General features: G+C 40.8%; 3 protein-coding genes and 1 long non-coding RNA gene across 5 annotated transcripts in view; 3 read left to right on the forward strand and 1 right to left on the reverse strand.

The window, feature by feature from the left end:
• Nucleotides 1-3205: 3205 nt before the first annotated feature.
• Nucleotides 3206-11311, forward strand: LOC144532982 (uncharacterized). Its single transcript, XR_013503392.1, has 5 exons — nt 3206-3315; nt 3607-3745; nt 6445-6481; nt 10359-10407; nt 10485-11311. It is a non-coding gene; the product is annotated as an uncharacterized LOC144532982 (long non-coding RNA).
• Nucleotides 11312-14716: 3405 nt separating this feature from the next.
• znf395b (zinc finger protein 395b) lies at nt 14717-37146 on the forward strand. Of its 2 annotated transcripts, none has more exons than XM_078274765.1 (10): nt 14717-14926; nt 18700-18878; nt 19467-19657; nt 19745-19857; nt 22535-22734; nt 23438-23538; nt 25000-25318; nt 33476-33571; nt 34700-34806; nt 36245-37146. In XM_078274765.1, the coding sequence occupies exons 2-10, from the start codon at nt 18747-18749 to the stop codon at nt 36354-36356; spliced, it is 1371 nt and encodes a 456-aa protein (XP_078130891.1). In that variant the 5' UTR covers nt 14717-14926; nt 18700-18746; the 3' UTR covers nt 36357-37146. The 2 variants fall into 2 exon arrangements, with proteins under 2 accessions (XP_078130891.1, XP_078130889.1); XM_078274763.1 differs by having other exon boundaries at nt 14720-14926; nt 24997-25318.
• Nucleotides 37147-39989: 2843 nt separating this feature from the next.
• Nucleotides 39990-48241, reverse strand: pnocb (prepronociceptin b). The gene is made up of 2 exons (XM_078275157.1): nt 48017-48241; nt 39990-40750 (listed from the first exon to the last, which is right to left on the reverse strand). Exons 1-2 carry the CDS (start codon nt 48158-48160, stop codon nt 40088-40090), a joined length of 807 nt encoding a protein of 268 aa, XP_078131283.1. The 5' UTR covers nt 48161-48241; the 3' UTR covers nt 39990-40087.
• A 22442-nt stretch (nt 48242-70683) lies between these two features.
• The window catches only part of LOC144533590 (serine/threonine-protein kinase pdik1l-B), a 10277-nt gene continuing 8871 nt past the window's right edge, over nt 70684-72089 (forward strand). Inside the window, exons 1-2 of the mRNA XM_078275056.1 lie at nt 70684-70871; nt 71463-72089. The exon at nt 71463-72089 is cut by the window's right edge and continues 133 nt beyond it. Coding sequence (XP_078131182.1) covers nt 71494-72089 — 596 coding nt within the window. The 5' untranslated portion in view covers nt 70684-70871; nt 71463-71493. The remainder of the gene's footprint in view (nt 70872-71462) is intronic.

The following is a 72089-nucleotide window of genomic DNA, read 5'->3' on the forward strand; positions in this document are numbered from 1 at the left end:
GTGTTACTTGGTGTCGATGTCATTACTAATAAAGAGGTGTGTGTGTGTGTGTGTGTGTGTGTGTGTGTGTGTGTGTGTGTGTGTGTGTGTGTGTGTGTGTGTGTGTGTGTGTGTAATTTTGGACTGGGATACATGATAACCTACACTATGTCGGATTGCAGGGATCCAGGTTCCATTCAGCCCAAGATTATTTGTTCTGGGACAGTGATCTTCAACAGGGGGTCCGGGACCTCTAGGGGGTCCTCAAAGTAAGCACAGGGGGACCACCAAATTATGTAAAAAAAAAAATAATATTTTCAAAAGTTAAAATAAATCTGAAAATATACATTAATATGAATGCAAAATTTTAATAGCAAAGATAAATTGGCCTTTTTGTGAAAAGAAAATGATTTACACATTGAAGATAAGCTTACTATATATAATGGTAGCCGGGAGTCGCTATGCCATCCGGATGTATGTTTAACATTAAAACATGATGCATAAATAATATCCATTTCAATTTCAATTTAATATGCAACTCAGTTGTATACAATATATACAGTAGGGGGTCCCTACTCAGTCTCTCTTTCAGCTAAGGGGTTCCTGGCCTAAACGACGTTGAAGACCCCTGTTCTAGGAGATGGATCAATCCTATCCAATCCTGGATAAGCACATAATAAGTTGGGTCCAAACTACAGGTTAATGATAGCCAGACAGATTCTTTTAAGAGAATGGAGGAATTAATCCAGGAGTGAGCATTTGAAAAGATGTCAGACAAACAATTTGCTAGATTGAATGTCTACGTTAGAAAATGGGGAAAGTTCGTGAGCTTTCTGGAGGGCTCCTAAGAAGCCAAGTACTGTGGCGAGGCGTATTCAATGTGCTTAGTGTTTTGTCACATATACATACTTTTATTTGGTTTACAGCAGTTTTTTTGGTTTTGTTTTATTGTATTGTATTGAATAATTACAGTTGTTATGTTAGCTTGTCTTCATTTTTCAGTAAGTGGTGATGATGAATGGGGGTGTTCGGGGGAGGGGATGTGTTCATGTTGTAAATGGTGTGTTTTGTATGCTGTTTAAAAATAAGAAAAAATTGTTAATCATAAAAAAAATGGTCAGGGGTGGTGAGGTATATGAGTGTGGATGTGTGTGTGTGTGTGTGTGTGTGTGTGTGTGTGTGTGTGTGTGTGTGTGTGTGTGTGTGTGTGTGTGTGTGTGTGTGGGTGTAAATCAATGCAGTTCTTCTAACTTACTGCATGTCTCTGCATCGACAAAACGTTATTTCATAGAAATTATGTTATTAAAGGAATAGTTACATTTTGGGAAATTCGCTTATTCACCTTTGTGCAGAGAGTTACAAGAGAAGATCGATACCACTCTGTCCGTTAAATATGGAGCTGGAGCCAGGTAAGAGTTAGCTTAGCTTAACGTAAAGACTGAAAGCAAGGGCAAACAGCTAGCCCTGCTGTGTCTAAAGAGTTTTCTGTATGGATTAAACAATTAAGACATAACATGTTTATTAGCTTTAGAGTTGCTGGTAGGTGGATTTTGTTTTACCAGACAGAGCCAGGTTAGCTGTGGCTAAGCTAACGGTCTCCTGGCTAAAGTCGAAGCTCTACTGACAACCCAACAGAAATCAATTTCATTCAATGTAAATAATTTGGCACACTTTTCTGAAAAATGTAAAAACACAGTTTCTTTAGGGGGGAAACATTGATTATTATTATTACTATTATTTTATTATAGTGTGAATGCAGAACAGCATAAGTGGTATGCCCCTATGGCAATTATGCTTGGCACTGGATGTGGTAATTCCACTGACTAAGCAGTCAAAAAAAAAGACTTCCGGGCTGATAGCAATATTATGCAGGAGTAGGAAACATGCACACAACTGACATTAACACATTGCAATTTTGCCCCACTCATCCACCCACTCACAAAGCATATCCTGTAAATAATGCTGGTATTTCTTTTTGTATTGGACTTTCCAGCAGTTCATATGCTAACCATTCATCCTAGAGCTCACCACTACAGGGGTTACTTTACCAGTAGCATTATGACTTCGTTCCATGAATTAAGCCCTGACCTTTTCAAAGTGATCAGCTGAAATGTCCTAACTTCCATGGGCAGAACTCAAACTGCACTTCTGAAGCACGGTAATCCAGTTACACTGGCCCTAGTCTGCCTCCGAACCCTGCTCGGCATTAGAACAATGATCCTTTTTGTCTGTAATACCTCCCTTGTGAGTATGTTTCAGAAGTTTCAGCCAGACAGCTCTTAGTAGACCAAGAAGGAGAGACTAATGCCTGCCATACACTAGAAGACTCTGAAAAGACCAAAGTCTGACACCATCTCACATCTAAAGACAACCATATCTCATCTAAAGACAATCTGCCATAATGTCACTGAGTTTGTTAGTCACAGACTATAAGAATTTACTACCAAGACTTAAAACTTATACGATAATATCAAACAAGTTGGATTATGTCGAAACGTCAAGACGGGAAAAAGAAAGACTTGTACTGAGTTTTGTGACCACCTTACACCGAAACAACGATTGAGACTCTAGCGAGACTGTCTGCAACAGTGAAATCGCTCAGCGTGAGGTCGGCATAACATGTGTATTGCAGCAGCAGTTGTTTTTCTAGTGTCGTTTACTGGGTTTCTACTAGTGTATAGCCAACAACTAGCCAATGTGCAATTAAAAATTTAAAACAAATGCGACCATGGAGTCATATACAGTAATAGCCTCCTTATACATATACAACACAACAAAGATGGCTGCATGTTTAAATAGTGTAAAGATACGAGTATGAAATTGCTCTCTGCCTGCGATCAGCTGCCAATTTTCTGCAGTCATATAAACTGCTGCAAGGGGGAGGTGTGTGTGTGTGTGTGTGTGTGTGTGTGTGTGTGTGTGTGTGTGTGTGTGTGTGTGTGTGTGTGTGTGTGTGTGCGTGTGCGTGTGCGTGTGCAAGCTACACATAAATTAACATCAGTGGTTGGTTCAGCTCTCACATTTCCCTCACATGAGTATTTGTAAGCACAAGTTTGAAACGTATCTTGTGTTGATTTATTGGGGGGAAACGTGCATTCCTGCAACATCAGTGACAAACCCAGACATCTAAGGTGCCAATGTGATTTAGTGATGCCCAAAGAAGACAATGGGCTGTTTCTGGGCTTGTGCCAGCACCTCCTTCATAACACACAGGACACCAATGAACGGAGTCCCTCCCTAAGTCACCTGCCTGCTGTGAGCCACATAAAGCAAAGGCAGTTGAATGACTGACAGCAGTTGGTGACAGAGCTACGGTGGAGTCAAGCAGCATACAATGTAAGTTAGGAAAACCCTGTGTTATATTTGTTTTTTTGCTTCATTGTAAATCACTATGGTTCTTTGTGAACAATATGTTCATCTAAAAAAATGCTGGACTTCAACATGTGATATGCTGTATGTTGACTGGACATTATCAGATTGTACAGTATCTAATGGAGAAAAAAAAACTGATTGTAAAGAAATTCACATTCAGCCTATATACCCGCTTTGTTTGGTCATGAATTCTGCTTTTTCAACGTGTGCCCACTTTGTTGACCCTTTCGGTGCGGTTTTGCCTTTCTTTTACAGAACACTATAGGACAATGGCTCCAGTAGGGATGGTTGGCATGTTGGGTTGGGTTTCATCCCCAGAGGTGGGTGTCATCTCCCTGGTCGTCTTCCTCGTCCTCAGCATCACTCTCCTCGCCCTTTGCATCAGGTGTCAGAGGTGAGGGAAACGTCATAACGAACAGTGGCATTCATTTGAGCATATTTGTGTCAGGTCATGCCTGTCTTCCTCAAGTATACTATAAAATAAAAGCTGTCTGTGACCAGTGGTGGAATATAACTAAGTACTTAGTATTTTTCTGTATTGAGTACTTTCACGTTTAATACTAAAAAAGTACACATTCCTGATGATGCGTACAAACTTTTACTCAAATAACATTTTCAATGCTGGACTTTTACTTGTAACAGAGTATTTTTACAGTGTGCTATAAGTACTTTTTACTCAAGTGAAGGCTATGAATACTTCTTCCACCACTGCCTGTCACCAACGCTACCACCCGGTAAAGCAAGTCTTCTCCTGTCTGGAATAGCTGCTTACTATGCGTTGGCTAATACATTCTTTTCACATTCAGTTTCACAGGGGAGGCTGTAATTGCTATTCATCCCTTTTTCAGCAGCACAGAACAGGCACTTGTTCAACTCGATAGGTGATTTTTGGGGAAGGGTGTTGCCTGTTTGATCAGGAGGAAACAAAGAAGTGCAGTCAGGAATCATTTGAGTGTGTGTGTGTGTGTGTGTGTGTGTCAGTTTCTTCACACAAATCTATGCATGCATGTGTGTTTGCACGCCCATTACTGCGGTTGTCCTGCCAAACATACCAGTGACAGCGACACAGGAACTGTGAGGTAAATCAACTCTAATGTCTTATCTTCCGCAGTCTGTTTCTTTACATTCCACAGCTTTTTTTGTCACCCAGAGGAATGAAAACAGGAATGGGACCGCAGTGATAGATGGGAATTATAACTCATAAGATTCTTTGTATGTTTAAAGGAGGGGACACACTGGTGCCAATATATGTTGATTGAGATAAGACAAAGAGCAGATGTTGTGCAATGTTGCATCAAGGAGTACTTCAAGGTGTAATACAAGGAAGACATTAAAGGAAAAGTAGTCTGACTCACAAGTTTAACTGATAAGCGCTGAAAACATGTTATGTTTTCAGTTGCTGAGGGAGAGCTATTTTTATATACAGTAAGCCTAATGATTACTTCAGTGTGTAATTTTTTTTTGGGGGGGGAGTCTAAATCAAGTCCCAATCGAGACCAATCTTAGTCAAATCACAAGTCTTACCAAAGCAGATTTCAAGTCTTGGTAAAGCAAGTTCAAGTTACAACTGAAGTCGTGGGAAAGAAAGTTCAAGTTACTTCTCAAGTAGTAGTTCAAGTCATGTTTCATGTCCTTGAGAGTAGGCCTACGTCCAAAGTCCACTCTCTAATCTTGTCAAAGCAAGTCCAAGACGAGTTATAAGTCTAGTCTAAGCAAATGTCAAGTAAAGCCCTTGAGAGCAAGTCCGAGTCAAGTCGCAAGTCTAGTCTCAAGTCTTGTCAAATCAAGTCCCAAATCAAGTCTCCTGCTTTGGGAGAAAGCTCAAGTCAGGTCATGTCAATTATTTTTATAAAGCCCTATACCACCAATCATAAATGTGCCTCAGGGGGCTGTGAAATCTGTACAGCAAATGACACCCTCTGTCCTTTGACTTTTGCTTTAGAAAGAAAAAACTCCCCCCCAAATGTCAACATTATAAACTCACGGTTTGAAAACGTAACCACAGCGAGCGAGTGGGCCTGTTGATTTTTAGCATTTAGTTGACGCAAAACCAGAAGAAAACAAACACCAAGGGTTAATAGGAAGGGTCATATAGTACACGAAGGTGCCAACAAAATTGTCTAACCGGATAGACGACGGCATTCAGGAACTTCTGTCAGTAAGGGGCAACGCCAAAACCCTTTAAAAGAAATTTAAGGACCAGTCGACCTGGTTGTTTATGACCAAATCACAACGTAACTACGTAACCCTGGTGTAATGTTCTGCATTCTGCAAAAACTACCCAGGTGCCACCCCTCGTCTAAACCAAAACTGAGTATTTCCAGGAAGCGAGTACGTGTCTTGACGCCAACTGACAGACAATCGCCTGTTGTATGCTACATGCGGGAAAAAGAAAGGGCAACCTCTTGATTTGTTCGACATTGTCCGGATTTTATACGAGAAACCGCCTTAAAAAGGTGCAGTAAGCGATACTGCGCAAAGATTGTTGATATTTGAACTCAACTGCTGAACAATCACAACACCCCCCCCCCCCCCCCCCCCCCTCCCCCCCTACCATCCACTGGCGCTGCCTGTTGCTGATTGGCTGGATTAGTGTTGTGGGGCTCGTGCACTCCATTCGGTTTGTTTTGCATGTACACAGCCAGGGGTGTGTATTAAAACTAGATTTTTTTTTTCAGCGTACACAGAAAATAGAGAGCTAGATGATAGAGATAGAGATATTAACTGAATTTGACAAAAAGTGTATTGGATTAACATGGCGCAGTGCAGCAGGACAGGAGAATGCTGAGGGTAGGATGATGGCCATTATGGACAGATAGACTTTTGGAGTCAGCAGGGGACTATGACCAGAGATGGACCTGTGTACCTGTGTGTGCATGAACCTGGATGATAAAGACAATAAGGATACGAACTCGGACAAGAGCCTGAGAGAAAACAACTAACAGACAGACAGCGTTTTAAAAAGGTCTTGAGCCATAAATTAAACCTGTGTAAAAAGGACTTTATGCACCTTTTGTCCTCGTACACACTGAGTACACACATATGGCACATAACACTTGATAGGCTCTCATTTTCTTTTTTTGTCATCCACAGGAAAACTGCCAACGCGTATGCTGTGAACGAAACACCGGTATGAACCGCCTGTTTCTCATCTTCCTATCCCTCTCTCTCTCTCTCTCTCTCTCTCTCTCTCTCTCTCTCTCTCTCTCTCTCTCTCTCTCTCTCTCTCTCTCTCTCTCTCTCTCTCTCTCTCTGTTTCTAGTTCTGTCCCTCCCTCTCTCTGTCTGTCTGTCATTAAATACCTCACTCCATTAATGCAGTAGCATCTTCAATATCTAAAAGTAGGGCTGCAGCTAACTATTTATTTTCATTGTCGATAATGTCGATTATTTTCCAGTTTGGAGATTCATTTAATAGTTGATAATTCATCAAATTTGAGCTCTGTCTAAAAGTAGTATCTTTTGCAGTTCAGTAGCTTCAAATAAGCATTAAGTGGCTGATTTTAAGCAATCAGCAGGACGGTGGCGGCTATGATGTTGTTGCTGCTATTTGGCCTCATTAGATTCAAACCATGCAAACTCCTGGGACACATGAAAATGTCTAATTATGTTCAATTTAGCTCAAAAAGTATTTCCAAGAATTATCAGGATGCTGTGACTGCATCATGATCATTGTCTTCTGGATATGATTAATATCATCTTAAATGACAAACATTTTGGGTATGATGCACAGAATCATCAGTCATAACAATTTCATATTGTAATTATAATACTTTGTATCAAAATCCAAGATATCAATAATAATAATGATGATAAGCAGCAGCATATTACATATCCTGGAGCAACGTATTCTTATAAACGGGTTCGTATGATATCATACGACATTAGGCGATTGCTGGCCCCGGTCACATGACAGTTAAGTTTAGCGGTCTTTACAGTTTAGTCCAAATTTAGCCAAGAAAAGGATACCGGTCGCCGAGATTGGACAGTCCTTTCAGGGAGCGTTGCAGTTGAGTTGAGCGTTATGCCGTGACGACAGTTAAGTTTAGGCACCAAAACGACTAGTTAAGATTAGAAAAATGATTGTGGTTTAAAACACCGGTAGTACTCCCAGGACACAAACACACGTTCCCTGAGTGAAAGTCTCGTGTTTTCCCGTTAACTTCTTCCGGGCCACAAACTCTGCTGCCATCCACCTCGACCTTCTCCCCACGCCGACCAAAGTGCTCTTATACAGCAGCAGATAGATGGGGTGGAAACATGTGTGGACAAAGTTACACAAACATCAGCAGCAGATAACAGATTCAGCAATGGCCACACATGTCTTCCGACTGTGATTTCAGAAATAACTACAATTTTTACTGACTTGGGAGGGCTGAAAAGCTCTCCAATTTACATTCATATAATTGGACAAAGTGTCTATCATGGGGCAGTTTGTATGCCTATCAATAACAAATTGTGATCCCGTGTGTCCAATACTGCCTGAGTCCTGGGAGGATTAAGATTATACTGCACTATTGACTACTTTGTGAAGGGCATATGACCTGTAAATGTCTAATGGAATTAGGATGTTAACAATACAATATAGCAGCTGTAATGCACTTAGGAAATGGCACACAATGGGGGTTGATTCAAGGGTTGATTGATTCAGTAGATAGAAGTAGTGCAGAGACACTCACAAGCAATGAGACACAAAGGACAACATCACCAAATCAGTTTAGTGTACTCCCACTCAGTAAGACAAAGTCCCGGCTTGACACCTGCATCTCTTTCTGATGTTGATAAAAGTTGTTTTGTTCCACTGCTGTTCTGCTCACTTTTCCTGTGCTGTGGCCAAGACACTTACTTTGAGAGTTTGATAGGCAGTGCCGCAGATCATGGATTAAACAAGCTCCAAAACATCCCAAATGCTCTTGATAAGTGTCTTTTACCATTGCATATCAGTAATATAATATATCCTATCCTTAGTGTAAAGCTCTCAGTATGCTTCTAGTGTTGACAAACTGACCGAAGAACCGGTTAATTAACCCGACTCGTGTCACTGAACCGGGAGAATAGAGTGCCATACGTCAATGAACCGACTCACTCCTGTTCTCTTAAAACATCCATGCATTCGTGTCGTTGTGTGTAGCTGGTATTCTTCTGCTAGACTGCTACTGTGTGTGTAGTAATCTAGCTCATTAGCGCCTCCACTGGAGTGGTGGTAGAATCAATCAGGAAATGGCCTAGACCGCGCACCAGGCTACTGAACGAGACCGAATGCGACCGTGCAACCGGCCGCTCAAGTCTAATGTAATCAAGCGGTGTCTTGGTTCTCGGAAAGTTTGAGTTATTAACCAAGCCTTGTTTCTGGTGCATCTTAGATGATTGTGTTCATGGCAATTCACACATTATCGATGGGGAAGTACATCACATACAAATACATGTCATGTTATCTTGGTAGTTATGTTAAGTTAAATGTTAGAGAAGTGAATGTTGCTACATGGTAGGTAGGCTGTCACCGGGAGACCGCGCACCAGGCTACTGAACGAGACCTTAACCATGCCTAATGCATGAGTCTATAATGTAATCAAACGGGTGTCTAGGTTCTCGGCAAGTTTGAGTTATCAACCGATCCCAGAAGCCTTTATGTCTTGTGCATTTTAGAATTGTGTTCATGGAAATTCATAGGCTACATTACCAAAGGGAAAGTATTATATCACATACAAATACACGTAATGTTATCTTGGTAGTTATGTTAAGTTAAATGTTAGAAGTGAATGTTGCTACATGGTAGTTAGACTGTCACGAGGAGACCAGGCTACCGAATGTAACCGTGGCCAGTGCCTGAGTCTAGTGTCGGTCAGTATGAGTGTGTAAATAGTATGTCGAGAACGAATGTAACCGCAACCGCTCGAGTCTAATGTAATCAAGCGGTTTCTGGCAGGGGAAGTAAACGTGCGATCGCTGCCTACCAACCCTTTTTCCTGTCACGGCTGGCTGAGTGCTGAGGCAAGGAAACGATTCTGGACCCAAAATGCACGACACGAAAGGACAGATGAAGGTGTAGAATTTATTATAACAAAAAAACAAAACAATCCAGCTTACGTGAGTTTTAGTGAATCCAAAACGAAATTCCAAAAACAATCACTGGTCTCCAAAAAGGCATCCAAAGGCTCCAACAGAAGGGGTACACAGAGAACAGGAACAAGCAGGCACACTCAACAACGATGAGGACATGATAAGAACTAAACAGAACAGAGGAGATTAAATACGGGGGCAAACGAGCAGGGAGGGAGCAAACTAGGGCTGGGCGATAAGGAGAAAATCAGATATCACGATATTCTTGACCAAATACCTCAATATCGATATTGCAGCGATATTCTAGGGTTGACAAGTGCTTTAACAAAATATCTTCACACTTAGATTTTAGATAATCATCAGTAATGTGGACATAATGTCTAAGTGGGGAAAAGGCAAATAATAGAACAGCTACAACAGTCTGGTAAGTTCAGAAAAGTACATCACTTTACTGTAATGCAGCCTTTAAAACCAGTAAAAGACAACACTTATGTCATGTCACGATATTACGATATCCAAAATCTAAGACAAAATCTAGTCTCATATCATGATATCGATACAATATCGATATATTGCCCAGCCCTAGAGCAAACAGTTGAAAAGCATTAGGGACAAAATCAGACTCAACAGGAAACAAAGCTACACCAGGACACATGAAACCAAACACTACAAAATAATACAGGAAGTACACCAAGTGTGCTGTGTTTTCAAGGTGTAGTGCAGGGAAATATGATCCGCCGTGAGCATGGTGTATTTTATTTTGAAATAAAGACCCCACTCTATAATTAACAGACACCCAATATTTCCTCCAACAGCAATTCCACTTAATGCACTTAATGCTAAGCTAACCGGCTGCTGGCTGTAACCTCATACATATATATATTGGCCTACTGTACATACATTATGTCCTTAATATCCTTTAACCCTTTATGTATTTCTCTTTGACAGACTGATGGAAAGGGAGGAGCCAATGGGAACACTGACACAAGGATGGGAGGTGAGTTCTCTATAAATAAAAACAAATTTTCAATCAAAAGATTACATTTCACTACATTTTCTCAGCGATATTTCCAGACTCAGGGACATCATGGAGGACCCACCAAATGCCTGCCAGCACACTGGAGAGAGCTACAGCATCAACCAACTAACCAGTCAGAACACCAGCTTTCCACACTTGACATTGTCCCAAATGGACAGATGGATGGAAAAAGAGAAGAAGGGCAGGAGGGAACGTTGGCCCTGTCCTCTGCCAGCTCCACACCTTGTCTTCATCACGTCAGTCTTCACTTAACTGGATAGAGTCTCTCACTTCTGGATTCTGAATTCATCTAAACAAGAACTTTCTATCTACGTCTTTGACTATTTTACAATATGCTTTTTAAAGAGTTTGGATTCTGTTTTTATTCTTTTCCAGTTAGGAAATGAATACTCCCTACTGTTCAGTGAACCCAATACATCAAGCTAAAAAAAAATGTAATTGCCATGAAGATTTCTCCTGAGTAGAATGCAGTGGAATAAACTTTTAGCTTGTTTGCTTCAAATAACAATTACTTATTAGTACGTCATTTTGGGAAATATGCTTATTGGCTTTCTTGCGGAGAAGATCGATACTTCCACTCTCATATGTGTCCGTTAAATATGAAGCTACAGCTTAGAGAGTTATGGTGCGTTCCATTTCAACTGGCAAGTCTGAATTTATGAGTTCCAAGTCGGACATTTCAACTGGAACGCCCCCCTGAAGTCGGATTTCCGACTCGAAAAGTCGGAGAACCTCCGACCAAAGCCGACCTCAAAATCCAACATGGAGGCTCCGTGCATCAACAGTAGTAAAAGCTGTAGTTATATACAGTTAATTAGCTCTTCTGTCTTATTTGTGTCTCATTAAACCAGTCGTATGCAGAGTACTGTCCAACTTCTATCTGGGGATATGAATGTTGCTATGGTGTTTGTATGAACAAAATACATGCCTAATGCATGCGTTGTCATCAACTGGTATTGCTATCATTGGCTAACCTTGCTAGAGCTAACCCCACTGTGAAATAACGGTTCACTTCCAACTTGTTGAACGGGAACGCGGTCAACTCGGGTTTGACATCATCCGCAGCTCAGTCTTACGACTTCCGAGCTAAATGGAACACAGCATTAGCTTCCCCAGCCACCTTCTTTCCATCTGTATGCTAACATGGGCTAAGCTAACAGACTGGTGGCTGTAGCTTCATATTTAACCAACAGATATAAAAGTGTTATCAATTTTCTCATCTAACTCTTGGCAAGCAAGTGAATAACATAAAATATCCTTTAGTATTTTTGCCAGCCGTTTTCAAACTACTGCATACTGTGAAGTTTAAGATTATAGGATGTTGTATCCATATCGCTTTTGGTTTCCACTCGTGTCTGTAAAAATAAATGCACAGATTCTGGAAACTGGCTTGAAGTTTGTAATACATCATAGTGAACATCAAGTCATGACACACAAAAAGGTTTCAAGAGTCTGCTGACTCATACTGTGAGGAAATAAATGGCTAGAACAGAAAAATGCATCTAAACTCTAAAACACAACTGCACGGTTAGCAAAGTGGTTGCCAAAAATGTAAGGCATATAAGAAAGCATGCAAACCACTGGTATGGTCCTTTATTCATATACTATTAAATGACACTGTTGCACTGTTGTGCTGGATGGGAAAAGATCATGGAGGAAGAGACTTTTGGTTATTCAGGCTACTGTATGTGTCAACACTGTTAAATTGTGATAAGAGGGGACTTTTCTAACTTGTTGACCTTTCATGATCAAGGAAGCGATGAACCTTCTGTTTGTGTTTGTTTTTTTGTATTCTTGTCTTTGTGTTCCATTGTTTTCTCCCGGTGGGGCAGGTAAAGTCTATGCTGTGGTATTATCATCATTGTAAACATGTATGACATTCATGGTACTTGTGGGTCTGTTTGTCCTGAAACAAAGACAAGAAAGACCAGAATATTTTAAAAGCCATCCTTATCTTCCCTGGTTGATTGTGATGAGATGGGAGTGGCACCCGGACTTACTGACACTTCAAAGTAAACTAAAGATCACAAAAGCTCGAAGCAGGGTGGACTTGTCGTTCTTGTAATGCCAGTTGTCATGCCGTGCGTTGCCATGCTAGTCTGCTGAACTGTCCAAGTAAAACACACCCAAGTGACACACCCAAGTAACACTGATGTCACTGGTTCGGCTTCTCTTGCCAGTGTGCATTAAAGGCCATATACTGTATTTTTTTGTGAGCAATGTGGCCCTACATGAACACAAAATGTTCTGCTTTGGTTATTTCACATTAGAGATTTCTATATTTGTATGGGTGGTGATCACTTGTTGGAAGTGGCTGATGACGGTCTATAAAATGTCCAAAATAAAATGGTGAAAAAATGTCTATCAGTGTTTTCCAAAGACCAAGATGACGTCCTCAAATGTTTTGTTTTGTCCACAACTCAAAGATGTTCCGTTTACTGTTATAAAGAAGTGAAAAAACTAGAAAATATTCACATTTAAGAAGCTGCAATCAGAGAATGTTTTACTTATTTCTTTAAAAAATACTTTGAAATTGATTTGAAATCAAACCATTATGACCAGAAGTGGTGGGCGCTCAGGCACTTACTGTAGTTCATTTTAACAAGCATTTACAGTCAACCTGGTGGTTTGACTCAAATGATGGTAATATCAGTCACTCCACCACTTTGGTCCAGACTGATTTACCATATATATGGTATGACTCTGTATCTATTGGGTTAGGGTTACTCTAATCTATATTCACGACATTCCACTTTTTGTTGTTAGAGTGCTGTTGGAAATTCAAGTTCCTTGCCGGGGCTATTTTGCAGAGGCACCGTGGCGCCGTCCGACGCTTAGCTCCGCCCATGATGATTGTGATTGGTTTAAAGAAATGCCAATAAACCAGAGCTCGTTTTTCTCCTACACGGAACGCTGTGTGGACTAGCCAGACCCTCCTCTGCAGCGCCGTGAAGGAAGGTCTGGCAATGCGAGACTAGGGTTACTTTGGCAATCCCCCGAAAACACTGCCACCCATCTAATCAAACCCTTCAAATCATTAATACCTATTGTACAATGGCACATTAATGTCTTGTTGAAAAGTACCGCACACTGTTTACTCGGTAACTATGAAAAATCAGTTTTATTCTTTTATATCAATCTCAGTATGTCTAACCAGTCGAGGCAGATGCCAGAAGGCTTGCCGAGCTTACATGGAGTCATTAATGAATGAAATAAGAAGAGAAGGAACTAAACTGTCTGGTTTAGGAATCAGATTGGGACTAGGATTGGGTTTCTCTCTCTCTCTCTCTCTCTCTCTCTCTCTCTCTCTCTCTCTCTCTCTCTCTCTGTGCTCAGACCCTAAAATCCCTGCTGACTGGATGTCTGGTGGAGAGGGTGCAGACAGCCGACACTAATCCGGCCTCTGAAACACACACACACACACACACACACACACACACACACACACACACACACACACACACACACACACACACACACACAGGCAAGGGCTGCAAGGCTCTGCAACACACATTGGAAACACACATGCAGGTTGTGTTTGAACCATAGACTGTAAATATTAATATTTACAGTCTATGGTTTGAACTCTATGCAGGCAACTTATCATGTGATCTTGTGGGTTGAAATGTATGTCATGGTGTCAGCAGTTTTAGTTTTGAGTGTTTGGATTACAGTAAAACTGTTAATATGTTTGTAGGGCTTGGAATGCTCATGTGTCCTTTTTAAAATAGATTTCATATTACAGTTATTTAGCAGCACCACATTGCACATACTGCCATATCCCTCAATAAATAAGCATATATACCAATATTTTGATATTTCTATCGGCACTTCTAGTAATTGTGATGTCTGAGTGACCTCATTTATTATGGTATTATATATACACTGTATATTGGATATTGGATATATTTGTGTTGCTGTTTGTAGCATCTTTAATAAAATAGGCAAATTGTGTGGGGAAAAAAAACACTCAAACCTTCTTTGTAATTTTAAAACCAATGCATTTTATGCTAAAGAAAAAATATTTTTTCATAAAATATTTTTTCATTTATTTATGTATCTAAGGACAGAATCCAAACTATCTACATAATTACATAATTAATGTGATTGAGATGAACAAACAAATGTGTGTGTGTGTGTGTGTGTGTGTGTGTGTGTGTGTGTGTGTGTGTGTGTGTGTGTGTGCTTGAGACAGACAGACAGACAGTCAGACAGACAGACAGACAGACGACAGCTAGAAGATGCTGCTGCTGCTCTGGTAACCCCTCACCTAGATCATCCTTTTGTGCACGGCGGTTGATATCTCTGCGCTCTGCACAGCTGCCGGCATTGGTTAGCCAAAAAGACACACGTACGTAGGCGAGTATCTAACCGACCAACCCCCTTTTCCCTCCCCGGCCGACTGGAGAACCGGCAAGCGGCGGGACAGCGCTGCAGCTCCGACTGGACGGACAGGACGGAGGTCTCATCCGAACGAGTGAGTAGCCTACTGCAAAACGTAATGTTTTCTCTAAGCGGGTAGGTTTTAGTGTTGCAGCGAGCATAGTAAACACAGTAAAAAAAGATATTGTTTTCCTTTTAGCGGGTGAGCCGGGGGAGGGAGGGAGGGAGGGAGGGATGTTTCTCCTAATCTTAATCTGCGTTGCCGGGTGGAGATCAGTGTTGTAGTTGAAAGATAATAAACGATGACTTCTGATCAGTTGTTATCCCAAAGCCAATCAAAACCACCACTATAAACAATCTTAAGGTTATATTTGTTTGGAAAAGTGTAGATTATTTGCTTCATTTAAATCATCATGCGCAGTAAATTCAAATTCGCAGTAGCCGATTCATAAGGAGTCAGGGATTTCACTGCTTTATGTTAAAATGCGTGTAAACTCTTGTAATGCGTCCAAAATAAGACTTTCATTGCATTTGCCTGGACTAGCTACACGAAGTGTGGGGGGGGGGATGACGTTATGTTTTTGTAGCAACACTGTTTACACACATTGCATTCTCATCCTTCTGTTTATCTTCTCCTCCTTTTTGCATGATGCGACGATGTCATATGTGTAATTTGACTTTAGTGCGTTTGTATCACTCCTCTTTGCGTTCAAAACCCCGGGCCCGGTTGTTTTCAGCGGTATTCCCCCCGTCCAGCAAGCCCAATCCCCCGGCAAAACTCGTGTCTGAACACGTTGTCAGAAAGGAGGTGTGTAACTGAAAATCAGAGCTCAGCCAATGAGCGGCGGCTCCCCGCCCATACTTGCACTTGTTTACTACTGAAGCCGGACGCTGATTGGTGCAAAGAAGGTAAGGGGGGAGGGGGAAATCGGGCTTTATGCTGCGTTCGAGTGCACAGAAAAGAATGGGAGAGTTGAGCTTTCTCGTTGAAAAATACTGTTTGACGAAGGTTTGTAAGTGGTGAACTGCTACATCAGACCTCTACTTATATATATATATATATATATATATATATATATATATATATATATATATATATATATATATATATATATATATATAAACATTTTTTTTACACTTGTCACTATGTCACTTTGTAATACAGCCATATTTTATACCATAAAACACAATATAAGGACTATTTCATATTTGACAGTTTATTTGTTTATTTGTGCTGTTGTATTGTTTTTATTTTAATAACATATCAATATCGATATTAATAACAAATAACACTATACTATTATTTTGTATTATTATACAAATGTATGTGTCAATAGATGTATAACGTATGTGTAAATAACATAGACTGTATACAACTATGTAAATAATAAAAACATAAGATAATCATAATCATCATCATCATAACCGTAACAAACATTGTTATTATTATTGTTTAGGGCTACAACAAGCCCGACTAACAATTCTCTTGGTAAGTCTGCAACATTTCCGGAAGTAGTGAAGAATACCCACACAATTTTCCAGAGTTCAAAGCGACATCTTTAAATAGTTTTATTGTAATTTACAACATAATATGCAGGTTACTGCGACTGTTTAAAATCACTTGAAAACACTTGAATTTTAATGTGGTGTTTTCAAGCTTTGACAAGTGCTTGGATTTAATTAAAATGCTTGAAACTGCTTAACAATCAGGTTCACTAGGACGCCAAGTGTAGCCTATTATAAACAAGTGACACATTTCAAAACACGTAACCTTGTTGTGTTTTCCTTAATAGGTCACCCTTCTGTAGAATCTTGTCACAAATTATAACTTTGGTTGTTTGTAGCACAATAGCATATCATTTAATGCAATTAAGAAGTGCAGTAATCAGTATACTGTATACTGTATACAGATATGTAATTACCACAGCTGTTAGGTGGTGGAAAAGCTTTAAAAGAAATGCACTTTGGGATGCTTGAAAAAAATGTTTGAATTTGACTTTGGATAATGTGTAGGAACCCTGAATATAAAAGTGAGAAAAGCCTCACATCTGAGAATCTGAAAACAAAAAAGGAATTTGGCATTTTTGCCGCTAATCAAGTAATTATTTCATATCTCCTATTGTTGTTATTGTGTTTATGTATCTGATCGATTTGTAATGTGAGCTCAAATGGGCTCACTTAGTTGATGACTATCATTTCGTGCATGTGATATGAAATATGTGGTCTGAGTATGAAATAGCTGCCAATCAGACTCTTGACTGGAACTGGAGAAAACTCCATTCATTGAGTTTGACAGCCTAGAATTGCCACAATACTAAAAAAAGTAAATTAGAGATGGTGAATGCTGCAAAATGCTATGAGCCATTTCATCAACATTACTCCCACGTGCCCTAAATGCAGCATTACCCCATTTATGCCTCTATGGGCGACAGGCCACAGTGAATGCACCCAAACGTCAGATTACGTCTCTGGAAGGCGTTATCAGTCACATACTTTATTAGATTAGACAAATCTACAGCAAGCTTCTGCTCCAGCCACTGTCTAAATCCACGCAAGTCTGTGTTCACTTCAATTTCCTGCAGTCATTTTTAAATCCTGTGTGGTGTTTTTGCTCTGCACTGTCAGGCAGAAAGATGGAAGATGGAATGTGTGCATTAGTGTCTGCCAACACTCACTAGTCAGCAAAGCTGCCTTCTGTTTAGATCTACATATTTATTCATCAGAGAAAGCCTGGTATTTATCATTGGATGCCTTGGTTCACTCTGAACATATTCTTCCTAGTTGGAAATAACCTTTAACCTTTATCACTTAAGGCTTTTAAAAAGAAGCAGCTGTTCAAATATTACAACAAAAGTTACTTAAAGAAATTTATGGGAAATGTTTTATAATATAAAGGTGATATTAAACGCCGATTAAAAGGCACTCCACTGATTTTACACAGAAGGTTCAGTTTACTGGTCAGTAGAAGTAATCAGATCAGAATCAGAAAGGAGTTTATTGATTGTTGAGTGTAAGTGTCAGTGGGGGACTGGGGCCTTGCTGGTGAGGCGTACCTGATGATGTCTTCAGGGTTATCTTTGGCTTGAGCCAAACTGGTGGTGGTGTTGAGTTTGAAATAAGTGGACATTTAATAGGCATTGAGGTTTGAATGAAAGATGCTATGGAGTTGCATTGTGGGAAATGTAGGATCCAGTGTCTAAGTGACTGATGGGAGCATCATTTTTGAAATTGGTCCGGTACTAAGCAAGAAAGCTGCAATGTAACGTTAATGGGCAATTGCGCGCCATCAATTTACTTCCACAAAAAGTTCAGTTTTTGCCACTGACAGGCTCAGATTATTATTATTGTAAGTGTCTAAAAAGAATTAATCTAAAAAAAAAAAATTATTGTAAGTGTATGACAACGTTATGGAAAGGATCCCTATCGAGGTCGGCCATTTTGTTAAAGAGTAAGATCTGGTGGGTTTGGTGATAGCCATTTCAGAGCTGTTTCTGGTTAAACATATTCATACTTTTGGTTTATGTTATGTAGTCAGTCACACACTCGTCAGTGGCAAAAACAGCACTTGTAGTGGATTGACGGTGGGCAATTCCCACGAGAGCTTACATTGCAGCCTGTATCGCGGCTGCCGGCTAGTCAATACTGGACTCATTTAAAAAAAAAAATGTTCCCAAAATTAGTCCCTTAGACACGAAAACATGGGAAAATAGGGTCCAGGTGGAAAAATACTAAGGTTACCCTTTTTGCTGAAGTATCTCTTTCATAAGCAATTTTATGCATATTTCATTGCTGTAGAAACATTTGAAAACGCAGTCAGATATTTTGATTGCTTTAAATCTCATGTTGTCCCTGGTGTCTTTTCTGCAGGGAGGTGTGTCACTGGGCTGAGTCCCCTCATTGTGTGCAGCAGCACCATGGCAGCTATGGGACCTGAGGACAGAGTTGGAGCAGGGCCAGGCAGGACGACAGGCTGCCAGGTAGGACTACAGGCCTGCACCGCTACAACCAAGCACAACAGCAACGGGCCTGACATGCAGCAGACGCTGGTGAGTGGACGCAGCGGGACGAGACTCCCTTTCATGTGAACCGAGATGATTAATGTTTTGTCTAGTCAATCATCCAAGCCTCTATCTATTCATTCATTTGGTAAAGACAATTAAATATGGCCATCACTGGTCACCAGGATGCAATATTTGCATTTTGATGAGCTCCCGCAAATGGATCATTATTTGTCAGAGGTTGGCACCCACATCCTTTTTTTTATACTGTTATACTGGCAAATTGTGCTGTCTGCAGGCTGGATGCCCCAGATGGACAGAAAATATTCTCTTAACTGTTTTATTCATGGCAACAGCGAGACTCAGTTTTAGGGTATCAAAGACGCAAGGCCTAAACACTCTGGGTTATTCACTCCATGTCAGTTCCCATTAATATACTGATCGGGAGTCAGTAATGGAGTACTCAAGTCCAGGACTAAGACTAAGACTGGACTCGACTTGAACTCGCGCACTAATGACTTGGACTTAATCCAACTAACTTTTATGAAATCGGACTTGAGCATTCATGATATAGGACTCAACCCTGTTGCATATTTTAATAACAAGTAGCTCATTTTCCCATTACTTCTTTTAAAGGTGTGTACACAGAGCCGTGTCCAGGCTGGGAAAACATTCGTGGAGAGCGGACATCACGAGAACAAAACATCAGTTCCCCCGGCACAAAGGGAGGCTGAGCGAGGCTGGAAAAACCTGGCAGCTCCCTTGCAAACTATGGGACCCACAATGCACCTAAGCAATGCGCCAGCTACTAGAGAGGCGCCATACAGGTGAGGGATAGGCAACAGCATATGAGTGTGTGAGTGTGGACTGGGTTAAACTAAAGTCTAAGGATATTGATTGCATGCTGTGTCCAGTTTCCGCAGCCCAGAGTCAGTGGAGATGGACGAGATCATGGCCGCCATGGTTCTGACCAGTCTGTCCTGCAACCCCGTGGTTCAGAGCCCTCCGCACACAGATCCTGTACCAGGTCTGTCTCACCTCACCCAACACACTCTGTTTTCACTACCACTTTCTGATAAGGCATCTTTAATAAAAGGGTTTAGAAGTTGTAACTGGTGGTGCTAATGCTTAAAGGCAGGGTTGGTAATGTTGAAAAGCAAGCAAGATTTGAAAGTAGTATCTCCTCGGGGCTCCGCCACCCAAACACACACACACGTGCATGAAACATTTCCTGAAAACAACAAATCCCGGAAGTAACTGCGGCGGTGGCAACGTTTGCTGAGTTTTCTCCCCTATTCTCCAGTAGACTTGCAGTAACTCCGTTGGCGACGACACGCATTGAGCTCAGGCGCGCGCACGGGAGGGGTAGAGTACGCGCAGCGGGGCAAGGAGGCATTTCATTGGTTCTTTCCAAGCGGACCGCCAGGCCGTGATTGGTGGGCGTTTTTACAGGATTACCGCAGCTACACATGACGGATCTTTTTCACTCCTTTTTCAGAGCTCATAAGTTATGTATTGCTGTCAGGGTGTAAAGACCATTTCATACAATATATAAATAAGTGAATGATGGAAAATGTTACCAACCCTGCCTTTGATAGATCATTTATTTATCATATTATCCAGCCATAATCAAGAACAGATGTTGCGTTCCTAGGGTGCATAAAACCCCATTGGCGAGTGGTTATCCTTTCTATGTGATAAAAATATAGTGATAAATGTTAGTAATCCAGCAATAAATGCTCATGGGTTTCTCATTTTCTAATTAAACACCAGGTCTGCAGTTATAACTGTTAATCTCTAATAAAGACATTAGTTACAACTTATAAACCCTTTATAAAGGGTGCCTTATTATTATTTATTATTGTTATTACCTTGTTTTCAGTCTGCAGTAATAGACTGCTAGCCTTGCAGAAGTCAGATTCAGTCTTATATTATGAGCTCTGTTAGCAAAGCAAGATTTGTAGACAGCCTTTGTAATTTAGTCAAACTTAAGCAGTAAGTAACAAAAAAGCAAATATAAACTTGGATGCAAAACCAAAGTTTGCTCTATTATCCCAACAGGAAACATGTCCTGTAGAATCCATTGTCTGCTAAGTTAGTAAAATATCCTTAACTGCTGTGGTCTTGTCAATTCTTATAGCGAACTATTGTTGTTATTGTCTGAAAAAATGTAAAGCGTGACTTTGTTACTATAGCTAAATAATGTCACTTTTTCCATTTGTATTATAATGTTAAATTGTTGTAACAGGAGCAAAGAGTCTTCAGTAGAAAAGAGTTTTAAAGCCAGCGAACCAACTTGATAATGGCACAGTAATATCTGTCTAAAGTTTGCTAACTTCAGCTAAATGTAGCTAACATTAGCCACCATAAGCTACTATATGTTATACCAGTCCAGTAAGGCCGTAGCAGCGAAATTGAGCAAGGGTGTGTTTTATTACTTATGATTTTTAACTGTAACAGCCAAAACACACCGGGCGCGTAAGCATAGCGTATAGCAGCGTAGCGCAGCTAGTTTTATTTCGTAGCGTCCGCGTTGGGCCGCGCAGCGTCCGCGTTGGGCCGCGTGCTGCAGCGATAGTTTCAGCGTCTCCTCTATTTCTTGCGCGAGACACAAGCATACTGTATTTGTCAAGCCAGGCAGGTAATCACATACAGTACAAAATCCTTCTGTACTTACAATATGCAAGATAAATAAAGAAACTAGCAGGGCTGATATAGTAGCTACTACTGTTGCTGTTAAACTTTGATTAAAGTAAAAAAAAGATCACTTGCTATTTGATTTTGGGGAAAGTAAAAAAAAAACTAAATAGCGACTAACAGGGAACAAAGCAAAGAGGTAGTAAAGTGAAGCTGAAATGATGGTAAAACTTTCAGAAAATAGACACACGTCACAACCTGGGCACCAGTGTGAGACACCTGCTGTTCTCTGCAGAACGGGCAGAGAGAAAAGCAGCACTGAGCAGTCCCAAATGCACACTTTTAGTTTTTATATTAAATATTAAATATGGTCTTTTAGTCATAAAGAAAAAGACCATATTTAATATTTTATATCTAAAGCCATAAGGTGTATTTTAACAGTGAAGTATTTTAGTATCGGGCAAAAAAATGTAGTTGCAAAGATGAATCGATTAGTTGTCAACTATTAAATTAGTCGCCAACTATTCTGATAATCCATTAATAGGTTAAAGTCATTTTTTTATGGATGAAACAGTACACATTATCTGATTCCAGCTTGTTAAATGTGAATATTTTTTTAGGTTCTTCACTCCTCTGTGACAGTGACCTGAACTTTGAGTTGTGGACAAAACAAAGTCAAACATTTGAGACATTTGAGGACGTCATCTTTGGGAAACACTGATCGACATTTTATAAACCAAAAAACGAATCGATTAATCGAAAAAATAATCACCAGATTATTCAACAATGAAAATAATAGTTAGATGAAGCCCTTAAAAAATAACCATGGTGGCATGTTTACAGTCTTTACAGTGTTGAGAGAAAATAGGCCATTTGGTAGGACTTGTCCTACCATTATTGCAAATTAAATAATAAAATGGTTATGCAAGTAATTTGACTTGGTTACCTGTTACCTGGGCAGCGCTGTCCTTTTTTCCTGTTATCAAGTACACATTTTATCCACAGTATATGTTGTGTTTCAGTTGAAAATGCAAGTAGTTTTTGAAAAGTAACTTCCTGCTTTACAGCCAGCTCATCATCGTCAGCTGACATGGAGTGTGGTGGCGGCGAGCTCTCTGACAGCGGCAGCAGCGGCTACTGGAGCTGGGACCACGGCAACGTGAGCCCCGCCCCCTCGCCGTCCGTCACTGAGATGGACGGCAGCCCTGATGAAGGCCTACAAATGGAACTGGATCAGGGAGAGGAGCTAAATGCCAAAAAGCCAAAGGTACATAGCTGTATATACTGTATATGTTCCCTTAAAAAGTTTCACTGCAAAAGGTTTGGCACCCTGTGGTGGAACTGGGGCCACACTGGAAGAGAAGAGAATCCCATCGAGGGCCAGACACGTATAGTTTGTTGACATGCTTTTATTTCATCGAAAAAAGTCAAATATCTTTGACTCTATTATTGTCTATTATGTCTCATATAGTCTTCTCACTTACAGTTTGGTCCACATAAAGCCCTGAAAAAGTCAGCAAAAAAGTTCCAAAGCCATCTTTATTGTGACTATTATTGCCACTGTTCATCACACCCCCAACCGGCACCGTCAGACACCGCCCACCAAGAGCCTGGGTCTGTCCCAGGTTTCTCCCGAAAAGGGAGTTTTTCCTCGCCGCTAAATGCTTGCTCTTGGGGGAATTACTGGAATTGTTGGGTCTTTGTAAATTATAGAGTGTGGTCTAGACCTACTCTATCTGTAAAGTGTCTTGAGATAACTTGTTTTGATTTGATATCAGAATTTGCTTTGCCAGATTTGGCCCGCAGGCCTTGAGTTTGACAAATGTGCTCTGGAATCAGCAAAGGAATATGTTATTAAAGACAGAGATCGCTCTCTCTGTACTTTGTGTCTTTCTGTGCATTTTTCTTTATTTCCTGTCCCCCCCCCCCTTCTCTCCTGTACTTTACCTGTGCTGTGTTCTCTCCCACAGAGCTCTTTCAGAGGTGTTTATAAGTGTCTGTGGCCCGGTTGTGGCAAGGTGCTCACGTCTTCAGTCGGAATAAAAAGACACATCCGGGTGCTACATCTGGGGTGAGTTGGATTTACGTGTATAATCAGCTGCTTATTAGGGATGGATATAGCTTGAGATGTTTTAATACTGGTGCTGATACAATACCTGAGTAGAGGTACAGATACCGTAATGATACAAAAATGTTAGAACTTAGGGACTGTACAGAAATTATTTCAATGGGGAGGGGGCTGAACCTTTTGTTTCACTTTTTTTTTAAACAAGTTGCCCAGGGTAATTCATATTTTTCCTTTGAACCCTGCCCACACTTGAATTAGAAGAAAACAGGTCCCCATCCTCCCAACATCTTAAAATAATTAAGTTGAACCATTATTAACTCAAAAAAGGCAAAGTATGAAAATGAAGATGGAGTACCCTTATTTGTACATGGATATCTGCTTGTTGTAATAATATATTTTTAATCATTTCAAGAAGTTAAATTCAACTTTAGGACAAACATAATAAAAGTATTTTGTCCTGTTCATTCCAGCCGCTTATTATTTTTTTTTTAGCTAAGAACTACGAAATGAACTACAAAATGAACAAACAAACAAACAAACATTTTGGCTACCAACACCTCACATGAACCACGCCATGGCCACAGGAAAGCATAAGACAAATTCTCCAATTATATATTTTTTCTAAGCATTATATCTTTTAAGGGATGACTGAAATTAAATATATCGTATATCTGGGTCGGGAAAAAATGTTCGTTACCTGCTGGTCATTTTTGTACAGTCCCTTACTTTAGGAAAACTTTTTCCACAAAACCCTTCTTTCCATTTGACAAAAGAAGCCACATTTCTCAAATGTTAATGAAACACAAACAACCATACAAGAACATAAGATAAAAGTGTAATATTGGCTAAGAATGAGTCAACAAGAATACAAACTTACTATTTGACAGTTTCCGATACTGTGTGCTACAGACACATTTCAGTCTGTTTCAAAGAAGTGTTGATGATGTGTGTGATATCTATCACTTATACACAATATGTGGTGTTAATCACAAGATTGTTGTCTGTAGTTTCTAGAATAATAAGGAATTATCAAAGTGTATAGAAGTAGGAATATCATGGAATTTTATCCCTGTTGGACATTCTGTGTTTTCAGCTTTGGAGCTTCTCCTCCACTATAGACTGAGGTGTAGTAAAACCCAGACAGTTCAGACATTTAGACCATTCCTGAGCTGCAAAACAACATTAAAAAAACAAGAGGGAATCAAATTTTCAGGGTGTGGAAGAGCTGTGACTTAGTTGCAGGGAGTGATGAAACATTTTTGAGATTTTATATGTGGGCCACAGGGAGTGCCGCATTCAGTAATGGTCCAAACAAACAACTCACTCTTTTTATCCTGTGTATCCACTGGTCTGTCCCACCATCTGCCAAACACACACCCACACACACATTTACACACACACACACACACACATACACACACACACACACACACATCCACACACACATTTACACACACATAGCAGTGGGTCAGATCAGTCCCAGAGAGAAGAGGACTTCTATTACACCAAGATCTCCTGCGAGACTGTGGATGCCAGTTCAGTTCCAGCTCCTTCAGCTCCTTTAGTTCCTCCAGCTCCTTCCCAGCAGGCTCTGGGCCAGGCTTCATCCTCTCAACTCAGCTGGGCCTCCTGCGCTTCTACTGTGGCCTCGGAGCTCCAGATCCCCCCAGATCACAGACCCAGGTCCAACTCCAGCTCCGGGGCCGGCCCAAGCAGGCCCAGTCCACTCAGCCAGTCGGCCCCCAGCAGCTTCTGGCAGATCCACTCCGAGCATCTCTATCAGGTGGGTACACTGCAGCAGGGACTACGTTTACATGCACATAATGTTCCGTTGTTTTTTTTTTTGCGATAAGACGATATTCCGACTAAGCTGTTTACATGGCTAATGAAAGTGAATATTCCACTAATATTCCCGTTGACATGCAGCCGTGCAAGGAGTTTTCCACCGGTGGCGGACTTGTTTGACCGTGAAAACACAGCCTTCCCTCTTTCATTCCTTCAACCACCTTCTTGAAAAGGTCGGTGTTATGATGTTTGCGCATATCCAAAAACCTGTTGATATCCAAGGCTTTCATAATGTTTAAAAGTAGGTGTGTGTTTCTCCTTCTTTTCTTTTGGACATGCATCTCTACCGCAGCCTTGCAAACTGCTGGCTGGTTGGTTTGTGTCCAACAACCATAGCAACACACAGAGCTGGCCGTACGCCGTTAACAGGCAGGAGGCCGTAAACTGTCACAAACTGTGGTAAAAACCCTGATTGAGATGTATATTCTGAATGCGCTGTATACATACATGTCCAAAGAATGCTTCTAAAACCTGAATAATACCGGCATATAACACATCTTAACCGGAAAATACTAAATTCGGAAAAAGGCCTTATTCTAAATATCCAAACCGAATATGCTGTTTACATGACCTGTTTTTTCTTGAAATTATTTGCGCCCAGTCTCAGAGGAGTTTTGGCCTGCTGACTGTGATGGCTGCCAAGTACTGGCAGGGAAAGTGTGTGCACAAGTGTCTTTAAGACTGGGGGAATAAATGAGTTCAGAGTCAATTCATGATCCTGATTTAGATCATTTGGAAAGTACACTGTTTCTACAATATAGCAGCCAATACAATTGAAATACCAAAATATTTCTTCTATTAAAATGTTTCACTGTTAGGAAACCCAGTACCAAATTTAACGTGTTTAGTGTTTTCGATATTCAAAAGTTTTGTTATTGTCGAAATCAGGGGGATCAAACGCAACTTCTCACATTGAAAAAACAAAACACATCGTGGGCCAGACATGTATAGTTTATTGACATGCTTTGATTTAATCAAATGAAAAAGTCAAATATGCCAAGAATGTCGAAAAAAGTGTCAAAAACATTTTTAAAAAGCGTCAAAACATTTTTAAAAAGCCCCTAAAATGTCGGAAATAGCGGCAAAAATGACGAAAAATAGCAGCAAAAAAACTCTGAAAAAGCACAAATAATTGTCGGAAAAGCCCCAATAAACGATTAAAAAAAAACATTAAAAAGCCCCCGAAATGTCAGAAATGGCAGCAAATATGACGAAAAAGCACAAAAAATGTCAGAAAAATTGACAAAAACCATAAAAAAAAATAGCGCCACATTATTTTGAATTTTTTTTTCAAAAACCTTACTAAAAAGCCCCCAAAAGGTGGGAAATAGCAAAAAATGTCGGGGGGATTTGGCCCGCGAGCCTCGAGTTTGACACCTGCGGTCTAAGTGCTGTTTGCAGGCTGAGATGTATTCTGAGAAGACACTCAATCTGTCTAACATGAGAGATTTGTTTAGGTCATATTAAGTTTTAGCACAAAATACATGAATCTGCTTTTAAGATCCCTAATTTACAATAAATAGTTGTTTACTTCCCAGTATTTGAGTTCTTCCCTTCAAGTTTGAGAGCGATGAAAGGAGACAAGCACGGTCCTTGTGAGCATGAATTATTAAATGTCAGGCGAAGATGTAGTGTTTGAAAGGAAGGAGTTCACGCTCCAAACCAGAGGTGTATAAAGTACTAGAGACCCATACTTGAGTAAAAGTACAAGTGCTCTATCAAAAAAGTGACTTGCGTAGAAGATGAAGTGCTCTTTAAGCACCCCACTTAAGTGGAAGTACTAAAGTATTCAGCATTTTTTGTACTTAAGTATTGCAGGTAGTTTATTTTAAAATGTACTACTCAAGTACTACAAGTAAAAGTACAAGTATTGTGTTATGTAGTTATTAAAGAAAGCAGTCAAATTTTGAATATCATATTTTGGGAGTTCAACTTTTTACTTGGTATTAAGACGGCGCATTACAGGCAGTCACAAGCTGTACATTGCTGGATATATGAAGGAAGTTTCTGAAATAAACCCAAAAAGGTACATTCATGTCACAGCTGTTATAACTACTATTAACAGTGGGTTATTAATCACTTATTAACAAATACTGAAATAAAATGTGTGATGTAGTGGAAAGTTAGCAAGCTAGCAAAACACAGATAAACTAGCAGCTTCACATCACAGGGTGAAAACATTCAGGACTCATTTCAGACTGAAACAACTCAGGAATAGTTTAATCTGCTGCAACAACGGCTAAATAGAAAGAGTACAAACTTACATCGTCTCTGACTTCTGAACAGGCGATCGCCGTAATGAAAAGAAACACGACGCGATCTCGGGGATTTTTTTTTACGTACAGAGTCTCCGTAGCGTGAGGAATTCACAACAGTAACGAGTAACGATGCAGCACATGAAAAATGTATCGGAGTAAAAGTATTAAACTCATCGAAAATATGTACTCAAGTAAAAGTGGAAGTAGGAGAAAAAAAGAATACTCCAGTAGAGTACAGATACGGCTTTTTAGTACTTAAGTACAGTAGTGAAGTAGTTCTACTTCGTTACTGTACAGCTCTGCTCCAAACATCACAGTTTCCTATTGCCCAAATTCAGTCATCTTTTCTAAGAAATCAGTCTTTAAATGAAAGCAGAAACTAATGTATCTAAATTCATTTTTTTCCTACTAAATATCTCAAAGGACATTAGGTACTGTTCCTTATTTATTTCAGGGGCCACCGGAGGAGTTTTGGGATCTTTAGTCAAAATAGACTTGACCCTCCCTTCACCAGCAATACATTTTGGATGACCCTCCAAAATGATATGGAAAAAAGGGTTGACCCTCCCCAACAATTTATTGACGCCTCCTGTACTGGTTTGCGCTTGGCAAAGACATAGAGATAGTCATTGTTTTTATACAGCCATGACATATGTGACTAAACCTCTGCATTCTCATCTTATGCATCACACTCCTCTGTTATGGTGTGGTGGCCATTTCAGTAGATTTACTCACTAACATTGTTGTGGAAACACAATAAGCATGGAAACTAAATGCACACTTCCTGCATTACTCCAGTTCTTAATTTGGGAGCTTGCGTGTTACCACTCCTTCCTTCTCAAATGCCTTGAAAAGGCTGTCGTTTGCACAATTCCACAAATAATCACCAGGACCGAAAGGATATTTGAGTCGGGTATGGCTGCAGCCTGGAGACCTCCCGTGTCATGCAAAACTGGCTGGTGCTGTCCGCCAGCTTCGACTTTTCAAAATAAAAGCTTGCGTCTGGTCTGCTGTGTTTTCGTACGGTGTTTTGGATGTTATTGAACTAAACAGTACGGCAATCATGCTAATGAATAACATTATTTTTTCATCAGATGTCTTAGTTACAACACGATGGAGCCAGCAAAGCAGTTTTGTGTTTATATGTGCGAGCGGGATATTTATTCAGTTGGGAAATCCCACGGTCTCTAAAGCTACAGTTCAAATTGTCTGGCTGACTAAACAGGGAGGGACCCATCTGCTAGCGATAGGGGCCGAGACTGAGAGAGCTTCATGGAGCTACATGGATAAATATGCACCAAACAAGGCACTGTTGCACATGTTGCTGTTCTCATGAATACAAAAGTTGGGTGACCCTCCAGCCTAGACTAAAAAAAAAAATAGGATGACCCTCCAATCAACAAAGAATAAAAAGACATGACCCTCCCCTATTTTCCTCCGGTGGTCCATTCCATAAATACCGAACGGTCCCTTATCTACATTTTACTGGAGTTTCTGTGCAGGGGTTTCACGGCTGGTCTGCAGTGTTGTTTCATTAGATCCTCCTTGCCCATGCAGAGACCCCCTCTAATGAGCCAGTGAGCTACAACTTTGTGTATGCATGACAAAGCAGCACATTTCACTGGTGACCTGCATTTACCCTGTACCGCTGAGTCTGTAAATGGATGCTTTGTGACAGTGAGAGAGGAAGCTGTCGGCGTGCTCTCTCCCCCAAGGAGACTAGACTCTCAGCAGCCTGTAAAAGGCCAAACAAAAAACACAGCATGAATTCTTTCAGGGTAGTTGTACAGTGGTTAGAACCTGATGTACTCATATCCATACCCACTTTAGACTGGATTCAACCTACAAACTCAGTAAAATGTCCCTAGCAAACTAAGCAATTCTTTTTCATTGTTCATATGATACAGATGTGAAACTGTGTCCATTTTGTACCACATTTGTCTTTAATTTCCTCATGCAACAGTGTGGGTTGCAGTGGTGGTATGTAACTAAGTACATTTACTCAAGTTTTTGAAGTCTTTTCTTTTCATGCCACTTTCTACTTCTACTCCGCTACATTTCAGAGAGAAATATTGTGCTTTTTACTCTAGTTCATTAATCTGACAGCTTTAGTTACTTTACAAATAAAGATTTTTGCACACAAAACATATGTAGTTTATAAAATATGATGTTTTATTATAAATTAAGCCTACAGGTCCAGCTAAATGATTAGCCGATTAGCACATAGCTGACTGACAGAAATGTTTGGATCATTTCCAGTTTCTAAAATGTGAGGATTTTTCTGCATTGAGTGCTTTTACTTTTCAGTAAGTGCTGCTGGTGGAGCTGTGTGTGTGTGTGTGTGTGTGTGTGTGTGTGTGTGTGTGTGTGTGTGTGTGTGTGTGTGTGTGTGTGTGTGTGTGTGTGTGTGCGTGCATGCGTCATAACTGCTTGTGGCTTGAAATGCCTGACCACAGGGCTGAACTCACACTGGCACGTTTTTTTTTCACACTCAATTTAACTCCAGGGTTAACACAGTGACAGTGTATACTCACCATCATCACGCTTTCGTTTGTGCAATTAGTGCAATTTGCAGCAGCAGTAGTATGTTCTTTGTGAGAGTTCAGGGATGCACAGTGAGGAAAAATAGGACAGAGAGAATGGGAACAGTTCAGACCGATCTTGTGGAACATAGTATACATAGTAAAAGCAAGTCAGCAAAGCAAGTCTGATAATATCCCTCTGAGTAACAGAGAAGTTCTATAAGGTACAATGGTAGTTTTCCAAAAAAGAGCCTTATAGATAAAGAGATGCCAGTGAGTATCTTGTCTTTCTTGGAGAGAAGACCACCCAATACTTTCATGTAAAATACAATGATGTGTACCATAGACATGATGGGTTATGAATCTCAAGGCCCGAGAGTCCAGAGATCTAAGAGTTGAAGATGATGCATGTCTATAAATCACATCACCATAGCCCAAGACAGACATGAAAACTGCCTCAACAACCCTTTTTCCACAAAACATAGGGCAAGATGCTTTTGTTTCTGTAGGAACTGCCACTTTTTGGCCTGCATCTGCACACAAGATTATCAATGTGAAATTTGAAGGAGAGCTTTCAAATTCAAATGTTTTTAGTCTAATACCAAAAATGTAACTAGTCACTCAATGCTGAAAAAGCGTTTGACAGAGTGGAATGGTCTTATTTGTTTGAGATTCTGGCACGCTTTGGTTTGGGGGAGAATTTTTGTAATGGTGCTTTTCCATTACTTTACATTACATTTTTAAATAGTTCAGCCAGCAGTGTTTTTTTTTTGCTGCCTCCAGCTTCATTTGAAACAAAATGTGTCTTCTGGCAACAACAACACAGCTTCGACGTTCTGTGTGTGTGTGTGTGTCGCGTTAGGTCACAGCAGTTCACTGCGGCGCCACTTGTTTTACAGTTCTGCGGAGGCTCCAGGCAGAGCTTTCGCCGTAGCCTACGTACACACACATATGCCGGCTCGACGCACACACCAGCGCACATGTATAAACATCAGGCCACATTGGCTACGGCGAAAGCTCTGCGTGGAGCCTCCACAGAACTATAAAACATGCTCAAGTGGCCTGATGTTGATACTTGTGCGCTGGTGTGTGCGTCGAGCCGGCATATAAGACGACCAGCCACGCTGAGGCGGTACTAAAATCTGCAATGGAAAACGGACGCACAGTGTGTCGAGTCAAGGCGAGTAGAGTCGAGGCGAGTAGAGCAGGTACCATGTAATGGAAAAACACCATAATTGGATAAGATTGCTCTATAAGGAACCATATGCACAAATTTTGATTAACAGTAATATCTCAAAAACTATAAAAAGAAATTGAGGGTGTAGACAAGGGGACCATTTGTCTCCATTGTTGTTCATTATGGCAATCGAACCTTTGGCAATTGCAGTGAGGTCACATGATAGCATTTCTGGAATAACCATAGGACAGACGGAGCACCATTTAGCTTTATATGCAGATGACATAATTGTTTTTCTCAAAAATACCAACAAATCCATCCCGGCCCTGCTAGATCTGATTAGGAAGTTTGGTAAGATTTCAGGGTATAAGATTAATAAGTCTAAAACATCCATTATGTTATTAAACCAAGTAGACAGGGAAAATCCAACTAATGTAGTTGCACAATTTAAGGTTGTCAATTGCTTCTCTTATTTAGGCATTCAAATTGTTCCATTGCTTAACAATATCATAGAAACTAACTATAGACCAGTTATGCAAGAGATCTCAAATTCTTTAGATAGATGGGCTGCGTTACCAATGTCGTTAATGGGGAAAATAAATACTCGAATGAATGAATGTACTTCCTAAACTGTTGTATTTATTTCAAAATGTACATCTGCCACCACCAAGTAATTTATTTTCTCAGTTGAAGACACTTTTCATCAAGTTTCTATGGAACAGTAGATAAATCTCAAAGTAGTTGACTCGCTCTCATTATTTAGTCCGATATGGGGAAATTATCTCTTCCCCCCAGGAGGAGGTGGAGGGGGGGGTTAAAATTTGGGCTGAACAGGGGTTACAAAAAATAGGATCTCTTTAAAGTCCTGACAATACTCATCTGATGTCTTTTGATGAAATTGTTTTCCAGCACGACATAGCTCGCTGCCAGTTCTTTAGATATTTACAACTGAGAGATGTTATTAGAACTCAACAAAATCAGTCCTTGTCCATTCCTAGCCTATCATCACTCGAAGAAATGATGGTGAGAGACTGCCAGGGTGCTTGATTTCTAAAATATATAATGAACTGGTTGGTGAATCTTCAGAAACATCAGTAAATAAGCTTGAGTCCTGGAGAGAGGACCTACAGGAGAATGTCTCCATTGAGGAGTGGGAGAGGGCGTGTACCAAAGCCCAATTACAAACAGTGAACACACGTTTCAAATTTCTGCAGTACAACTGGTTAATGCGTTCTTACATGACTCCAGTTAAACTTAACAAATTCAATAATGCCATACAGGATGTTTGCATAAAATGTGACAAGGAAAAGGGCACGATTTTCCATTGTTTGTGTTCTCAAATAAAGAAATTCTGGGAAGGAGTGAAACAATGTATGGAGGAAATATTAGAGATACATGTACATTTAGAACCAAAAATCTTTCTATTGGGTATCTACCCGGCTAATTGTAACATAAGAAAAAAGCATCGATTATTTTTAGATATAGGTCTGTTGTTGGCCAAAAGAGTCATTGCAATTGCTTAGAAAGAGGTGGATAGACCAAGGATAGGTAAATGGCTCTCAGAATTAAGCAACTCTGCCCTTAGAAAAGATCATGTATGCAATCAGGGGTAAGCAACACATTTTTGATAACATCTGGGGCCCCTTTAGAAATGTCCTTGCAAATAAAGACTTGTCTCGTTTGGTGGAAACACCTGGGGACGACCCATAAGTAGTCCTCTGCAGTTCATTTGGGAAAAATGTACTGTCTGGTGTTGAATGACCACTATCTAATTTGAGTGAGTATGAGCAGTGGACAGTTGGTTTTGTACTTATTCCCCCCTTTTTATTTACTTATGTAGTATTTGTATTATTATTTTATTGTGTATTTCAGTTCATTTTTTCTTTAGTTATTTATATTTATTTATTTGTTATGTTGTTATGTCTTGGTCAAGGTTTGATGGACATGGGTTCTGCAAGGTTTGGGGCAGGAGTTTTGAGTCTCAGTGGTTATGTGTAAATGTTATTATGTCTGGAAATAAATAAAGATACTGTGGGGGGGAATGTAACTAACTTACTTTCTTATATGGAACAGGTTGTGAGCCAGTTTCTACAGATTTGATGAATCATGTGTTGCCTCCTCTCTCTTGCTCCATCCAGGCCTGTAGCCCCGTCCAAGTATCTGTGGCCCCCAAAAGCCCCGGCTGCCAGGGTTGGACCCCCTCCGCCTCCGTCTCTGGCCCCAGTAACACTCCGGTGGGTCTTCTGTCCTGTTCTGTCTTTATATATATATATGTATGTTTGTTTACCTGCCAGACAGCCTGTCAATCATTTAGTCTCAATCACATTTTAACATTCAAACCTGCTAGTAAACATGACTTGGCGGCTCGACTCGACTCTACCCGACTTGCTCTTTTTAGTTTTTTCATTAGCAAAACTTTGGAATAGTACCTGGCACCTGGGACCATTTTTTTGGTACCACCTCAGTCGATGGTTCCAAGCGAGCGGAACCAATACTAGAATGTGGAGTTAAAACACTATAGCCAAGCTACAGTCAATTTTTTATCCACTCGAACCAGATTTAAAAAATGGCAGCCCGCAAAATCTACACCGTACCCTGTGTGCACTACGGCGTACAATTGGCGTTCCTCCGTTTTGGATGCCGATTAAAGGGTTGAGCGAGTGTGGCGTTGAAGATGATGTCACGGCAGATTCCCGCCTCCACTGAGGTGGTTACGATCCACAGTGAAGAACGGAATGAGAAAAGTACTGGTACCAAAAAAGTGGAAACACAGTTGATTGTGTAGTAGTCTCCCATTGCCAGACCTTCCTCCGCAGCGCTGCGGTCTGGCTAGTCCACACAGCATTCCGGGATGGGAGAGAAACGTGCTCTGGTTTATTGCCATGTCTTTAAACCAATCACAATCGCCTTGGGCGGATCTAAGTGCCGAGCGGAGCCACGGTGCCTCTGCAAAATAGCCTGGGGAAGGAACTTGTTTTGGTGGAACATGTGTACGTTCAAAGGTTGCTTTAGTCGTGCAACAGAAAACTCTGGTTTGGATTGGACAGCTAGTCTAGCTAGCTGTCTGGATTTACCCTGCAGAGATCTGAGGAGCAGTTAACCACAGTCCTCAGAAATCCACCAGAGTTTAAAATTACAACACAAACAAAGCGGAAGGTAACGGACATTCAGCCGAAAAGAAGGACATATGGCGGAATTTCCGGCAGCAACGGAGCAATCCCAGAAGTGGAACGTTGTGGATATAGATTAATTGTGTAGCAACCATGCCTGCCACTGACAAATGAAATCACCAGATTTTCTGTCTCTTTCACTTCTTCTCCATTCTGCTTTCATATTTGACGCGTGGTTGTGTGTCTCTTCAGGTGGTGAAAGCTCGCTGTCGGTCCGTCAGTGTCGGGGAACAGTGGCTCCAGCAGAACAGGCTGCAGCCTATGAGTGCGTCGCCTTCCCGCACTCACTGCTCCTTCAGGTGAGGCATTACCCACCTGGCTTTGTTCCTGTTCAATGTCCCATTTTTTAACATATTTATACCTGCTGTTAAAATTAAAACACAACATGCTAGTGGCTCTGTGAGGATGTCCTTGCACAGCAGTTGGTTAAGCACAGGGGTGGTTTTAGGCCAAGGCCCACCTCTGAATTGTTGTAACTAAGCGCCCACCGCGCGCGCTGCACTTTCAATTCAGCGCGGTCGGCTGGGAAGAGCAGGTTTTGCCTCTACAAACACCTGTATGATTCTTCATGTACAGACCACAGGGAGTCAAACAGCCTTAAATATGTGTTCAGAGAGTGACACTACACTGGGAAAAGAAGAAACATTTGGCTGGAGAGTGTAGAAAAACATGCACAAAAAAAAAAAAAATGAACGGCTTCATGGAAAGAGTGTTCTAAACAGTGTTACAGGCAGACAGTCATTTCGATTTTGAGCTAAACATCAGTCATGTTAATGATTAGAGGAGATAATTGTAGTGTTTCGCGGTACGTCTGTGTTTAACATGGCTGTGTTTACTACGGTTGCCAGCAGCCTGCTGTCCTTTACTTCCGGTTTCTTCTTCTCTACTATTTCTTGCCTATTCACAGATTATTTTGTCTGTACTCCCTCCGTGGTTTCGGAGAATTCACTTGGTCGGTGACTTGTCATAGCTGGGGTGTGGCTTGTAGCGGAGTCCCCTTGGGGGAAAACAATCCTTTCCCCCTGGCCGGATAACATAGCCTTAACCCAGTATGGCTACTCAAAATCACTTTTAGATACATAAAAAAAAAAAAACGGAGTCGTATTGGGTCGGATTGTCCGTACATCATAAGTGACTGGACAAACGACCCAACGGTATGGCCAGAGGTGTCGTTTCCTGACAATCTTTTGTTAACGTTAGCTGCCTGATTGAGTCTCCAGGTAAGAGACAGCTAACGTTAGCCGTTAGCTAATCTTAGATGATTCAATCTGACTGTATTATTCAATTCAGTTTTATTTATAGTATCAAATCATAACGAGTTATCTCAAGACACTGTGCCTTTTAAGAAATTTGAGAGTTCAGATGTAGATGCAGAAAGGCGCCATCCATTTTAAACATTGAGTGTGACTGAAGCTTGATTGATCTGGGTCCACACATCTTATCTGCTGTTGTCTGATTGATTCCAGTATCTGTCCGCTATTGCTCACCTCCAGGTTGTCATTTTATCGCCCACTTTGCTGCTTGTCTTTAAAATCACATTTCCATGGCTTGGCCAGGAAAGATAAAAATGGATTCAATCTTCTCCTCATTTTGTTATCAGTCTGTTTTCCCTCAGTCTCATTGTTATAAAGATTGATCACATCAAGTCGTGTGTAGTAGGGACCTTTCCTTTTACTTTCCTTTCCTGCGCTCTCGCATCGCTTCTCACCCACATGATCTGTGTCTTTGCATCCGCAGGAAGGGTCGTGGGGAGGCCAAAAAGTGCCGCAAGGTGTACGGAGTGGAGCGCAAGGATCAGTGGTGCACCGCCTGCCGCTGGAAAAAAGCCTGCCAGCGTTTCCCCGACTAAAGGCAGCAGCGCGAGCGAGAGACGTGGATTTGTGGATGCACGAATGGATGGATGGATGAGTGATAAAAAAGAGACTTTTATCAAAAGAGAGGCTATAAATAAGGTCCCAAGAGCCGTCAAGGAAAACAACAGTTCTGTTTTTGTTTTTTGTCTTACTTTCAACTCTTTTTGTTTCTTTCCTAAAAGAAATTGCAAATGGACTTTTCTGTATCTTTGTAACTTGATCCTGAAAACTGAAGTCTGCGATGGTGCTAACTGTTGACTGACTTTGACCATGTGATGTGCTAAGCCTACAATACTCTCCTACTTTATCCAAAGGTTCATCTTTACTGCCCCTGTAGCTCCACTGTATTAGACTGCTACTTGGCTGTTTTTCCTTCATTCTAACCCTATCTTCCAGTGGTTACACGGTGGTTATGATGTACATTATATTGTGTGCTTTGAGTTACGTACAAGTATTTTATACCTTGTTTTTTGTTTTTTTTTATCGTCTCTTTCCGCCCGCATATTGGGCAGATTATTTTTTGGGGAATTTACATGTTTTTTGGCACTTTGTTGAAATATGAACTCACAAGAATAAGCTACGTTTGGTTTTGACTCAACCAAGTACCTATTTCCTTCCTGCCCATGTGTTGGCATACAACCAGTGTTAATGGTTTAATCCGTGAAGCTATGGAGTCATGGCAATGAGACTAGCATTAGGGGAATGAGTTGGTAATAGCAATAAAAATAAAAAAAAAAGAGGAAATATATTGACAAAGACAAATTAAAAAGCACTGAGAATTTGAAACGTTTTTTTTCTTCCTTCTGCATGACAGTCCACAAAAGAAATAGCAAACAGTTTTATTGTAGTTTTTTCTCTATACACATTTTGTCTGAAGACTCGGAACAATGGTATCATGTTAGAAATGTAGTCTGAAATGTACACTGTATTCACAAGTTCCATTTTTTGTGTTGGATTGACAGAGAAACGCACACACACACACATGCATGTGCACAGTCACAGTTCACACAATCATCCACACACTCGTATGCATACATTATTACACCTCGTAATCAAACACTAATCAACACGTAAACACTATTAAGATGCAAAATAATGGGACCTGCAAGTGGAGGGAAAAAACAAATGAACATTTTTCTTTTTTTTTTCTCCCGAGCAGAAACAGAATATTCTGTATAATCATGACCACAGCTGACACGCACAGTTCATTTCATCCCTCTGCTCTTAAATGGTACATTAAGGGCTAATGTCACTTAGACCTTCTTTCCCATCCTACAATGGGATACGCACGTATTGGCCCTGCCAGTTTCCAGCTTCATGCACCAATGTACAATTGGACTAAAGTGACATGAACAGCTGTGCAAATAGCCCCAGGGTGGAGTAATGTTTGAGAACTGACCGGGGATTAGTTTCTCCTTACTCCTGAGTTCCGCATTCGCAAACACTTTAAAATATAGCTCCCTCATTTCTAGAATTAATTAGGGTAAGTTAGGGACTGTACAAAAATTATTTGAAATCAATAAAAAAAATGTGATTTTTTTTTTTTTTCAGACATAAATAAGGAAGATGCCGCTCTCTGTTCTTGCTCAGCATCACAATTTATTAAAGAAACTAACATTTTGGCCCCTCTGGACTTTCGTCAAGAGAATTTAACACCTAACATGTAACATCTAGTGTTTAATATCCTGTGGTCTATCTACGTGATACGCAGGTATACGCAGGATTTCCATATACCCACTTAAAAATGCCCAATGACACGCAACGACATACTTTCCATTATATTTTTGATATATTTTGAATTGTCATATGTGTTTTTCTGCTTCACATATGCTAAAAAAAGGTATTCCCACCGTAAATTGGTGCATGAAAGTGTATCCAAATGCAGAAAATGAAGTCGTTGATGCTCCAAACTTCCCTGGGGGAGGACACCCAGACCCCTCCACTATGATATGCCCTCCCCCTCCCCCAAAGGCAGATTCTGGCCAATATGAATATACAGTTCAGTATACCCACTACAATACATTAGACTACACCACTGTTAATATCTATCTTTTTCAAGTCTGGTGTAATATTTTAACACACCTGCATCTAAGAATTGTTGGATGTGCAAATCTTTTCTATGGAAAGATCTTTTGTTTTAAATTGAGTAGCAGTGATATTCCACATTGTGTAATTTGTTGCAAAATTGGCAATTTATAAATCCACTTCTAAGGTGCACATTTATGGCAATAAACATTGTTCTTCGATTCACATATTATGGGTTAAATTAAGGTATGATGAATTGTCCTACAATTGTTCACACTTTGCTTTCCTTTAGCTTTTAACAGTGAAATAATTGTTTGAGATATTGGAGGGAGGGTGCTGTTCAATGGGAGGGTCCAAAAAAAAGAAATAATTTATAACACTTCAGAAGGCTTTGCTTTTCTAAAAAGTGAAATCTAAGTTTCAGCCACCCTCCCCACACAATTCATTTTTGTACAGTATCTTAGATGGTTGGCAACTATGATGAGCCAGGAGCTGTCATACAGGCACTATTAATTAAATGAGGAAAAATAGACACCAGTTTCCTCAGGTTATGTTTAAGAATTGTCATGATCTTTTAGTTTGACTGTGAAGACCATCTAAATATCAGCCATAAATTAAACGTATTTGTATATTTGACATCTTATGTCAATTTCTAATTTGACTGTAATTGCAGAATAATACAAAGAATTCCACAAAATATTATTAAGGACACGGCACAACTGATCCCAAGTCAGTATCCAAATGGGCAACATGTTTGTTCCTCAAACACTAGAGGACAGTATAGTTCCACTGAAAGGAGCCTCAGGGAGTCTGCCAACCTGCTGCTCATTCCTTTGAGAGAAACTCATCACTTGCAAGGTTTACATTGAGACCCCCCCCCCCCCCCCCTGCTGAATAATATAAACTCAGAACTAAGCGACGGGAACACGGCTTATTGTTGCGTAGGGATGCAAAGTTTCGGTGAGTTTGAAAGTTCAGAAAACCAATTTTGCACACGTTGTGTTTAATTAATTAAGTTCCTTGAGCAGCAAATGAGATTCGTAGATCAGTAGTTAACAGTAATTTGTGCTTCATCACTGTCCTACCATCTGGCTGAACCATCTTGAAAGAAAAGTGCTGGTTTACTTCCAATTTGATTCTTGATTATAACAATAATAATAATAATAATAACTGTGTATGATTTGTTTCGTCCCAAAATGCCATTTTTTTAAAAGGGGAAGCCTATGCAGTAACGAATGGGTCCATTACATGAGAGCTTGACATTAGTAACACAAACTACAGAGTGCAACAACAACAAAAAAGCCGTCCACGCATGCATGAAAGTGCATTCAACATGAGTTTTAAATGTCACACCCTCAGGTCTCACCTGAAAAGCTTGCAGTGAACCAGTTTTCCGATCTCATTTGGCCCCTTTTTTTTTTTTGTATTATACCGACACACACAAAAAAATATATCCAATTGCACTTCTCTAATTCTTTATTTGATAGAATGGCGTGGAAATATGCTTAATAAGAAGGACATCACGGTCAAAAACATTCCTTGATAATTAGAGACACCAAAAGAGGCGCGGCGAGATTGGCGGAGTCTGTTCTTTACGGATGACGACGGTGACGTCACGCTTCAAATGCGGAGTGAGAGAGTGAGATGCTGAAAACATGATCTGGTTGAGGTAACTGGGAGCACGGAGAGCGACGTAGATGCGTTACAGTTTGTTTTGCCTCCACACGCGAGTTACAGGGATGTTGTTGAACCTGCCGCTGCGGCTGCTCCTCATGCCCAGGTACTGCCTGAGCAGCTGGTTCACTCGCTTCTGACTGTTCCATTTGCGGGCAGATTTCCGGACGCCTATGAAGCCGCCGTAGCGCTTTTGTAGGGGCCTCACGGCCGAGCCGATCAGCTTCCTGTACGCGTGGCGCCCCCTCTGAAAGCCACCAAAGCGTTTGGATAAGGTGACGGCCTCTAAGGCGTCATCCTCGTCCGCTTCCGGCTGGCTGTCGCTCCCCGCGTTCCTCTCGTCCCTCGGCTTCCTCTCTGCGTCCGCCACGCTGAGATCCAGGCCCCGCAGGCCCTCCACCTCCTCCTCCTCCTCGGAGGATTCCGGCAGAGATGTGTCATACTGGGCACTGCGCGGCTCAAAGGGCGCCTCATCCCGCTCCCCCTCCTGGAAGGACTCCGCGGCCACCGACTGCAGCGGTTCACTGTCAGAGTTCAGATCCAGAGAAGTGAGCTCCAGCTCCTGTCCCGCTCTCTTGAACAGAGCGTCTCGCTCCGACAGCGCGGGATAGTGCGATAGCTTGACGGCACGTCTACACACCTCCCATGTGAGCGAAGAGGAGACATGACCCTCGCACTCCAACAAACACACCTGTAGAGGAAGAGGAAAGAGTGATGGGTATAGTCAGTAGTTCACTTGACTCATTTATTAATAATAAGGGCAGGTTGCCATTTTCCAGGGGGAGAATGCGCGGGATTTCCCCCTTTCTGGTCTACATATCCCTGCCTATCTACCATCCCATAACTTCTGCTGAATTATTTTTATCCCCGGTGGGGACAAAATGTTGGGTTGTTTTGCGCTGACAGTTAAGTTTAGGCACCAAAACGACTCATTACATTTTGGACAAAGATCGGATTTGGATTAAAACACTACCGAGGAACAAACGAGCGTGTCCTGGGTGAAATAATTTTGGTTTTATCACGAAGTAAACCCCACTCTCCGACTTGTTTTGACATGGCTGGCCGAGTGGCATTATATCCATGGTACTGAAAGGGGGATTTAATACTTGTATGTTTTGTTTTGTTGTGTATGATAATCAATTATTATGTTATTAACTTAGTATTCTATGCAACAAAAAAAAGGTATGTATAAAGGCTTTAGGCCGCCCTACACGTTATTGTAGGCCCAGTTTAACATGCAACTTCATTTTATACAATATATGTAGTAGGGGGTCCCTGATCCATCTCTCTTTTAGTTAAGGGGTTGAACGTTGAAGACCCCTGCCTTAGAGGCATGAATCCATGACAGAATCCTAAAAAGAGTCATGATACAGGAGATTGGACACAGCAAAGAGCAGGCACCCAAATGTGAGATTTTAAGGGAATGTTCATCTACATGCTGTTTTTGTTTGGAAACTGAAACTATCCCCATTGACATCTTGATTATGTTGTTTTATACTTCTTAGATTACCAACATACTGTTTCAAAGACCAATTTTTAGGTTTAGCCTCCCAAAATATGGGAAAACAGTTGCAATGTTAGCAGCTGCACGTTAGGGGCCACATTGGCATTATCAACATTATTGTTATCTCAGTTAAAGGTATTATATGTAGGATTTTCCCAAAACAACAATGTTGACTAATAGAAAAGTAATCTCTCTCCATTGTCACGTATGACCCTAACTGTGTTTGCTGTTCAGTCAGCGGTGAAGATAGCATACAGTGTGTTTGTCAGAACTTTTTTTTTACGGCTGGAAATGGGATTGATGAGAGCCGTGGGACTGAACCAAAAGTTGGGGTCCGGAAAACTAAAATAATCCACTGGAAGATGCTAAAGTGCTGCGCAGAGCTAAGTGGAAATTGCAGAGTTGGTGATTAATTCTCTGCAGGTTTGTCAATACGAGTAACCCCTTTCTAATTAGAGCCATTTTTCATACAAGAATATTGATTAGTGCAGCTTTAAAGACATTCATGGCCACTTCCTGTGTGCATGTTGCCTTATCAATAATCAGTCAATCAGTGAGGATAGGTGAGGCTAAAGGCTCTTAAAAACTTAACTATAAACAAAATCATACTTATATCAAAAAAGGAAACAACAGAGTTACACCCTATAACAGAGATCTCCAACAGGGGGTCCATGACCCACTAGGGGGTCCTTAGAGTAACTGTGGGGGCACAAATTATTGTTTGATATTTATTTGAATTTTTTGTTTTTCAAAAATTAAAACATGTCTGAAAATATACATTAACATGAAATCAACTTATTATTAGCAAAGATGAATCAGCCTATTCGTAAAAAGGAACAAAAAACATGTAATTATATTTATATATATATTTAATTAAAAACATAATATTGATCCATCCATTGTCACCCATTCTGCCCAGTTTAATATGCAACAACATTTCTATACAATATATAGGGGGTCCCTGCTTTGTCTCTCTTTCAGCTTAGGGGTCCTTGGCCTAAAAAACATTAAAGACCCCTGCTCTATAGTTCTAGATGCACAAATGTACTTAATTATATACCTCGCAGATGGGCTGATCATGTCAATAAAATAAATATTTCAGCATATCATTTATGTCATGCACTCCCACTTCTTTTTAAACCTAGAAAGTGTTACTACTTTGCTGTCCAACCTGACCCGGGCTGAGAATGCAGTCTCTTGTCCTGGGTTGCTCATGTGTCACTGGAGTTAATGGGTGTTGTTCCTGCTGTGTTCAGCATGTGTGGAAATGTATGTGCCAACATGAGACGTCCATCATTCGGTGGCATCTACTTCCGCAAAATGATTGACACCACAAAATTGGAAGAAATCACGAATCGGTTTGAGGGACAGCAGGTAAATTACATCCAATTTTTCTTTTCCAGATTGACTCTTCAACTTCTGGTAATGATATATTTGCTCTTGAAATGATATATATTGTATTTTGGAATTGAACTTTTTTATATCTATGCACTTCATCAGAGCTGAATCATTGACTCTGTGCAGTTGTAATGACCTTCCTGTCTTATTATCATCACACCTGACATTTGGGCTTTCTGTCAGAACACTCACAGTACCATACCAGTATGGAGGTAAGGATATACTGTATTTATACTTTAATATATATATATATATATATTATTTCATTGTCTTTGGTCAAAACACAATGCATTTTATATATTTAACTTTGCCCTAATATTTAACCTACTGACTCTGACATTTATACCCTTAAATGTGAAAACCACAGTGCATTACCTTTTCTTCAGACAGCGTAAATAGGCCACAGCTGACACTTCTCTCCTATCACCCTTTTCTTAAACTCCCGAGGCCTCTGAGTTAAATTTCAGCCTGAGGTGCGGAGCAAATCCCATTTACTCGTCAAATCTCGCACAAATGAGATAAATTGCATTGTTATCGGAAAACCTGCTCACATCAAAGGAATGAGAGAAGAGGGAGTTCCGCTGTGAATCTATCAACGGAAATTAATTATCCATCGTAAATGAAATGAGCACACCAGGGGATTTTCCACGTCAGATCAATGGAGCAATCTAAAGGAGTTTATGAGTGAGAGGAGATGTGTGTGTGTGTGTGTGTGTGTGTGTGTGTGTGTGTGTGTGTGTGTGTGTGTGTGTGTGTGTGTGTATTTATATGCTTATGAGGGCCAGAGGATGAAAATGATCACTATCCTCCATAGTGATGATGCTCCGAAGGCTTTATTTTGTCAGTAGAGTCAAGGTTAGACTATTCACATCATCCCCGGTTCAATTCTGGCTGGGGACCTTTGTCACTTGTTCTGCCATCCGTCAAATGAAGTCATTAAAACACAAAACGAATTAGGATAAGGTTGTTGTTGGGTTAAGGTGAAGAAACTCCTCACTTACTGAGCTGTACAGCGTGTTGGCATAACAGAATGGGAAGGGTCACCCTTGAAATCCAACTGGCCACCCCTTGGTGCCATTCCAGAGTCTGCACACATGAATGGCTGATGACCATGGTAATGCTTCACAAGACCATCTGGGATCATTTAATGCGACTAAAACAAAAAGGAAGTCTAGTAACACTGACTGATTGCATCCAACGTTCAAGGATTAAACCAAAAAGAAACAATGTTGTATTTTTATGTATATGGTAAACAGTGATAGGGTGTTTTTCATGACAGGCAATGTGTAAGGAACTAGCTGTGACACATGTGAGCAGTCTGTTGACTCGTCGACTTGCAGCTTAGTAGTATCCACAGGAATTCTGTCCATTTGAGACAATTCTGCACTTCACGATTTATGTTGAATGCCAACGTCCAGTGCCAATGCAGGAAATAGTGCCCTTTATAGTCTCGCGCATTGCCAGACCTTCCTCCACAGCGCTGCGGAAGAGGGTCTACACAGCATTCCAGGATGGGAGAAAAACATGCTCTGGTTTATTGGCATTTTTTCAACGTTGTCTCTGCAAAATAGCCCCTGGAAGGAACTTGTTGTGGTGGAACGTGTACGTTCCAAGGTTGTTTTAGTCGTGCAACAGAAAAAAAAAAGAAAAAAAAAGATTGGATAGTCTAGCTGTCTGGATTTACCCTGCAGAGAGCTGAGGAGCGGTTAACCACAGTCCTCAAAAATCCACCATTGTTTAAATGCCAACACAAAGAAAGCGGAAGGTGACGGACATCCGGCTGAAATGAGGGACATCCGGTGGAACTAAACAATCCTGGAAATGAAACGTTATTGATATAGACTATGCCCTTTATGACCCGAGTAAGGGCGTGGAGGTTGGTGTGGTGGATTGGCGTGTAGCATGTCTGACTGGCATGCAGGAGTAGTTTGCCTCCTGTCACAGTGCTATAATTAGTGTTTGTCTTTACAACAATCCTTTCCTACTCTTAACCAAGTGTTGTATTTGCCCCCAGAGGCTAAATCGTCGGACCGATAGCCAGTGGGTTCTAAAATTGACTAAATGCTTAACTGTTACAATGTACTGGTACTGTACTGTGTACAATGACAATAAAGTTGAGTAAAGTTGTACTGGAAGGTGGGCTTAAATAACAGACATCTCTATGTGGAATGCCAAATGGCCTCTACAACAACAACAAAAAATCCTGCTTTTTATATTTACAAAAGACAATATGCAGAAGCTGCTCAGAATTATGAAATAACAGCTGTAGCACAGATGATTAGCACAAATGTAAACAAAAGCTGGCATTTACCTTTAGGATTAGCATTACGCAATGAATGTAGTTAGTGGAAGGTAAGATACTATGAAATGCTTGATGTGTGTGTATGTCTGGATGTGTAGGGGTGCACACTAATAAATCAATGGGTCCTGGCATTATAACAAACACCGGCGGCTTTACAGACACTCTTTCAGTCTGGAGTGGGAAACAATGGAATTGCTCAGTGGATTCCATCTGTGGCTCAATGGGAAAGCAGCTAACACAATGAGTAGCTGATAAAATGTGTCAGTCTCCGATGTAAGCCTGGGCTGATGATACTGAGCAGCAGTCAATTACAGAGTTCCATTACAACTCCTAAAAAGGTCCCAGCTGTCTTTCTCTGCATCATTATCAGCTAAATTAGCCATCCTACAGCTATTCATGGACGCCCACAGACTATTTTTATCCGCTGACGTGTCTTGCACTGTTTGGAAATATTATGTGTGCTGCACTGAAGATTTGGTTTGAGTTTGGAGAGCAATCACATTCTCTCAGTGCAGAGGCTGGTATCTTCATGTTGGTCACGAAGCATTGCACAAGTGCTGCAGATACTTACGCATGCAAATAATCTCCCCTTTCCACTATGAGACAGAAGTAATATCAATTTTGCTGGTGAAATGCCAACTGTTGAAGTGTTTTAGAAAAACAGCCATACAGGGTTCATCACTGATCAGACCAAGAGTTGCCAGAGAATTAAGCTTACTGACTTTGGGGATTCCCTGACTTTTCCTCTAGCGCATAACGTTGACACTTTAGTTTTTTTAGAAAATGTCTAATACAAGAAGAACTTCGATACCCCATCTTTGCTCATAGTGCCATCATCAAGGTACATCTTTTTAATTAGTAACACTTTGGTTTACGACCAAACACCTGTAAAACTAATGACATTCCCATCAGCCTCAGCTGTACTTTGTGTTTATTGCTTATTAGCAAATTAAACATGATAGTGATGGTGAACATTTTAAACATTACACTTGATGTAATGTGTGCATGTGTGCATGTATGCATTGTCATTGTCAGCATGTTAGCATGCTGGTGTTAGCATTTAGATCAAAGCACCATCGTGCCTATGTACAGCCTCACAGAGCTGCTAGCTTGGCTCTTGAGATGCATTCAGACCAAGCGAAAACTTCTGGTGCTAAAAAATGAAATGAACTTCCAGTGTGGAAGTGCAAAAACTGCAGTTACTTAAGTGGCCACTTGAGGCTGGCTCTAAAAGGGACTCAATCCCCATATAGACCCCCATGTTAAAATGCCCAACTTTAAAGCAGAATTAAACGTGTACAGCCTGGTACAAAAAAAAATGGTTTAGCTCTATAGCTAAGTTCCCCCTTCATGACTCATGACAACTGTGGGGGCGGGGGGTAGTACCGCTTTGAGTGACAGGTGGGCTGCCCCACACAGCAGACGAGCGTTAGTCTATATCCATGACGTTTCACTTCCTGGATTGCTGCGTTGCCGCTGGAAATTCCGCCAGATGTTACTCTTTTCGGCCGGATGTCCGTTACCTTCCGCATTCTTTGTGTTGGCATTTTAAACTCCAATGGATTTCTGAGGACTATGGTTGACTGCTCCTCAGATTTCTGCAGGGTAAATCCATACAGCTAGCTAGACTATCGCTCCAATCTGAGTTTTCTGTTGCAGGACTAAAACAACCTTTGAACGTACACACGTTCCATCAAAATAAGTCCCTTCCAGAGGCTATTTTGCAGAGACACCGTGGCTCCGCTCTGCGCTTAGCGCTGCCCAAGACGATTGTGACTGGTTTAAAGAAATGCCAATAAACTAGAGCACGTTTTTCTCCCATCCCGGAATGCAGTCTGGACTAGCCAGACCCTCCTCTGCAACGCTGTGGAGATAGCTGAGCGTAGACTGTAGGCTTCATTCGGCCCGTCTTAGCTCTGACGAAACTCCACCTCTTTGCCCATTTTTGGATTAGCCGACGTCAGGCACTGCCAAGAAGGCGACAGCCAGATAAAGCCACCATAAGCCACTCACTGTGACTTTTGATGGTGACATCACGTCAAAACTACGCCCATATTTCCATATTCAATGGAGGCAGTCTGTTGGAAGCCACCATAATAACGTTCCTTAATTGTAAAATCCTGTCTTTGAGTATTACAAACCATTGTTTTGGCTACTTATTAACTTTTAAATGCATCATCTGTTACTCCAACTGGACTTCCTGGATCGAATTTCATTGTCTCTGGTATCTGCACTGTTTTAACGCAAGGCTGTTTTCAATCTGAATCCCTGCTTAGTCTTGTTAGTTGGCAAATAGAACAGCTTTGCTATTATACATTTGTGTTAGCAATGTGCAGTATGTACCACAGTGCCACTGGGGGTACACAACTAGAAATCTTCCTGAAATAAGTTTTAAAAGATTTGTGGAGAGGCTTTTTGCCTTTAATTGACAGAAAATGTTTACTTGGTACTCGTTTTAGCCCATCGACCACTATGGCTCCCCAAGAATAAAATTCAACTAATTCATTATTTGTTAAATACTTTGGCAGACTGCTTCGAAAAATACAATCTACCCCTATATTTACTCCCATATACACAGGCAAAAAAGTTTACAGTACGCATTACAGAAGCTCTTATCGTGATTCAAGACAACTTACTCATACAATCACAAACACAGTGCTGCTGTACCCACACCGACACACAACTACAGTGTTCACAAGACACACACACACACACACACACACACACACACACACACACACACACACACTCACCATGGTGTTGAAGGCTTGCTGCATCTGCTGCTGCTGCTGCTGAAAGACCAAGCTACAGGCCACACAGTCCCCTTGGCAGTCACTGCGTCCAGGGGTGAAGAGACATGCCAGCAACACCACCAGGTTCCACAGAGGGATCTTCATCACTCAGCACAGCCAAGCAGGCAGGGACAAACAGGAGCCCAGGCAGGTACAACAGAAGAGTCTAACACAAGGGTCAACAGCTGGAGAATCTGGGAGATAAAGCCTATGGGATCTGGTCCAGCCTACAGGGAGAAAGCAGACAGAGTCACAGATGCATTGCCTCAATTCAAGTTTATAGTTTATCATTAGCTGGATTTGGGCGGTCAGTCAAAGCGTTGGTGGTGGGAAAGTGTTCATCCAACACCAAGAGATGGGCAATGTGGGTGGGCTGGAGAGAGAGCACAACCTGAGGCAATCAATCAGAAAATGGGTATTTTCCAGTAAGCAGGAAACAGCCACTACAGCCTGCAGGGGTGGATCACTGATGGAAAACATACAGCAAAAGTTGGAGATTCACATTGGATCGGTGCTTAAAGACATCAGGACACCATGGTTCACATCCATAGACTGTATATTAAGATGGACGAGGCTTCTCCACTTCCTCGTACTGTACAAAAGTGAATTTTGGAGCACAGTAGTGATCAGGTGGTGGAGCCACTGTACCAAAGTCCTGTCCATACAATCACCTGACCAATCGTAAGTCAATCACAGCTGCAAATCATAATGTTTCACCCTGTTTTAATAGCATCAAATAACTAATAAAAAACAAGCGTATCCATTGGATAAGAACAACCTAAAATTACAGAAAATCTTTGAAAAAAATGTATTTGAGGTTTAATTTGATTTTTTTGTTTGGTCCATGTCCCATCCGCTAACACTGAGGGGGCGCGATGTATGCCGAATATTGCAGCCAGCCACCAGGTGGCGATCCAGATGTTTTGGCTTCACTTATACAGTCTATGCATCAACCCCTGGTCGTGCCCTGTATCAACAAAAGCTGCTTGGTAAAGGCTACAAATCTGTGATCCAGGTGCACAGTGTCTGTTGCTTGACCTCCACTCCCTGACCCCCATTTATCCTGCCACTCACCACTATATCATCCAATAACACAAAGATAACAAAGAAATAACAGCCACTCAGAACATCCTAGATTGCCTCTGTCCATAGACTGCTGCCTCGTCAGAAACATATGGCCTCTGCAAATTTATGAACCAAGACCATGGCTAGGCTGAGCCAACGTATTTATGCCCTTTATGTAATTCTTACTCAGTTATGAGATTTAGGGAAATTGATTGTAAGTAATTTAAAGTTTCCCTGTAGAGTTTTAGACCTCTAGTAGCGCTATGGAGCTGTTTTTCTATGAGTGAGGCCCTGTTTTGTTTATCTCATGTGCACACAGGGAAGCACATTCATGCCAAATACAGTCCTACCAATGGTGTCACACTATTCCAATAACCAACAGGTGGTGGTGACATGCCAAGATAGGCTGCAATGTGCCAGCAAAGGCAGTGAAGAAGACAGCAGAAGAAGACAGCAAACTAGTAAACGTGGATGTAAACAATGCAGTATTTAAAATACTTCAGGTACTTCTTCTGGAAGTATTTTTGTAATTTCTTATGACATAACACTGCTAAATTTTGAATGACCTTTTATGTGTCTTTAAAATAAAGGACGACCTTTTGACTCCTTTTTGATTGTGAACATATTAAGATAGTTGTGTAGTCATGATTAATACAGATATTGAGATGATTAACATAATATAAATATGACTAATACAAACTATGTCACATATGATTAATAGCAGTATTAATAGTTACTGTTGTAAAGGACATGTTGAGTACTTTTATATTGAAATGACAGAGCACTATGAAAAATAGGTGCCATAATGCTAAAACCAGGGTAAGCTTGAAAGGGTCACATTCTATAATGACAACAAAGCTGAAAAATGAATATTCTGAGGATAAAAGCAAGGGTGTAACATTGGTTTCAACATTGGGGGGGGTTGAGAGCTCCACTTACAAATTGCAATTTAGAACACAAAACACTTCATTTCCTGCATTCTGGAGATTTCTGCAACAATTTGTGCTTTTTCTGCATCAATTTATGGTGCACATGTCTTTGTTCATGTAAAGGAAATTATAATAGGTTTTTGGGGTGGGTTACACTGGCCAGTTTTGATTACCCTCGCCCCCATCACCCCTGTAAATTACACCTATGGATAAAAGAAATCTGGATGATGCCGGAATCTACATTTACAATGAGAAGAATTGCTGAATGCACTGTTATGTAACATTAAATGTGTTCTGTTGACCCACACAAGCACCTATCTGGTCAAATGGAATTCACACTCGTAATGTTTTTCACAGGTTTGAATGAGACAGAGACAAGTGGTAGAAGTCACAGCCAGTGACAACACAATCCCAAAGTAAAGATATGATGTTGACGCGAGCGAAGACAAATCTTTAGTAATACACCGAGTGGGTGTCGTATTGATGGGAACACTGATGTAAAAAAAATAAATAAATAAGTAAAAACGAACACACCGTGACCGCTTCCACTGCACCACATTACCACTAGCAGTCAATAGCACATGAAACGGGTCGAGTGTGACTCCGGCCCATTTACAAATATATAAATGGCTTCATGGGAAATCATTAGAGGGACCTGTTTGTTTGCCTTGCTGAGATGTTTTGTGTGATGATCATTTGCTAGCCTGCTGACTAAGCCCATTTGATATTGTTATGTTCTCCCTTAAGTGGCCCCTACTAAGTAAGTTGAACAAATGAGTAAACCAGCATAGCATAAGTGATGGTGTAGGCCCAGCATTACAAAGACTTGGCCCACACACATTGATAATATTCTGCCAGAGTGCATGAATATGAGCACTGAGGTTTTTGTCAACACCATTATTAGTATTGAGAAGTCATGCAATGTCTGTCATAAGCTTATGTTAAATTGTATCATTTGTTTGCCTTCACATATTCAGAGGTTCATATTAGAACATTGTGATTTAGGCTTTTAGCTAAACATTATGGGGACAGCATCAGATCATCTAAGGTACAACAGCACATTTTCAGAAACTAACATATCCACATAAAGCTTTCAAACTTTATATATATATACATATACATATAACATTTGTTTCTTTTGTATTTTCAGTATATGTTTTGAGGATGATTTGTTGAATACACATTCATAAGATCAATCTTTCAAGCGCAAACCTACTTTTTTTCTTTTTTTAATGTTGTGGACTGTTTTTCTGCATGGGGGGTGAAGATGTGTTTACATCCTGAGTTTTGTTTAATTTTTTTTTATTTGTTTAAAATCTGCGGGAAATCTGCGGGATATGTGGGATGTAATTTGTATTGGTTTGTATTGGTCAGCTCGTTGACACAGGATGAGTTAGAGTGACTGCACTTGCTCAATGTTAATTAATTGCATACTCAAATCTGTTTGCACACCTCTTGTCCCCACACAGAATATCACACTTAACCCTTTCCTTCCCAATAATACATCCCATTAACGGGAGAGTGCCCTGCGCTGAGGTTGCTGCATTCAACATGTTTACTGTGGAGAAGTATTCCCCACAGAATGGCCACTTTCAGGCTGTGTGTTTCTGAGATCTATAGCTGCCATCATAGCTTTGGTGTGATGCAGTGCATATGGCAAGTTTCAATATTCGTGTCTCAGTTTTGGAATACAATGGCCAGCATGCCTCAGTTGATATTTCAGTAAATATGGATTTAGTGCAGCCAATTGGAAAAGCATACGGAACCAAGCAATGATCGGTTTAGGTGAATGTGAGCTGCTTTCTTTTCTTCCACAGAAAATGAATGAACATATAAAAGCTGAAAAAGGCAGAGCTCATGAACATCTGAACTACTGAATCCCTGCTTTTCAATGGCGGTTCATTTCAAATGGAGAGGCCAGGCTGGGGCCACATGCAATTTTAGGGGTACCAAATATATTAAGCACAACCCTCCATAGATTTGATTGTACAAAAGACTAACGATACACATATAACACTGAACACAAGAATACTCATTCAGTGTTAACCTACATTTTATTTATCACTGTACATGAATAATATCTAGGGATTGACCGATTATCGGCCCTGGACGATTATATGTGGCCGGTGTTTTATTTGACTGATGACCGATAAAGTTAATTAATGAATTAATTAAAAAGTGCACTACTTTGGCTCTGCTACAGCTCTGGAAGCCGTCTGCAACACTTGTTAGCATGTTAAAACTTCAGGAAGCTATTTTGATGCTTGCTTTTGAAGCTATTTATTTATGTTTTTGACTGTGTTTTTTGTTTAAAGTTTTAGTTTGTATTAAATAATTGCTTAAAGCATTTAAACAAACTTGTATATTGGAGTTTGTAACATTTCAAAATGGTAATTTTGACCAGAAGATTTTCATTTTTACGGTAAATGCATATCCAAATATTGGTTATTGGTTTTATTATCAGTATCGGTATCGGCCTTAAAAAAACAGTATCGGTCAACTCCTTATAATATCCCCTCTTTAGGGATAAAGGTGGGGTTAAAAATGAACGAAATATTTTGCCACAATGTTAGGGGCGCCAGAGGGGGGTCAAGGCTTAATATTACAGGGGCACTGGCCACATGTAAATAGCATTACTGGAGTTGTTTAAAAACGTCTGTACACCTTTTACTACTGAAATACTTCCAGGGACACTCCACTGATTTTACACATTGATTTCAGTTTACTCATTATGAGGAGCCTTATTCAGCTTGTGAAAACAGTTGTATAATATCTTCTGTGGCTCCGGAGAAGTTTCCAAATAACCCTGGTGATGTCACCAGGGTTAGGTCTTGGCTTGGTCTTGGCTTGACAAATGAGACTTTAAGCCTACGTTATACTAGAGACAAGAGATGTGGGGTTTGAAAGAAGGGCATTTAGGAGGCAGGGAGGATCTAATGAATGATGCCATTTAGTAGCATTATGGGAAGTGAAGGATTTTGTGGTTTTGAAGCTAAACCCATACTAAGGACTACAAGTCAGGACGCTTCAATTTTGAAAAATCTGACATTTGTGAGTCCCCCAACTTTATAGAAGTCCAATATTAAATTGCTGTTAAATGAAAATTTCACTGCAAATGACCTACCATATTTTGCCAAACACAGAGGTTGTATGATAATATTATTCCAGTGCAAATCACCATCTCTGTGATTCTGGGTTGTAATGGTTGCTTTGACAATTTTGAATGAAAGTTTTGACAGAGCCTTGACATCGTATCTGTTGAATGTCAGTCAATTTGAATAAAATACATGCTTTGCGTATCCCACGTGAATGTGCCACGAGAAACACAGACATGTGGGGGTAATTTCTAAATCACATGAGGTCCCCTGGTAATACTAGTTCTGTGCGCATAGGGCTTTAGTCTTTTTAAGACAAAATACAACATTTCATTTTCATACGTCAACATTTGTGTACACAGAGCTTTCTCCGTGCTCCAGTAATTGGTGTTATGAGTTGCCAATGGTGATTTGTATCAGAAACACTCCATTAAATGGAACTGCAGTGATCTGACAACGCAAAGTTACATCTTATTGGGAACATACAAAGCAACATACACAATTTACTAGGGCTGCACAATTAATATATTGGGTATATTGGTTAAAGCAAAAGAAGAAAATGCTGCAGAGACGTCCCAACCTACAAATCGTATCCTACATACTAACGAAAACAATCTTTGTTTGGTACAGATCCTCACTTTTTTTTTTTCAATGAAAATGAAAATACTGATAAAAAAATGATCATTCCCTCCAATATCGTGAATCATATCACAATCGCGATATCAGTCAAAATAATCGCAACTAGATCATTTCCTCATATCGTGAAGCCCTACAATGTACTACCACTGATCCAGTGGATAAGACATCATTCATTTATCTTAAAAAAGTCATTTGGGTAATTTATTTTCTACTCTCATGTCTGGGTTATCACACTTTCCTTGGCATGCATTCATGATTGTGCCCAGGAGCGACTGACAACCAGGGTCCAGAAAGAGTTACAACTTTTCCATATCTCAATAACTTTTTAACAAATCAAATCTGTGCCCTTTACATTTGTGACACTTTGAGTCATGAACCTACACACTCCTCTCTCTGCTCTATTTCAGTTATGATACAGTTCTTGATCTTGATATTATGTGCATACTTTTCCAGCTATCTTTAAGAGGAGACACTGCAGGTGAATAGGGGGGAAACAATTTACTAATAAATATTACAGTTACATTTCCTTAGTTGATTACTTACATTATGACAATTGTTTTTGTATTATTATTAATACGTTTTCTAAAATTTGTATGTTTAAATGTGTAAATGAGGCATTATTGAACGTTAACGTTTGGCGAATTTAGGACAAAATTTACAGGCACAAATAGAAGTATGAACAGTATGATAAAATAATAATATAATAATAAATGTGTATTTGGGAATTTTTTTTTCATAGAAAGAAACTGGAACTGGAACAGAAACTGTAAAGAAAAGGACGTAATATCAAACAAATAAAAGACCATTAGTTTACGACTACATAGTCTATATCCACGACCTTCCCCTTCCAGGATTGTTGTTTCTGATTCCGCCGGATTTCACTCTTTCCGGCCGGATATCTGTTAACTTCCATTTTCTTTGTGTTGGAATTTTAAACTCTGGTGGATTTCTGAGGACTGTGGTTAACTGCTCCTCAGATCTCTGCAGGGTAAATCCAGACAGCTAGCTAGACTATCTGTCCAATCTGAGTTTTCTGTTGTACGACTAAAACAACTTTTTAACGTACACACGTTCCACCAAAACAAGTTCCTTCCCGAGGCTATTTTGTAAAGTCACCGTGGCTCTGCCCGGTGCTTAGCACCACCCATGACCATTGTGATTGGTTTAAAGAAATGCCAAAAAACCAGAGCACGTTTGTCTCCCATCCCAGAATGCTGTGTGGACTAGCCAGACCCTTCTTTGCAGCGCTGTGGAGGAAGGTCTGGTAAAGCGAGATTAGCGACTACTATTGACAATTGTGTTTTATTTAAAAGTTTTATTTTGAATGAATTTTTTTTTTTCCTTCGATTATTGATTTTTGTTTGATACTTGAGAAGTTTTTCTTGGACTTAAAAAGGCACAAAACTAATTCCATAGCTACATGATGTAGGCCTACTGTACTGTACACAGTACAAAGTGTTCGTTGGGAAGGCGAGGCCCCAACACACTAGGTTTTAACCCAGGGTAACAAGACAGCATAATCCATCCAGGAGCCTGGCAACTCATTACAATAAGAATTTGCATTTGAAAAAAGATCTTTATCATTCACAAATAGAAACAACCTTTCCCTTCTAAATGAACGCTGGCATGAAAGCAAAAAGAAAATTGACTGTAACAAGAGGACCGATGTCACACTAGTTTTAGATGAGTCTTTTCATCTTGCACAAATAAGTGCTTTTACCCGGTCCTTTCAAAAACAAATATTCTGTTTTATGCTTCCATTAGGGTTAACTAAGACCCTGAAAATGTTACGTGTTTTCAAGATAAAATGTTTTTCTCTTTCATTCACACAGGAAGCAATCAGAGCGTTGACAAAAGGACCATGGGTCTAATGCATTTGGTTATGTTTTCTGAGTACATTTATTTTGGCCGTGTGCAGTAATGTTGAGTTGCAGGATTCTTTCCCCTACAATTTTCTTGAAATTACCAAAAAATATATTGTCTTGAGATTCAAGGGCAAGGGAATTGGAGTTTACTTTCATTTTAAAATGGGACTCGAACCGTGCTCGCCTGGGTGAACGTCCGGTGTTTGCCTCCTTATGAGGAACTTGGCGCTCCAATACTTTGTCACATTTACTTTCCGTTTCTGCAGTCTTTTTAATTTGGAACAAAGGAAAAAAAATCTGCTCTTGCTATAGCATCACCGTTTATTTACAGAAAAGTAACGTTTCGGTCCCTCTGGACCTTCACCAAGAGTTGTTCCAAGTTGATGATATTTTCCAACGCACCTGCACGTGCAAGTTGTTTCTACGAAAAAAAAGCAGTCTTTTTAATAAAATGTAATGTTAGATTAAGCCCCCCCTCCCAACGCAAATACTTTTCGTACGGCCCCTAAAATAAAAAGGCCCTTTTGTGTTTCTAGCGAAAGCCAACAAGTGAATGGATGAGAGCGGGATCTGAGCAGCCTGTGCCCCTTTACACAGTTGCAAAGCGAAGTGCATTAATAATGCTAACGGCGGGATGAATTAGCATTAGCGGCTTTAATGAGGGGTGGAGAGGGGGCCAAGGTGTCATGAATGTGGGGAGGGGGGGGAGAAGAAAAGCTCTGTGCTCGTCTCTGATAAAGCTCTGACTCACTCTATCTCATCCATTAGTCGTTTGCATGAAGCTGAAACGCACAAAGCAGTCTGCTAATGCACAGATAACCTGGGGGTCTCTCTCTCTCTCTCCGTTCCCTTCCTGCTCCCACTTCTGCATCCACTTTCCTCTTCTTGTTGCTCTGTTCTTGTCTCAACCCTCCCTTTCTTCCTCCACTCATCCCCCAGTGTTTCTCCTCCATTTCCACGTCTGTGGATAAAAGTTGAGATATTTTTATCATGTTGTCTTCGGGTCAAATTTGACCCATTTTCAAAAGTTTCTTTATCAAAAATATTGGGTTTCTTCCAACCAAATTGCCCGAAAATAACACGGATGGTTCTGTACAGACGAAACAGGCTGTGATTATCCATCAACATACGTTCCTCGGATCTTAACTATTAGTCAAAATAATTTAGAATTTTTTTTTTTTTTACTCAATAATTAGGTACAGTATAATATAAATGAGCTTTATTGACCATGAATTCCAAAAAGAAGTGTAAAACTAGTAGTAATAGGTTACACTGTTAGACATTTCCAAGGTTTTTTTTAAATTCAAATTTACAGTCTCTAACCGTATATTCCTTTTACAGCAACACTTAGTTACTGTAATTGTATATAAGGTTGGCTAGGAAGATGTAATACAGCATTGGGTGATCATTTTTCTACTTGATGCTTTATAAAGAGGCAAAACAGACCATAACAAGTGCATGGTCGACGGGAAGACGTGGTGTGTAGATCTTAACTCCCCTTCATTAAGGCCAAGCTGGAGTCAGGAGCCACCAAATATGGATGGCATGAAGATGTGGTCACTTTGAGTAGTAGAATTCCACCCAGTCCACCTATTACATCTCACGAGCCATTAATGGTACTTCATTAATTCTGAAAAACCTGAGGAAATTCATGAGTGTTTTATCACCTTACATCCGCTTGTAATCGCTTGTTGAAAATGCTTTGATCTGAGATAATGGGATAATAAAGTGCGGTTGAGTGTGTGAATGAAGAGTGGAGAAAGACAAAGACAGGCCTCATCATACGGATTCAAAATTCATAGTTTCTCCAGTCTAGTTCTGATACATTTCTAAGAAAGCCCGAGAGTATGAATACAATGGAGATAAATGGAATTTTGTCAGTGAAGCTCATCAAATTTTATTGACTCTGTCCCAGTTACTCTGGATAATCCACAGCCCATGCACTCCCATCAGGGCTGTTTCTTTGGCAGAAAGTAGTGCCACTGAAAACTGTTGATCAATCAGAGTCACTTGGAAAAGATGCTGCTAAAAAAAAACATTCTCTTGTCATTCTTTAATGCTGTTAGTGCAACAACACGCCGACTTATTGGGACTTTAGCTTATTCACCTTATCCCCCAGAGTTAGATAAGTCCATACATACCCTTCTCATCTCCGTGCGTGTTGTAACGCTGTCTGACGCCCCCACCGCTAGCCTAGCTTAGCACAGATCCTGGAGGTAACCGGCTCCAACTAGCCTACTGCTCCCAATGAGTGACAAAATAAGGCCAACATGTTCCTATTTACATGTTATGATTTGTATAATCACATGAGACACAGCCATCTTCTAACTGTATACAAACTGGGAACTATATTCTCAGAAAGGCGAAGCACTACTACTTGGGCGGAGTGATTTGCTTGCAGCACCTGAGAAGCCCTGTGGTGAGAAGCAGAGATTAGCAGTGCTTCGCCTTCTGAAAATATAGTTCCCAGTTTGTATACGGTTAGAAGATGGCTGTGTCTCATGTGACCTTGTTATTTTGACTATACAAATGTAAACAGGAAAACATACAACATGTAAATAGGAAAATGTTGGCGTTATTTTGTCACTTATTGGGAGCAGTAGGCTAGTTGGAACCGGTTACCTCCAGGGCCTGGGCTAAGCTAGGCTAGCGGTGGGGGCGTCAGACAGAGTTACAACACGCACGGAGATGAGAAGGGTATGTATGCCCCCCCGGGCCTCCCCTTACTAATTATTGGTCCCCCCAGTGTCACCCCACCTAGAAAATCCTGGAAGCGCCCCTGCATAGAAACCCAAAGAAAACCACAAGAATCATGTGAATCGACACCAAACATGACCGACTGTTGTCACCGTCAGAACACAGATAACAAGTCATTCTTTCTAAAAATCCTTCCGTTTCGAGTAGGATTTACACACACGGCCCACGGGTTCACCTGTGCACACAGCAGTATAAATCCAGCCTGCACAGCCACAGATAAACAGCGTGTGACTCAGTGGAGAGTTTAGAGGACCAGGAGCAGGAGAAGGTGTGCTTGCAGTTGTGCCCTTCCTCGCAGGACGGATCCTGAAATGACTCATCTGAGAAAATGCCTTAATCCATTTTAGACGGGTCTGCTGCCCGTAGCGTTCCCATCTAGTTATTGTCACTGCGAGTTATTGACGCAGGATTGACATATTGTGAGCAACACAAATGGGAAAAGAGGTCATGATGATGCAGTAGTATCTGCAGCTAAATTCAAGCTCATAAAGAAGATTGTGATAACGTATAATTACATGCTATAGGGACACGTTTTATGTCACGAATTCCCTTTGTCTTACTGTAATCATATCTACTGGAAGAATCACACTTCCTGCTTCCTTGATAACTATGTGCCTTTATCTTGCATCACTTTAGTTCTTTAGGAAATCTTATCTTATGTAGACTGTTGAGCACACAAAATTTAGTGGAAATATGATAAACCACATCTTATTTTCTCCTCATATCCCGCATAGACTATAACACTCACACATACACATTCGTACAAATATTAAGTGGAGATTTGATACTCTCTATATTCATATTCGGATCCTTTCGAGGCACCATCACATCAGATAAATTGAGCATATCATCACTACTGTTTCCATCAATTGTACTCGCAGGGTTTCTTTTAATTGGGAACATACTTGTACCTGAGGGGTAGATCATTCCCAGCACCAGATATGTCTTTCATAGTGGGAACTTGCACCAACGATCATTTCATTGAGTCCCCACGAAGCTGTCTTAATAGCCCCCCAAAATAATATTTCTCACCAGGCAGTTCAACTTGGAGGATAGAACACTGACAGGGAGAGCAGAGTGCAGTACAGACACATCGCCTTTGGATTTGGCTGATAAACTGTCACACAGGCTGAGGCCGATGCGGTATTAGATGAGTGCGAGTCTGACGGAGAAAAATAGAAAAAAGGGGGCGGACGCTGTTTGAGATTTCAGAGGAGTGCATTTGCGTGAATCTTGACTCTTCGTTCCAATGTCAAGTTCTAGAGGATTTATTTAGCTATTTCTTTCGTACTTCTATAAGACCAGAAAAGAAAGTGACAGGCACTGACATAGGGGGAAATGTTTAATGATGCTGAAATCAAACTTAACCATCTAGAACGCACTCTAAAATCCTCCTTTGGCCAGACATCCTTCTCAGTTAAGTGAGCCAAGGCATGGAATGAGCCGCCCATTGAGCTAAAAGCAATACAAAAATATAAGCTTTTTAAAATCAAACTGAAGGTTTCAATTGTTAATCAGACCTGTCGTGACTTATAGGGGTGGGGTGACATGGGGTGGGGTGGGGTGACATGGGGTGGGGGGGGGGGGGGGGGGAGGGTACAGGTGTACAGTATGTGCTTATATGTCTTTTTTTGTAATGTGGCTGTTTCATATGTGTTTTTTTAAATTATATTAAAAGTCCTTCTATAGGGATGGGTATTGGAAATTAGCAATAGCTATAAATGCTGTGATTCTGTATATCAGAATTAGAGATGTTCCGATACCGATACCAGTATCTGAGCAACCTCATCTCACAGAATTCCGTGAAATGAACTCAAAATCTGTGGCAGTTTCACGGAATCACCAAAAATTCCGCGATGGGCCCACGGAAGAATTCCGTGAAATGAACACGGCCCCTTAAGTTAAGGAAAAGGTTGTGGGTGGGCTTATGTTCCCATGACACGCGGGACAACAACGGGATGGTTGGGTTTAGGAAGAGAAGAACGGGATGGTTGGGTTTAGGAAAACAATAAACGGTTGGGTTTAGGAAACGTGACACACGGGACACGATCCCCAGTCTCCTGGGTGAAAGTCCTGTGTTTGACCCATCCACCACCCCAACCAACCTCCCTACGCAGATTTTCGGGCTTTCATACTACTCGCTTCCGTAGTCGCTTCTAATGCTACATCATCTTCTCATTGACTTTACATTGGCATTGTTTTCCGTGGTGGCCACACGGAATTTTCACACATTCCGTGCCACCACCACGTAATGCGTAATGGTGTTAACAGTTCGTGATCATTTCACAGATTTCTGTGAGACCACACTGTATCTGAAAAGCCTCCTATACCGCCTCAAATGCTGCTATCAGAATCGGCAAGTACTGGAGTTTATGCACTGATCCGATACCATGTAATTTAGCCCTGAAGAAAATGTACTTTAAAGTGATTTAGTTATGTTCTTTTTCCGTTATGACTGACTGACAAACCGGATAGTAAAAGAAAGTTCTGCGGCGTTCATTGTTTGTGCTTGTTTATGTTTCACAAAGAGTTTAACCTGAGCCAGGCTGAAAACAGGGATAGAAATCATATCACATCCATACAGGGATAGTAGCGTGCAGCTGTTAAAACATATGACACACTGGTATCGGATCAGTACTCTGTATCGAGTTCAGGTATCGGAATCGGTATCAGGAGGCAAAAAATGGTATCGGACCATCTCTACACAGAATCAGAAAGGGGTTTATTGCCACAGTAAGTTTGCCTTGGTGAATGGTGCATACATACACAAAAAAAGCATAAGAGAAAGGAGGCTGAATGGGTTGAGTGCAGAATGCAAAAAAATATATACTGTGTCATATTGTATGTGCAATGGGCAGATGTATAGTTTAGGATGAAGGTCAGATTGAGATTTGTCGTTCAAATATCTATGTGGTAGCATCTGTCCCTATCAAATAAACATGACATGAAAACCAAGTGAGAATAAAAAAAGTGAATTAACAATGTCCGAAAACTTTAATTGTCAAGGAAAACACAGGGTTTTAACACAACAGGGACATTACGCCCCTAATGATGCACTCAGTCCTGCAGTGTTACTTCCCACCAGCCCTCAGACTGTATAACTGAAATTCTGCAGAGTGTTAGGCAGCTGACATGGTGTCATCATTGATATGGTTGCTGTGAAGCTGCGTTGACACCTGCACTAATCCATTGGACATGGAGCCAGGGGAAAGCAATCTAAGCAAGGCCAGACAAGCTCCCTATACTTTTTTATCAAGGTGACGACACCGAAGCTGAAAAAAAAAAGTGATGAACTGCAAAATACTTGTGCATGGGAGGAGGGCAACAGATACGTGGAAACTTTGCCGTTCTTCTTCCTGAGTAGAGCATTCTCTGATCACGAAGAGGATTTGTATTATGTAAAACACTACAAGCACTCTTAATGAATATTGACATGCTCATGATGTACTGGCAAACGCAAGCAACCAAGACAGAATAAATAAACTGCAAATGAAATCGGGGCATTCCATGCCAACAATGTGAGGTATGATTAGATTAAACCAATTTTAGATTTATAAGAAATACAGAAACGGATTAACAAAAAATTTGATTTGTTTTTATGGATCCTCCATGATTTTTTTCAACCAAATATTGAGAGGACTCTCAGGTATATGAATGTAGAATTTTTTTTCAATGGAAAATGCCTAAAAGCCAAGGCACATTTTTACACAAAATGAATACAAAAGACAAACCTAAACAGACCTAAATACATTATTCCGATGAGTCTGACATACCTGTAAACTACTGTATCCGACTGTAAACACGTTCCATTCTTTATCAAACATTTCCCCCTGTGTGAAGTCATTTATCTGTGAATGGCACATTAACCACCCATCTGCGTCAGGATCGTCTTTGCTGATAATGGAAAAAACGATTACGCACGTTCATTACCATTGTCATTAAAATTATCATTATCACGCACTTTAGCATAATAACAACGTTCAGCTGATTCACTTCTCCAGCCTTCCCCCCCCCCCCCATACTTGTGCGGGTCGACACAGGAGCTGCTTTTAGGTAGAATAAAATAACTTTTGTCAATGTTTCTTTGAAGCTTCATGGGATGTATATTTAATCTGACATATAATACTTCATGATCAATCACAAGAGCAAAACCATAAATAAGCTGCTTTTGGAGTGGCATTCGCTGACCTAACAGTGCCATGTTGATCAATTTATCTCAGAGCTGGGCGATATGGAGAAAATCAGATATCACGATATTCCTGACCAAATATCTCAATGTCGATATTGCGATGATATTGTAGGCTTGACAATTGTTGCTTTAACAAAATGTTTTCACAATTAGATTTTAGATAAATAATCATCAATAATGTGGATATAATGACAAAGTGGGTAAAGGCAAACAATAAAACAGCTAGAACAGTCTGGTAAGTGAAGAAAATTACATTAATTTACTGTAATGCAGCCTTTAAAACCAGAAAAAGACAATCCTTATGCCCTATCCCGAAATTATGATTTTCAAAACGATAACGAGACGATATCTAGTCTCATATCTCGATATCGATGATATTGATATATTGCCCAGCCCTAATTTATCTTGAATATTAGTCAAAACTAGAGGAATGTTCTCAAAAATGCATTTTTACAATAGCTTTTTTAGTATGAATAAGCTACATTTTATAATGATTTTTAACTGTTTTTTGTATTATAGTTTATATTATATGATATATTTTTATACACGCTACCTTTGTTTGAAGTCAGGTACCCCTTAGCCCAATACAAAGTGTAGCAGAGTAACTCACTGCGTTCTCAACACAATCTAGGACTCGTTAATGAAGTAATAATCAGGTGCGATGTGGGTACTACTGACGCTGACTGTGCTACCTTTAGAGCCGCAGGGAGACAATCAGTGTGATGGAAAAAAAAATAAAAAAAAAAATAACATGATTACGGCAGGTGAGGAGGCTTGTTAACAGGATCACCTCGGAGGTCCAAAACCCAAATTACAAAAAGCCAGAAACAGACAAAGCAGAAACGACAGACTCAATAAAAAAAAAATAAAAAAAAAATCATTAAAGGGAATGAAAGAGGGAGAATCCTAACAGTGGTTGCCCTTAAACAACAATAATCCCCCCGGGACGTGTTAGCCGGTGGTTTGTGCACACGAGACAACTAATCCTTTTTCTAATTAACTCATCTGTAAACAAGTGCCTTTTTCTCAGCTCTTAGTAACACACTTAGTAACTCACTTAACTGCACAATCTCTGCACACAGGTAGGCTCACACTCGTATTGAAAACAAAGTCACACTTGAGGACTTCCTTACCTGTTTTCTGTGACGTAAAGATATTTGCTCAGAGTCCTCCTTTCCGTGGCTACAGGAGAGTTTTTTTTTTTTTTTTGGTGGCTCGGCTCGTATCCTTTGGCTAAGGGTGTTCAACAACTGAATGCATGCCTCCTCTGAGGCTTCTTATAATGGCACACCCCTTCCCTCCTGGCTCAACCCTCCGGTTCTCTCCCCCCCCCCCCCTCCCTCCCTTCCCCTGCATATCACCATTCACATCACCCTAGGGGAGGGCTAGAAAGAAGGGGTGGATTCCCCCTATTCTGTTACGCACAAACCCCCGGACAGACACACAACCCTGTGACCCGCGCTGACGTAGGAGGCATCGCCTACGCCACCAGTTCCCGTCTTCATTGAGCCAAGTAATGGGGCTCTAAAAATACGCATCATCCACCGTGAGATTGATGCAGAATTCCTATGTCTAAAGTTGTCCATGAAAACCCACAACCCTCGACGCCAACCTGCTGCCAAGGTCAAGGAAACAATAGCATATCCAATCGGATGTTTTTACCTCAGAAATTCAAGTGAAGTTTAAAAAAAAAAAAAAGCAGCACCATGGAGATGATCACCGGTCGATAGGGTTGTTTGTGCTGGGTCAGAGGAAGACAAAAAAAACAAGTCTTTTTTTTTTTTTTGGTGGTAATGGTGCACCTGAATAGGAGACTTTGTTCTATCTTTTGTGAACGAAAGAATGAACAACGTAGAGAGCGTGGCTGAGTATGCAGACAGCCTGGGTCTGCAGATAGGAGGTTAGAATGAGTCATACAGGAGATTTGGGGACGGAAAAAAAAGACCTGTCCCAAGGTCCCGAGAGCTTTTCTCTGTAAGCTATAACACATGTTGAGTGTTCGGTTTAGGTGATGATGTCAACCAGAAGAATAACAATGATGATGAAACAAACAGGATAGACAGCAACGTAATTCATATCTTAATAATAACAACGTATGAAATGATAGCATGAAAACAATGTGACAAAAGGGGTAGCTTGTACTGACGAACCTACGAAGAAGTATCCCGTGAAGTTGCAGCTCCTCTCTGCTTTACGAAGCGTTATAGCAAGTTCCAGCTCATTGTTTAGCTGTCCGGCCCACAAACTTTACTGTTACTCTTATAGTGTTGTTTTTTTAGCAGGCAGCTGTTTTCAGTGAAAAAGCTCTGAGGCTGATGAGAATGTCATTAATTACTTTCGCAAGTATTTTTTTCACAAGCCAAGGTATTGAACAATTTCAGCCGGGAGACCGGAGTTTGTGTCCCCGTGTGACACCAATGTAGACTGGATAAACCCAGTCCGATCTGCCGGCGATTTGATTTCGCCCTGCAGCTCAAGGCTGGAAACCTGTTCATTTTTCTATCCTGCTTCCGTTACAAATCTGCGGGGACCAATCACAAACTGGCTTATCCACCTGGCGCGCTATTGGCGGGTTTAACACGATGACGATAGAGAAGCGATGCCAAGCAGCTTTATGTTTACATTCAACAGGGCGGCCACCGAATCGCAGCAACCCGTTGATGCCGCTGTCGCTGCTGTTTTAAAAGATTTCTTAAAGGCAAGTTTTCTCTGAAAACGGAACAGAAACTTGCCCTGGAACAATTCCTACAAAAGAAGGATGTGTTTGCCTTACTACCAACCGGCTTTGGTAAAAGCCTAATTTACCAACTAGCCCCGCTGGTGGCCAAAAAAATGGAGCTCAGCTCAAACCCCGTTGTTGCGGTCGTGTCACCGTTGGTCGCGCTGATTGGTTGAAGGACTATCCAATTGCGTACAGAGTCATTTGAACTATGTCCGTTGATCACGCCTCTTCTGCAGTAGAAAATACAGAGCAGACTCCCCAGACTAATGTTCAATCTTAAAAGATTGAGCTTGGTCTGGTGATAGTCAGACTAACACCAATGTCAACGTGGAGTTTTATTTTAAAGTTACATAAGTCAACTTTCTTACGTAACGTTCTTTACGTTAAAGTTCTTAACGCCTCTAAACACCCACACAGGTGATTTAAGTTATTGTGGCTGATTAGACTCTGCTCAGGTTGAAGGTGGGTCAGAGCATAGATGGGAATTTATTAGGTCACAAATCTTTTCTACCAATAACAATGATGTCATGTCAAAGGTGTCATTTGTCCCGCCCTAACAGGGGCAACAAAGCCAACAAGAGGTTTAGGAAGATGTCAATCAATCAGTGTTTTTACACACCCACACAGTCCTGGGAAGAGGTCTAATCAGCTAGTTTAAATGAAAACACCTGTTCAGGGCCTTTAATTGACACCAAAAACGTTAGTGTTTCAACCCAAACCACCACTTTTTACTTAGGTAGTTTTGTTGCCTAAACCTAACCAAGTAACATTCATTTTGTTTAAATTCAAGGGCCAGGGGGTCCAGACTCCAGACCACGCAATCATCGACCGTTACCATATGACTAGATGATAACGGCCTTCTGAACCTACCAGTAGGTGTAGCAGGCCCCTTCTGACCCAAATCTATGAGGCTGATAAACACTGATGAAGACCATTCTATTGGAGTGATAACATTCGAAATGGGTGAAAGTTAAGGGATCACCACAGATATTAGCAAAGTTTTCCTAACGGGGACATGCATTACATCCAATCCATCAAATAGTTGTCAAGTCATTTGACTCAAAACCACAAACATCTACCTCATGGTGGTGCTAGAGAACAAGTCAGGGCATCATCAAAGTCATTAGGCTACATTGGCTGAAAGCCATGGATGTCTGTGCAATTTTTGTTGCCTATCCATCTAGTAGATGGAGAGATATTTCACTGGATAAGTGAGAATTATGAACCACTGGTGGCATCTGAGTCAGAGAATCACTATTAGGATTCATCCTCGGGGGACCGTGAATGTCTGCTCAACATGGCAATTCATCCAATAATTGTTGAGGTATTTCAATCTGGACCGTTGCTCCGTTGCCGCCGGAAATTCCGTCAGATGTCCCTCATTTCAGCCGGATGTCCGTTACCTTCCGCTCTCTTTGTGTTGGCGTTCTAAACTCTGGTGGATTTGTGAGGACTATGGTTAACTGCTCCTCAGATCTCTGCAGGGTAAATCCAGACAGCTAGCTAGACTATCTGTCCAATCTGAGTTTGCTGTTGACACGACTTAAACAACTTTTAAACGTACACATGTTCCACCAAAACAAGTTCCTTCCTGAGGCTATTTTTTATTTTATTCCAGCGTTTGGCCGACGCCCAAGAAGATTGGTTGGTTATTGGTTTAAAGAAATGCCAATACACCAGCGCACGTTTTTTTTTCCTCCCATCCCAGAATGCTGTGTGGACTAGCCAGACCCTCCTCCAAAGCACTGTGTAGGAAGGTCTGGATTGTTAGTACATGTGATGGAAATATAAGGATTATGTATCTGATAATAACAACCTCAGCCTCAGCAAAAACCCTTATTTTTTGGTCTTTAAGTTACACTTCAAATTCAATTCCCTCCTCATCGTGAGCTGCCATTAACCTTTTGCTCGCTGTAAAAGTGTGAATGCTGGCCCTGAACCTGCGCATGTGAGGTCTGATAGTGATGGATGAATTGGGTACATAGACAGAGCCCTCGGCGCTGCAGAGATAAGGAGCCCAGAAGAACAAGTAGCTGTTGCGAGGCCTGTCTGTCATTGATATCGCTGTTATCCACTGGTTGTCCAGTGTACATAAACACTTCCTCCGGTGGCCAAGAGGCAGTGATTACCTCCATGATGGAAAAGGTCAAAACATCACATTCAAACCTCGTAAATACAGTTTTGGTATGGACAATATGTCCATTTTGCTGTAGATATCATGAGCATTAAGCCAGTAAAATACTAAAAAATAATATACCGTCTCAGAATTTGGGGTAATCAATCTAAAAATATTGGGGTGGGGGGGTGTTTCAATTTATGAAAACAACTGGGTATATGAGGTTACATCAGACACTAGCAAGTATGTTTGTTTTCTCACGTATGGCCTTTAGGTTTAGTCACAGGTTGCTCTTTTGTAACTGTTGTTGAGGTTTTTGTCATGTATATGATATGTAAAATAAACCCAAGTATCAATTTGAAGGGAGAATATTATTATTTCCACAGATAATCTTAAAAAAAAAAAAAACCTAGTTCTGGCATGGAGTAGAGCGCAAGCCATTTCAGTGTTGAAAAAAAAAAACCCCGGTGTTGTCTAAGACTGAAGCTTTCATCATTCACTAATTCTCCACGAGGATTACAAACGCAAATAAACCTTCTATGGAAATGTGTAACTGGTTTCCATACATGACAGCATTAAAGCTGTAGAAGGTTGATAATAAAAATATATGGATTTTTTTATCAATGGAAACATGATAATTATTCTTATCAGCACTTCAATCTATTCTCCCTTTACCATGAATCAAAGAATGATGATACAATGCTTTAATAAGAAACAACACCTTTTAGTATTTATTTTTTTAAATCTGAGAGAATGATAGCCGCCATAAAAGCAGAACTTATTATGCAATCAGTATAAATGTATTATTTGTCCCAAGACAGTTCCCTATAATGAACTTGATTTGCCAATAAAGAGACATAAGCACTTAGCAGTATTTTCCTAAAGTTGCACATATATACCACTTTCTTTTGGGTTTAATGGCTCCGACACCAAGTTATACTTTGACTTCCTACGCAAACAACAATTTAGGAGATTTCTTTAGAGCCCAAAGTGGTTTCAAGGATGAAAAAAGCGCTGAGTGATCTGGCTGGTGGGCTCCCTGCCAAAACTGACCGTTATTCAGATCATATCTGCCGTTCATGTTGAAGTCCTGGACTCCTCTCCGTCTCATGCAGCTGATGTGTTTTACCGTCCTCCTCCACAATGAAACCCAATGATGTGAAACCAGAATAGAGTGGTGGTGGTGGTGGTGGTGGGGGGGGGGTTCTCTGCTGAGGTTTATGGCGGCTCTGGGCTTTTCACCTGTCAAGGCACAAGTGACTGTTATTAACAGCAGGGCCGAAAATGAATTTCCCTCAGGAAAAAGAATTGCATTTCCATCCCAAAAGCCGCTTACATTTTTTTGCATTGGAGAAGAATTACGCCTCTGCTCGGAAAATCTGCAGTGTAAACTGAAAACAACTTTACAAAGTTTTATTTCAGAGCGTAAGCATTCGGTGAGACATACAGCAGTATTTCATGTGTTTGTATATATCGATGCCATTGCACAACTCCCTTCAGATATTTCCTTTTCATTGCCAGCTGCGGTTACAAAGGGGCATCTGAAAGCAGAAAAGCACTTTCTTTCTCATAGAAATAATGTAATCTAAGGACATGGGGTTGACACAACAAAGACACAAGGATGCGGGCAGACAATGTGACAGTCTCTTCAGTGAAAAGCTGGCTTATTGAGGAAGAAAATAATCATTTTGTAAAAGAGTGACTGCTGTGAAATTGAGTACGGGATGCTGAGAAGATGTTTACTCTCTTTGTGTGGGGAGTGCGGGATAGACCTCAGGATTAAAGGCAAGGGTTTTGACCTCAATCAAGGAAATAATTACTGTTGCCCCTCCTATTGGTGGACTCCATAATTAGCGAGCAAAACCCCCACAGACGCACAATTAGTCTGAAAACAGAGGTGATTAAAACTATAATTCTTATTGGACTTGTTAACATCTTTTTGGGGTGCCTGGAATGCCTTATTGAATTGGCAGGAAATCCAATTCTGGTACCTTTGAGTGCTTTCCACGAAACATTTCCTAATAAATTCTCCAGGCAGAATGCACTCTATATATTATGCTCAACGTCTGCATCCAGATATCTGTCAAAGCAAGTGAAATAATAGAAGAAAGGGCATTTGCTTTAAGATAAAAACAAGTCAAGTGTGACTGACTCCATCTTCTTTAGCTAATAAAGAGTATTCATGATTGGCATCACTGATAAAAGCTATGGATCACAAGCAATCACACAGGCACGCGCGTGCACGCGCAGACAGACGCGCAGACAGACAGACAGACAGACACACACACACACACACACACACACACACACACACACACACACACACACACACACTTCAAAGCTATTTTCTTTCAGTGTGCTTCAGTGCAATGAATCACCATGTTTCCTATTATATTCTCTCTGAAGAACAAACACACACACACACACACACACACACACACACACACACACACACACACACCAATGCTGTTATCTGTCATCACCACGGTTGCCGCTCCTCCACCAAAAAGCAGTCTGATGCAGCACCCACTCATTATGTGTGTGTGTGTGTGTGTGTGTGTGTGTGCGTTTTGTTCAGGTCTTTTGTGATTAAATGGGATCGCAGCAATGAGGGAAGTTTGGTGTTTTTGCACTTCCAGTGCTTTTTTTTTTTGTCAAATTCAATGGCTTAGATTACAAAGCTGTCCCAGCTCATAATAGAGTACATATTCAGGTAATCACTTTAGTCAGGCATTCTCAGCATTTTTTTTATACAAAATGCTTGTCAGTACTGAAAACTGAGGACCCACTGAAGCATAGATTTTAGTCTAATGTGTCCTGAACTGTGAATCTACCAAAATAGACTTTTTCTCTCTGAGCAAAGTAGCCTAATGTGCCTACAGTAGCCTACACTTCTGACAAACATTGCAGCTGAAAAACTGCGTCCTTTAGCATTGTATTTTCTAGCTAATATCTCTTTAATGTGTTAAGTATATTGTCATCCCTTAATATAAATGTTTCAATGACTATTTTCATTCTGTCTGAAATCAATAGTCCGTTTCCATACCTTTAAAAATCATTAACCCAGCTGACAATTTGGTTGATGCTAGAATGGATGGTCCGGAGGGACAGGGGAAGGCATGACCCGCCCTACTCTGCCTTTTATTGGCGGCTTGGACAATTCGAAATCTGATACCAACCAATCACAACATGCGGCTGAGTTTCCGTAGCCAATCATAATGCACGTACAGACAGAGCGCGACGCTCTGAATTTTGACAAGGAAGTCTGTAGCATTTGTGTTGTTCTGTTCTTACAGTTTAGCTATCTCAGTGGTTGATAAAAATTAACGGTAAATTATCCAAATTCGTTAAATATGGTGCGAGACGGTTTGTCAATCAAGTAGCTAGATTGCAGATTACAATCGATTCATTGCTGGTAATGTAAGCTGAAGTCTTGTGGGTAAGTTTGAAATCAAAATGAGCTCATTTGAAGCTAGAGCTTTGTGTGTCGCTTCCCTTTTAAACCAACGTTAACTTTAAGAATAACGTTAGTGTGGCTTAAAATACATTCATGGTGGCTACAGACAGCGCCATGTTAAACGTATTCAGTCACTTACTTTATATGGTCTCGAGGCCACTTAGAAAATGTAAGTCATTTATAGTAACTTAGCTATGTCTATGTATTGTTATCTTCAACTTGAAAAAACAACAGGAAGCTAGCAAAGTCATTTGGGGAGTAAATAACGTTAGATGTAGCACATAATGTTACGTTAGTTGGTAACGTTAGTTGTGAAGTGTAATGTTAGCGTTAGGAATACCAGCTGCGTTAAATTAACGTTTATCACCTGTAGCTTTAATTTTGGGGGCTCCCGTAATTACGTAGCTAAGTTAAACTTAAAAAGCAGTCAGGTAAGGTGCTGTAACGTTCTCTAGCTAAACTTTTGTCAGCTATTTCACAATTAACGCCCGACTCATTTAGCTAACGGTTGTGTACGTTAACGCTACGTGTAATTTATTATCATACTAACCTTAGTTATTTTATTTTTCTTAGCACTTGCATTAGTTTCCATTCCCTGTGAGATATGGAGGAGCTCTACACTTTAGAGAGGGAGGTAGGACGAGGCAGCTATGGTGTTGTCTTTGAGGGCCATATGGCCAAAACAGGACAGAGGGTGGCTATCAAGCGACTGCCCTGCAGCAACCCGGAGAGCATTGAACTCTACCTGCAAGAGCTGTGGGCCATGAGAGCCACTGCCAAGAACCATGCCAATGTCATTGCACTCCACAGCTGCCTGCTGCAGACTGGGCCAAGGAGCCTGAAGCCCCTAAAACCAGGAAAACTGCCACCACGTCTAGTTGAGAGCGTGCTGAAAGGCACTATAGTCGGAGCACCACAAAGTCAGGAAAGGAATGACACCCAGCGGGGGACCAATTCTGTCTCAAGACTTCAGGACAGGACCAACACTGTTCAGGCCAAGCCCAAGCTCCAGGACAAGACTAAATCAAATGCATGTGATTCTACAACCCCACAAAGGCCTCAAAACAGAGCCAGGAAGAGACCGGCCCAGACGGAGGAAGAGCAGCCGGGACCCCTGTGTTGCTTGGCCCTGTGGCTTGTGATGGAGTACTGTGATGGGGGCGACTTGAATCAGTATCTGCTCTCCAGGCCACCCGACTC

The sequence above is a fragment of the Sander vitreus genome, chromosome 18 (genome assembly GCF_031162955.1).
Source record: "Sander vitreus isolate 19-12246 chromosome 18, sanVit1, whole genome shotgun sequence".
NCBI lineage: Eukaryota > Metazoa > Chordata > Actinopteri > Perciformes > Percidae > Sander > Sander vitreus.

Coding starts and splice junctions, on each gene's coding strand:
- pnocb (XM_078275157.1), bottom strand. CDS start 48,160: ATGAAGATCCCTCTGTGGAACCTGGTGGTGTTGCTGGCATGTCTCTTC. Junction 40,751..48,016: donor AGCAAGCCTTCAACACCATG/GTGAGTGTGTGT, acceptor CTTCCTCTACAG/GTGTGTTTGTTGGAGTGCGA.
- znf395b (XM_078274763.1), top strand. CDS start 18,747: ATGGCAGCTATGGGACCTGAGGACAGAGTTGGAGCAGGGCCAGGCAGG. Junction 19,658..19,744: donor ACTAGAGAGGCGCCATACAG/GTGAGGGATAGG, acceptor TGCTGTGTCCAG/TTTCCGCAGCCCAGAGTCAG. Junction 22,735..23,437: donor TAAATGCCAAAAAGCCAAAG/GTACATAGCTGT, acceptor TCTCTCCCACAG/AGCTCTTTCAGAGGTGTTTA.